Raw genomic sequence first — 72,089 nt, 5'->3', positions numbered from 1 at the left:
CTGGAAACGTGTATATTTGCTGGAAATTAATATGGAAATAAGATTATTTGATAGATAAGATGGTGTTTATGCTTTTGGAATTATCGAATTCGAGCCGTTACGCCGTCAATTTTAGTTTGATGAATTTCTGAAAAATTGAGATGTTGATTTCAAAATTGTAGTGATGAAATGATATTGATATGAATTAGATATCAATGTTTGAAGGTTGTGTAAGTTGTTAGAATCAATAGATAGGACTTCTCGGTGCCGGTTTGTAACCGATACGATACCGGTTTGAATGTCGGTTATCTTGGAAAGTTTTGAAGTGTTTAAACAATTGTGAGATTAGATGAAATTGAATGCTAATATATGACTTGTAAACACTTCAATTCAGATTTAAGTTGAAAGGTATAGAAGTCGATTCGACGAGTCCGGAATTGAATTGACATGAGCTATAAGTTGGACACAACTAGAGTTGAAATAGCAAGAAGGTTTGAGCAGATTTTGTAGAAGCTTGTGTGATCAGAAGTTGCAAGAGTTTGAGAAGTTTAGAACAAGAGAAGAAAGGTATGATTCGACATTAGCCTCGACAGGTAGAATAACTCGAAAACGTGGTGGTTTTCGAGTTTATTAAATCACACACATGCAAGATTAGTTGTTTTACTTAATCTTATATGATCTAAATGAATTACTTGACTTTGTTGATTTGTTTGATATATGAGTTGTTTGATTCAAACATAATATGCTTGTTGAGTTGTGGTAGATTGATTTTAGAATTGATAGTAAACCTCTTGAGCCACAATTCTTTCGAAACCTTGAAAACAGAATCGAAAAAAAAATATTGGACGTGGTGAACTTGTATATGAGAGGCTAGAGACCTGACTTGATTTCTTTTTGACACGGTTCTCAGTATAGTGTTCACAGTCTAGGGAATACGAGATTGTTACCACCTCGAGCGGGAGTGTAGGTGGGAGGCTTGATTTGTGGCCTTATTATATTTCCGGGATCCCAACGAAATGATTTTTGAAAATATCGATTCGGTGAGACTTGAATCCTTGAACCCTCGACTTGTCTTTGAGTCTTTATGTTCTGAATGAATTTTCTTTGAAAAATATTTGACAGGTAAGGGTATAAGGAAATGATGATTGTGATAGTAGATTACTTGTTTGAGTTATATCTACTTGATTTATATAGATGTCTTTCATACTGAGATTTATTCTCACCGGAGTTATCCGGCTGTTGTTTTGCTTGTATGTGTGCATTGCATTAGGATGAAGAGTAAGCGAGTCGGACTTGACAGGGAAGCGAGAGATTGAGAGATTAGAGTGGAGACTCGGGTGTTAGAAGAAGTTTATGTTTTGTCAAACATGTTAGATTTGGATTCCAATATTTAGTTGTTGAACTCATTGGTTTAGTTTAACCTTTCATGTTTGATGTTTGTATTAAAGGCTTGAGACTAGACTTTAATCTAGATGTTTATTTTGTTGCTACATTTGAAATTAGTGGACTCACTTTTGTAGATTCTACATGTAAACTTGAGTTGGTTTATATAAAGAATTGGGACTTATCTTCTTGTAGCATCATGCTCTCTTGGTTATGAAAATACTTGTTCAATTTATGCCTTTAGCTTTGATATATCTTAGAGAAATTGGCATGAACTTGTTTGTATTCTCTTGGATAGGATTATGTTAGCTTTGTTATATTTTGTTTAGATGTTCAGAATTGGCATGGAAAGTTTTGACAGCAGCAACCTTGTGCTGTTTTATTTTTTTCTGGACGTCTGGCCTGCGCACGGGCAAGCCCCTGCTCGCGCGCGCGCGCAGGCCAGGCCTTGGGGGCTGCTGCCCCATTGAGCTGCGCACGCGCGAGGGGCGAGCTCGCGCGCGCGCAGTGCAGTTTTATAAAAAAAAAAAAAAAATTTTTGGCCTTTGCTTGTTTGATTGCTGAGTGTTAATTCATGATCTTGGATTAATCATTATGATTTGAGAGATTAGTGCCCGAGTCCTCACAAAAGGTGGTATCAGAGTGTAAGTTCTTGGAATGAGTTAGAAGTTGAGCGGGGTAGATCGAGTCGCATGCATTTTTTTTTTTAGTATGGCTTGATTGATGCTTTACTGAAATTGATAAAATGTATGTGAGTGTGATTTACTACTTGGAGAAATTATCTGAATACATGCTTAAATACTTATGTGCTTACCTGATTATGTGAATTCACATGAATTTTTGAATTTCTTGTAAGCATATTTCTTTGAATAGCATGAAGAGTTGTAAGCATGTGTAATATGGAAAAGCATGAGATTATATGTACTTTTAATGATTTGAATAGTATAATCTATGTGTTGCTTATGAATCTTATTTTGAAGTAAGTCAGGTTCTTTGCGTGATGTAAGCACCCCAGATTGAATCGAATAGTACTCCGCAAGTGAAGTAAGTACCTTTGAATGAACATATCAGTATTGTAGTAAACTATCAGAATCTATGGATGCTACACTCACACCGATGGAGGTGCTATTTGAACGATTTCAGACGTATAATCCGCCAACTTTGAAAGGTACAGAAGATACCAGTGATTATGAAGGTTGGTTAGAAGAGCTTGATCAATTGTTTGAATCTTTAGAATACTCTGATGAACGAAGAATCAAGCTGGTTGTATACCAACTGCAAGATTTAGCAAGAAGTTGGTGGTTTGCGATGAAACAATGTCTGGAAAACAGAGGTATAGTAATTTCTTGGAAGGTATTTACGACTGAATTTTGTCAATGATTTCTTCCGAAATCTTATAGAGAAGATAGAGCAGGAGAATTTGTTAACTTGCAACAAGGAAATATGACTATAGACGGGTATGTTGCTAAATTCTCCAGCTTGCTCCGATTTGTTCTTCACGTGATTCAGGATGAAGAAGTCCAAACGAATTTGTTTATCAATGGACTGAATCCGGAAATTTATGCTTGGATAGATGCGGGGAGACCGAATAGATTGGCTGATGATATTGACAGGGCTAAAAGAGCTGAAGCCGGTTTTATGAGACAGAAAGAAAGTTCAATCGTGCCTCAGTATTTCGAACAACCGCAATCTCAGTCACATTTATCATCACAGAGAAGATATGAGGCAGGAGGTAGTGTTATTGGAAGTGAAGAGCGGTTAAAGCATTTGATGCAACAGTTCAAGAAGTCTGGAAGTGACTCTTCTAGCTCTAGCAGACCGAAGCAGCTTGGTCTGGGTCAGAAAGCAGAATATTCCGGTGAATGCTGTACTCACTGTGGAGGAAAGCATGCTAGCAATGAATGTCGAGGAACTTTAGGAAAATGTCATCGTTGCTATCAAGTGGGACATTTTTCGAGAGTGTGTCCTAATCCATGGGGAACAAGGAGAAACCTGAATGAAGATCCAGCTCTTAGGCAACAAGCATCTACAGATACCTCGGTTCAAGATGCACCAGATGATGACGTTACAGGTACATTTGAGCTTTAAGAAATTGCCTGCATACTGATGAATCTGGGTGCATTGCATACATATATAGTTGCATAATTTATTATGTTACATTAACTGTATGTTGAACCTTTATCTGAAGTAGTTGCTATGTGCTAACCTGGGTGAACGGCTATAAAAGATGATATCAGCAAATGGAGTCTGAAAAGCTGAATTATAGTTTGAAAGAAATAAGATTAAATTGAAGTTGATTGTGTTACTTGAAATATATTACGAGTTCCCAAATTCAGGTTCCGCTTTATTTTGGGTATTGAATAAGTTTATGGATCAATCATGATTATTTGGGAAGAATTTAGAGACCTGATAAGATAATTATGAAAATCAGTTACAGTTGAGCCTTCTCTTTGATGTTGCTGAATCTATTATATCATAGGATCATGACTCTTGAATTTCTTGATATCGATTATGAGGTTTTGTATTCAACCTCGATTGATTTTGATTGTCTCTTATTCCTTGATAGAGTCTTATTTTATTCACTCGCTTAAAGTCGAGATGCAAGTGAGTTGTTTTCACTTAGCAGATTTTGTCATTCAGAATATTTGCTCTTTGGATGGCCTTGACTTGAGTGAGTTTCTTTGATTATGAATTTCAAGAGTTGTTGATCAATTGATATATGTATTCAGTATATTTTGATGTTGTTGGCTCGTAACTGATAGAAAGTTTGATTCAGAGTATCAGTAAGAGTTTTACGTTGATTGTATGTTTTTTTCCAGAACTTGAGAACTAGAAAGAAGAAAATTAGAAAAATTCTTGATCAACTGATTAAAGACTTTGTTTTGAACTTGAGATATGAGACAAGATAGCAGATCAGAGATACTGGACTTTGAGATGAATATTCGTTTGATTGTGCCAGATAATCTAGACATGAGATATCACATTCTGGAAGAGGCACACTACAACAGATTATATATCCATTCAGTTGTTTGGAAATGTTGTATGAATTACTTGGAAATCAGTATTGACAACAGAAAATGTAAGACGATATGACAGAATTGAGTTTCCAATACCTATGTTTCCAGTAATAAAAACAGAAAAGAAGAGACTGAGTGATCTATGAATCAGTTTAGCAACTCTAAAGTCGAAACAAGAATATTTTTTCGATATATTTTAGTTCGAAATTACTCAAATCGTCGTGAGTTTGCGATTTGTATTGAAATAGATTCGTCAGATTCAAGAATACGCTGTATTAGCTGTAATATCGATATGAGTTGCTAGCTGTTAAGAAGTTAGTGATATGATGAAATTACAGGAAATTGTCGAGATAGAGATTTGAGATTTAGTTGGTAGATTGTGGCATCGATTTTCAGAAGTTCTGAGTGTTTGATTGCTTTATGCCACCCTTTGATTGATGGATTGTCTGAGGTGACTATCTAGATTTGAGAAAATGCTCAGAACTATAGTATCTGATTCGATACTAACTGATAGATTTTGCCACTTGCTTATTTCAATTCCTGTAACCGTTACTCGATTGATATAGAAATCGTGTTTTTGATTAAGAAATGAGAAGAAAAGCAGAAGTTTCTTTGTGATGATTCGGTATTGCAACAGTATCGGTGATCAGATCAGATGTGGCTTGATAAAAGGCAGAGAATATGAAGACTGATTCGTACCAAATTTGAACAGAGCAGATTAGACAGAGTCAGAGTTTGAATCTTGAACAGAATGTTCAGTGAGAAATATTCTTTTCGGAGCAATATCTGATTTAGAAAGAAATTTCATTATGATTTGATGAATAATCGATACAGATTTTGAACAGAAAGAACAAGAAGATAGGATATCAGAAAAGATATCTAAAGCTCTTAGAATTGAAGTATGAATTACTTCAGTCAGCTTTACAGTCTACGAGATTCAGTAGTACAATGGAATGCGATTTCGAGGACGAAATCATTCCTTAGAGAGGAATTGTAAGGCCCTGAAAATATGAATATTAATTACGGAATTAGAGATTTAAATTTCGTATTTGGAAAATATTCAATTGGGAATTTATGAAAATTAGAGATTTAATTTCAGAGCCAAAAATATTTAATTTGAGAATTTACGGATATTTGGGAATTAAATTTCGGGATTCTTAAATTAAGAGAATAAATATTCTAATTGAATATTTTTAAGTTTAAGATTTAAATTCCGAGTTTTTGAATTAAAGAGGATTTAATTTGAAGAAAAAACTCGAGCAGGGACCAATTTGTAAATATTGAGAAGTTCAAGGACTAAAATGCGATTTTAATCCGAGAATATTTAATTTGAGAATATTTGGAGTTTAAAATTAAATTCTATTATTCTTAAATTATTTAGAATTGAAATTGAATTAAATCGCTTGTCCGGGGACTGATTTGCAATTGTCTAAAGGTTTAAGGGCCAAAGTGCAATTTCCTAAGGCAAGTGGACTTACACATGGCATGAATAGCTTTAACGTGTAACTCCATCAGATTCAGCAGCTGAAGTCACGATTTCATCCAAGGAAGAAGAAGAGAAGCCGATTCTTGTCTTCCAATTTTTATAAAAATCGATCCGGCCGGTAGAATTTCAAATTGATTGTATATTCGCGATCACGGCTTCGATTGCTATACTTTGACGTAAGTTTGGCTAAATTCTACCATGTTTTAATTTTGAGATGTTGTTAGAATTACGATTTTATTGTATAAACGTGTTCTAGTATATACGACGATAGCGTATCTAAGTCGGATTTAGAAAAGATCGTCGTTTGGACATGTTTTTGAATTATCGATTATTTTCTTAAATTTTTGGATATTATATGCTGCTGGAAACGTGTATATTTGCTGGAAATGAATATGGAAATAAGATTATTTGATAGATAAGATGGTGTTTATTCTTTTGGAATTACCGAATTCGAGCCGTTGCGCCGTCGATTTTAGTTTGATGAATTTCTGAAAAATTGAGATGTTGATTTCGAAATTGTAGTGATGAAATGATATTGATATTAATTAGATATCAATGTTTGAAGGTTGTGTAAGTTGTTAGAATTAATATATAGGACTTCTCGGTGCCGGTTTGTAACTGATACGATACCGGTTTGAATGTCGGTTATCTTGGCAGGTTTTGAAGTGTTTAAGCAATTGTGAGATTAGATGAAATTGAATGCTAATATATGACTTGTAAACACTTCAATTCAGATATAAGTTGAAAGGTATAGAAGTCGATTCGACGAGCCCGGAATTGAATTGACATGAGCTACAAGTTGGACACAACTAGAGTTGAAATAGCAAGAAGGTTTGTGCAGATTTTGTAGAAGCTTGTGTGATCAGAAGTTGCAAGACTTTGAGAAGTTTAGAACAAGAGAAGAAAGGTATGATTTGACATTAGTCTCGACAGGTAGAATAACTCGAGAACGTGGTGGTTTTCGAGTTTATTAAATCACATACATGCATGATTAGTTGTTTTACTTAATCTTATATGATCTAAATGAATTACTTGACTTTGTTGATTTGTTTGATATATGAGTTGTTTGATTCAAACATAATATGCTTGTTAAGTTGTGGTAGATTGATTTTAGAATTGATAGTAAATCTCTTGAGCCACAATTCTTTCGAAACCTTGAAAACAGAATCGAAAAGAAAATATTGGACGTGGTGAACTTGTATATGAGAGGCTAGAGATCTGACTTGATTTTTTTTTTTGCCACGGTTCTCAGTATAGTGTTCACAGTCCAGGGAATACGAGATTGTTACCACCTCGAGCGGGAGTGTAGGTGGGAGGCTTGACTTGTGGCCTTATTATATTCCCGGGATCCCAACGAAATGATTTTTGAAAATATCGATTCTGTGAGACTTGAATTCTTGAACCCTCGACTTGTCTTTGAGTCTTTATGTCCTGAATGAATTTTCTTTGAAAAATATTTGACAGTTAAGGGTATAAGGAAATGATGATTGTGATAGTAGATTACTTGTTTGAGTTATATCTACTTGATTTATATAGATGTCTTTCATACTGAGATTTATTCTCACCGGAGTTATCCGGCTGTTGTTTTGCTTGTATGTGTGCATTGCATCAGGTTGAAGAGTAAGTGTAAGGCCCGGGATTTTTTTTAATTTTAATCCGAGAATATTTAATTTGGGAATATTTAGAGTTTAGAATTTAATTCTAATATTCTTAAATGAATAAGGATTGAAATTAAATTAAATCGCTTTTTCGGGGACTGAATTGCAAATAGCTAAAAGTTCAGGGACTAAACTACAATTTGGCTATATTTATATTAATTCCCACTTGTAATATCTGAATTCAACGTGTAAACATCAGAAAGAAAAGGAGAAGAACAGAGTCCAACCCTTCAAAACGCCATTTTCAGCTTTTCAGTCTTTTAAAGCTTCGATTTTGCATGTTTCGGTCATCAGAAATTCCAGATAAATATATATCTGCGATCACCGCTCCGAGACCTTCGTTTTGTACAAATTTTATTGAGCTTTCTTATACTTTATTTTTAAGTGGAAGATGGGTTGTTATTCTTTTTGATTCTATATGTGCTTCAGCTAGTACTGGTTATGTATTCGCAGACGGTTCGGAAAAAGACTATCGTTCGGATTTTATATGATTTTAGCAAGCAAAATTCGAACCTTACCTTATCTGATTATGATGCTTTTGATGGTATTGAGATGATATTATCAGTTATCTTGATTGTTGGATTGATTTGGATATTGTTTGGATTGCCGGTTTTTAGCCATTATGCCGTCGATTTGAAAAATGTCAAGACTTTGATATTGTTGATTGAATGAAACATGAAGTGGAGTTGAAATCTGATCTTGTGAGATTGTATACATATCATTTCAGATCTTAGCACAAGATTGACGACTCGAGAAGTAGTCTTCGAACCGTGACAAAGTTGAAGCAAGGTTTGCTAGCATTTCAATTGAGATTGAGTTGAGAAATTGAGCAACCTTTTGATATGGTTTATCATTGATGTCATTGCAGATTTAAAGTACTTTCAGACGTGCTATCAAAAGGTATAAATGACAGCTAATCCAGATGGGATAGAACACTCGAAATAGCTATTGTTTCGAGTATTCCCTTGTTAATCACATACTTAGTTGTTTATGTGTTTTTATATGATTAGATGTTTTGATTGCTTTGCTTGCTTATTTGATTAAGTGTTCAAGGTGTTTTATAGCATTTAATGCATACAAAATATGTTGCATTCATCTTGAACTCCAGCCCGAAAAGCACAGAGGGTTGAAAGGCCTAGAGTGCATATGACGTTTGGAGGGCTGTAGTTGAGTGGCACGGAATGTAGACTTACTTCCAGAGCCAGAAGACTCACTATAGTTGCACCAAATTCAGAGGAAATAAAGTATTTGACTTCACCTCGATTGGTGAGTTGGTGTTCGTTAAAGATTTTATTTCCTCGGGATCCCAAAGAACTTATATCCTATTGATATCAGCTTGATAGCCTCTTTTGTCATATGCATTGCATTCACGTTTATTATCTCGCTTTGTATGTTGTTTATACTGGGAATTTTATTCTCACCAGAGGTATCCGGCTATTGCTTTGTTTTGTATGTGTGCATGGCAATAGGTGGGGCAGGAGCTGGTTAGAAAAGACAGGGATAGCTCGAGATAGAGTCTTAGCATGTGAGGACACGGGTTGTAGCAGCAAGACATGTACTTTGAGTGGATAAACATGTTAGAAAGGATACAAGAATGTTGTATAAGTTGTTAAATGCATGTGTAACTTGTGTAGGAAAGCTTATCAGATGTTATTAGATTGCATGTTTATTATTTTGGAGTTTGTATCAGAGTATGTGGATGTATGTTTCAAGTTTGACAGCAAAAATATTTCCTACATTTTCTGGAAAATGTAGCTCGCTCGATCGGTAGAAGTTCACCGATCGAGCGAGGGCCTTTTTTTGCAAAATAGGGGGTTGAGTTTTCTTGGCCGCTCGATCGGTAGAAGTTCACCGATCGAGCGAGGCCAAGAATTCCCTGGATCTGAGAGCTTCTAGTTGAGCTCGCTCGATCGGGCAACTTTCGCCGATCGAGCGAGACACTGTAACTTTAAAAAAAAAAAAAATTTTTTAGCTCTTGGTTCTTTTATTCCTTTGTGTACTTGATTCATTGTTATGTATTATAAATTTCCCTAAGATAAGATTAGCAACCCGGGTTCCCACAATAGGTGGTATCAGAGCGTAAGTTTCTGGATTTAGTTAGAAGTTGATGAGCGGGGTAGATTGAGTCTGTCTGATTGTTTGATATTACATGATATTACATGTTATATCTGATTATGTGCATTATATGCTAGCATGATTTATATTGCAATAATTATGTGACTGCATGATTATGTGCTTTTATTGCTACTGCATGCTATATATGCAATTGTATTCCAGATTATCCTCTGTCAAAACCTGAATTCTCATGAGAATGCATGAGAATGCTTATCAGAGAAGGATGGAATAAATTGCTGCATATGATATTGTTTATGCACTAATCTGTTTGACAATCAGATATGCCTCTTCGTAAAGCACCGGCCATTAGACATCCATTAGCGGTTCCTCAGACTTAACCAGCAATAGTACCACCGCCAGTTGCTGAACTTTAGAATGCACAGGGTAGTACATCTGCTGACCCTATGGATCCTACTGCAACTCCAATGGAGACTTTGTTGAAGCGATTTCAGTCATTCAAACCGCCAAAATTAAAAGGAACAGAAAATTCAGTTGATTGTGAAAATTGGCTTGAAGATATAGAACAGCTGTTTGAATCACTCGACTATACCGATGATCGTCGTATCCGACTGGTAATACATCAACTTCATGAAGTTGCCAAAAGTTGGTGGATTACTACAAAACGGGCATTGGAACAACGAGGTACGATTATCACCTGGACTGTCTTTAAAACTGAGTTCTATCAACGTTTCTTTCCAGTCTCCTACAGGAAGGATAAGGGTGCTGAATTTGCCAATCTAAGGCAAGGCAACTTGAATATTGAGGAATATGTGGCCAAATTTTCAAGTCTTTTGAAGTTTGCTCCACATATAGCAGCTACTGATGAAGCAATGGCAGATCAGTTTATCAATGGCCTTAATCCCGATGTGTTTACATTGGTGAACAGTGGAAGACCTAATACCTTTGCTGATGCTTTGAACAAAGCTAAGGGAGCAGAAGCAGGTATATTACGACAAAGAGGAACACCGTTCATTCCCCAGCCATTTCCACAGCTTGTATCAGTATCAGTTCCACAGAATTTGCCACAGTTTCAGCAACCATCTCTCAGAGTTGAGGGAGGAAGCAGTGGCAGAAAGGATTCTAGATTCAGGCCGAAAGGGAAGCAATTCAAGAGGACAGGCAGTAGTTCTTCCAGTTCTAGTGGCCAGAGACAGTTTGGTACATGGCAGAGAACTGGTGAATCAGGAGTATTTTGTGGTAAGTGTGGTGGACGACATGCTATCGATCAGTGTAGAGGTGTGTTAGGAAATTGTAATATCTGTCGCCAACCAGGTCACTATGCCAAGGTATGTCCCCAACGAGCTATGGGTGAAAGTTCTTCTCGACTAGCACCTCAGACAGAAAGGCAATCAGTGCATTCATTCCAGCCTCAGCAACCTCAGCAATAGACCAGAGTAGGAGGAAGCCAGACTGTTACTCAACCTCCTAGACAACAGGCTCGAGTATTTGCACTTACTGAGGAACAGGCTCAGGCAGCACCTGACGATGTCATAGCAGGTAACTTCTCTATTTATGGTTATCCTGCCTATGTTTTGATAGATACAGGTGCATCACATACATTCATCTCTGAAAAATTTGTTATGATGCATTCTTTATTGTCTGAGTCATTGCCTACTGTTGTTTCTATTTCATCACCTTTGGGTGAAGGTATTATATCTGTTCGAATGATTCGAAATTGTTCTTTGCAATATGACGGTAATGTGATTGATATAGATTGTATTGTACTTGGATTATCAGATTTCGATTGTATTATCGGTATAGACATGTTAACCAAGTACAGGGCGACTGTAGATTGTTTCCAGAAAGTGGTCAGATTTAGACCAGAAATGGCATCTGAATGGAAATTCTACGGTAAGGGTTCTCGAGCCAAGATCCCTTTGATATCTGTGTTATCTATGACCCGTTTATTGCAGAGAGGGGCAGAAGGATTTCTTATTTATGCAGTCGATGTATTAAAATCCAGTCCAGCAGTAACAGATATTCCAGTGGTGCATGAATTTGCTGATGTATTTTCTGATGAAATTCCTGGTTTACCTCCAGTCCGAGAGATAGATTTCAGCATTGATTTAATGTCAGGTACACAACCAATATCCAAAGCTCCTTACAGAATGGCACCTATTGAATTGAAGGAGTTGAAGGATCAACTAGAAGATTTGTTGACTAAGAGGTACATTAGGCCAAGCGTTTCACCTTGGGGCGCTCCGGTACTATTTGTACGAAAGAAAGATGGTTCAATGCGCTTATGTATTGATTATCGGCAATTGAACAAGGTAACCATCAAGAATAAATATCCACTGCCTAGAATAGATGATTTGTTTGACCAGCTACATGGTTCAGCTATCTATTCTAAGATTGATTTGCGATCCGGATATCATCAACTAAGAGTACGAGATGAAGATATTCCTAAAACTGCTTTCAGAACAAGGTATGGACATTATGAATTCATCGTCATGCCTTTTGGTTTAACCAATGCTCCTGCAGTATTTATGGGATTGATGAATCGGGTATTTCAGAAATACTTAGATGACTTTGTCATTATTTTTATCGATGATATCTTGATCTATTCCAAGAATTTACATGAGCATGCTGAACATCTCAGAATCATTTCACAGACTTTGAGAAATGAGAAATTATATGCCAAGTTATCAAAATGTGAATTTTGGTTGCAGAAATTTGTGTTTCTTGGGCATATTATTTCAGGTGATGGGATTTCAGTGGATCCAAGCAAGGTCGAGGCTGTCTTGAATTGGCCTAGACCTACATCAGTGCCAGAAATACGGAGTTTTATGGGCTTGGCAGGTTATTATAGATGCTTTATTAGAGATTTCTCTAGCATTGCGAAGCCTATTACATAATTGACTCAGAAAAATAAGCCGTATGTCTGGACTGAAGCTTGTGAAACTAGTTTCTTGAAGTTAAAGAAGAGGCTTACAAGTGCACCTGTCTTGAAAATTCCATCAGGTATGGGTGATTTTGTTGTATATTGTGATGCTTCTCACAAGGGTCTGGGTTGTGTACTTATGCAGAAAGGTCATGTTATTGCTTATGCTTCAAGACAATTAAAGCCACACGAGACTCGATATCCTATCCATGATTTGGAGCTTGCCGCTATTGTCTTTGCATTGAAGATATGACAACATTATCTTTATGGTGAGAAGTTTGACATCTTTTCTGATCATAAAAGTTTGAAATATCTGTTTTCGCAATCAGAATTGAATATGAGACAGCGTAGATAGCTTGATTTATTGAAAGATTTCGATTGCGAAATCAAATATTATCCAGGAAAATCTAATGCAGCTGCAGACGCCTTAAGTAGAAAGGTATGTTCTTTATCCTTGTCTACGATAGGTGTATCTCAATTGGTGGAAGATTGTTGTATTTCTGGACTAGTATTTGAAACAGATACGCAACCTATCCGTGTTTGTGCTATAAGAGCTGAGCCAGAACTGTTAATGAGAATCAAAGAAGCACAGAAAGAGGATCAGACTATTCAGAATTCTATTGCTATGGTTAGATCTGGACATCAATCTGAATATCAGGTCAGTGCTGATGATGTTTTATATGTGAATAACAGACTTGTTGTTCCAGATATTTCAGATTTGAAACAGCAGATATTGAAAGAGGCTCACAACAGTCGATTTAGTATTCATCCTGGTGGCAGAAAAATGTATAATGATCTGAAAATGCAGTATTGATGGAAACAGATGAAGTCAGATGTGACTGCATTTGTATCCAGATGTTTGAATTGCCAACAGGTGAAAGCTGAACGGAAGAAGCCAGGTGGTCTATTGCATAGTTTATCAGTTCCAGAATAGAAATGAGATCACATTTCCATGGATTTCGTTACACAGCTACCACGTTCATCCAGAGGGTATGATGCCATTTGGGTGATTATTGATCGTTTGACGAAATCAGCATGTTTTATTCCGTACAGAATGACGTACAGGCATGATCAGATGGCAAAAATCTACGTCAGAGAAGTGATAAGATTACATGGTGTGCCTAAATCTATTGTTTCAGACCGAGACCCTAGATTTACATCACACTTTTGGCATAGCTTGCAACAAGCTCTTGGTACTCAATTGCACCTGAGTACAGCTTATCATCCTCAAACAGACGGACAGTCAGAGCGGACTATCCAGACACTTGAGGATATGTTGAGAGCTGTAGTACTAGATTTTGGTACTAGTTGGCAAGATTCATTACCACTTGCAGAATTTTCTTATAATAACAGCTATCAGACTAGTATTGAGATGGCTCCTTTTGAAGCACTGTACGGAAAAAAATGCAGATCACCGTTGTATTGAGATGATATCTCAGACGTACCAGATGTTGGGCCAGATATGATCCGAGAAATGACAGAAAAAGTGAAGCTTATACAGAAAGTAATGAAAACAGCTCAAGACAGACAAGCAAAGTATGCAAATATCAGACGACGACCTCTATCTTTTGATCAGGGAGACAGAGTTTTCTTGAAGATTTCTCCGTTTAGAGGTACAGTCAGATTTGGCAAGAGAGGAAAGTTATCTCCACGTTTTACTGGTCCGTATGAGATTATCGAGAAGATAGGCGATCTTGCTTATTGACTCGCTCTTCCTCCATCTTTGTCTGGTATTCATGACGTATTCCATGTCTCTATGCTGCGGAAGTATCAGCCTGATCCTTCCCATATTCTTCAGCCTGATGAAGCTGAACTTGACGAGACTCTCAGTTATTTTGAGCAGCCTATTCAGATTCTTGATCGCAAAGATAAACAGCTCAGAAATAAGACAATTCAGCTAGTCAAAGTTCAGTGGAGTCGACATGGCACTGAAGAAGCGACTTGGGAGACTGAGTCAGACATGAGACAGAGATTTCCAAAGTTGTTTCATTGATGTGAGTTCTTATTCTGCTTTATGTTACTTCATTCTCTTATGTGTATACAGATTGTCTATACAGCTTGCTTATGATTTCGAGAACGAACTCATGTCTTAGTGGGGGAGAAATGTAAGGCCCGAGATTTTTTTTAATTTTAATCCGAGAATATTTAATTTGGGAATATTTAGAGTTTAGAATTTAATTCTAATATTCTTAAATGAATAAGGATTGAAATTGAATTAAATCGCTTTTCCGGGGACTGAATTGCAAATAGATAAAAGTTCAGGGACTAAACTAAAATTTGGCTATATTTATCTTAATTCCCACTTGTAATATCTGAATTCAACGTGTAAAAATCAGAAAGAAAAGGAGAAGAACAGAGTCCAACCCTTTAAAACGCCATTTTCAGCTTTTCAGTCTTTTAAAGCTTCGATTTTGCATGTTCCGGTCATCAGAAATTCCAGATAAATATTTATCTGCGATCACCGCTCCGAGACCTTCATTTCGGTACAAATTTTATTGAGCTTTCTTATACTTTATTTTTAAGTGGAAGATGGGTTGTTATTCTTTTTGATTCTATATGTGCTTCAGCTAGTACTGGTTATGTATTCGCAGACGGTTCGGAAAAAGACTATCGTTTGGATTTTATATGATTTTAGCAAGCAAAATTCGAACCCTACCTTATCTGATTATGATGCTTTTGATGGTATTGAGATGATATTATCAGTTATCTTGATTGTTGGATTGATTTGGATATTGTTTGGATTGCCGGTTTTTAGCCGTTATGCCGTCGATTTGAAAAATGTCAAGACTTTGATATTGTTGATTGAATGAAACATGAAGTGGAGTTGAAATCTGATCTTGTGAGATTGTATATATATCATTTTAGATCTTAGCACAAGATTGACGACTCGAGAAGTAGTCTTCGAACCGTGACAAAGTTGAAGCAAGGTTTGCTAGCATTGCAATTGAGATTGAGTTGAGAAATTGAGCAACATTTTGATATGGTTTATCATTGATGTCATTGCAGATTTAAAGTACTTTCAGACGTTCTATCGAAAGGTATAAATGACAGCTAATCCAGATGGGATAGAACACTCGAAATAGCTATTGTTTCGAGTATTCCCTTGTTAATCACATACTTAGTTGTTTATGTGTTTTTATGTGATTAGATGTTTTGATTGCTTTGCTTGCTTATTTGATTAAGTGTTCAATGTGTTTTATAGCATTTAATGCATACAGAATATGTTGCATTCATCTTGAACTCCAGCCCGAAAAGCACAGAGGGTTGAAAGGCCTAGAATGCATATGACGTTTGGAGGGCTGTAGTTGAGTGGCACGGAATGTAGACTTACTTCCAGAGCCAGAAGACTCACTATAGTTGCACCAAAGTCAGAGGAAATAAAGTATTTGACTTCACCTCGATTGGTGAGTTGGTGTTCGTTAAAGATTTTATTTCCTCGGGATCCCAAAGAACTTATATCCTATTGATATCAGCTTGATAGCCTCTTTTGTCATATGAATTGCATTCACGTTTATTATCTCGCTTTGTATGTTGTTTATACTGGGAATTTTATTCTCACCGAAGGTATCCGGCTATTGCTTTGTTTTGTATGTGTGCATGGCAATAGGTGGGGCAGGAGCTGGTCAGAAAAGACAGGGATAGCTCGAGATAAAGTCTTAGCATGTGAGGACACGGGTTGTAGCAACAAGACATGTACTTTGAGTGGATAAACATGTTAGAAAGGATACAAGAATGTTGTATAAGTTGTTAAATGCATGTGTAACTTGTGTAGAAAAGCTTATCAGATGTTATTAGATTGCATGTTTATTATTTTGGAGTTTGTATCAGAGTATGTGGATGTATGTTTCAAGTTTGACAGCAAAAATCTTTCCTGCATTTTCTGGAAAATGTAGCCCGCTCGATCGGTATAAGTTCACCGATCGAGCGAGGGCCTTTTTTTGCAAAACAGGGGGTTGAGTTTTCTTGGCCGCTCGATCGGTAGAAGTTCACGGATCGAGCGAGGCCAAGAATTCCCTGGATCCGAGAGCTTCTAGTTGAGCTCGCTCGATCGGGCAACTTTCGCCGATCGAGCGAGACACTGTAACTTTTTTTAAAATTTTTTTTTTTTTTTTAGCTCTTGGTTCTTTAATTCCTTTGTGTACTTGATTCATTGTTATGTATTATAAATTCCCCTAAGATAAGATTAGCAACCCGGGTCCCCACAGTAAGCGAGTCGGACTTGACAGGGAAGCGAGAGATTGAGAGATTAGAGTGGAGACTCGGGTGTTAGAAGAAGTTTATGTTTTGTCAAACATGTTAGATTTGGATTTCAATGTTGAGTTGTTGAACTCATTGGTTTAGTTTAACCTTTCATGTTTGATGTTTGTATTAAAGGCTTGAGACTAGACTTTAATCTAGATGTTTATGTTGTTGCTACATTTGAAATTTAGTGGACTCACTTTTGTAGATTCTACATGTAAACTTGAGTTGGATATAAAGAATTGGGACTTATCTTCTTGTAGCATCATGCTCTCTTGGTTATGAAAATACTTGTTCAATTTATGCCTTTAGCTTTGATATATCTAAGAGAAATTGGCATGAACTTGTTTGTATTCTCTTGGATAGGATTATGTTAGCTTTGTTATATTTTGTTTAGATGTTCAGAATTGGCATGGAAAGTTTTGACAGCAGCAACCTTGTGCTGTTTTATTTTTTTCTGGACGTCTGGCCTGCGCACGGGCGAGACACTGCTTGCGCGCGCCCAGGCCAGGCCTTGGGGGCTGCTGCCCCATTGAGCTGCGCACGCGCGAGGGGCAAGCTCGCGCGTGCGCAGTGCAGTTTTATAAAAAAAATAAAAAATTTGGCCTTTTCTTGTTTGATTGCTTGGTGTTAATTCATGATCTTGGATTAATCATTATGATTTGAGAGATTAGTGCCCAGGTCCTCACATCAAGCTTCAAACCAAAAGAACCAGTTGAAGAAAATCGAGCTTGTTACAACTATGGAAAAGAAGGACACTTCATAGCTGACTGTACCAAACCCAAAAAGGATGAGAAAAGAACATCATACAAGAAGAACTCAAGAGAAGAAAGGAAAAGATTCAGCAGGAAGAAAGAACAAAAGGCCCTCTTAGCAGATGAAAGCAATAGAAAATGGGCAGAATCAGATTCCACCTCATCCGAATCAGAAGCATCGTCAAGTAAAAGTGAAGATGAAGCTGTCAAATGTCTTATGGCTAATAACGCTGACATTCCAGACGATGGAGAGGTACTTGACTTTACTTCTGATGAATTTAGTAAGGAAGATCTTATCAATGCATTAAATGAGATGGTTAATGAATATCGCATGCTATCTCTTAAGTTTGATGAAGTCAGAACAAATGGAAAGAGCACAACAGATAAGTCAGATCAAAGTAACTCGAATGAGTACACTGGATCAGACAGTCTAAGAGCTCAGATAAATTTGCTAATGACCGAAAACAATGATATGAGAAGCAAGCTACAAGAAACTTTATCTGAAAATCAGAGATTAACAGATCTAATAAACTCTTGGAATAAAGCATCGATATCCTTAGATAAACTTACCGGAATGCAAAAGCAAGCTGGAGATAAATCTGGCTTAGGCTACAGCACAAATGAAGGAAGTTCATCTACTCCAATCACTCAATCGTGTCTGGAAAATAACAACTTAAAGTATATGAAGTTTGTGAGATCCAGCACGATATATGAACCAGAGATCCCTATGACATATTCAATACCTCATCAGAGCAAACTCTTACACAGAGGGCTGGGATATGTTGAGCCAGTTAGATCTAAGTCAGGATGGACTAGATCTAGATCAAATTGGTCTAGAAATAGTTCTGAAAGACAGAGAACTTCATCAACTCAACATAAACCACATTCTAACAGCTCGTATAGAAAGTATTGGAATTCAAATGGGAATAATCGATCTGATCACAACACTTGGCACACACAGCACAAAGCACAAAGGTCATCAGATAAATATGTTATTCCCAAAGGACAACATCATGGAAAGCCTGTAAGGATAATCCAAGTATGGATTCCAAAAGGATTAATCCAGCGTGGACCCAAGTAGGAATGGGGACCAAAGTTATTTTACTTTCTTTTTGTAGGAAAACAAGGTCAAATTGATCAAACAAACAGTGTGGTATCTGGATAGTGGATGCTCAAGGCATATGACAGGAGACAGAAGAATGCTATCTGAATATATACCAGGATCAGGACCTAAGATTACTTTCAGAGATAACTCTAAAGGTACAACCATGGGTAAGGGTAAGCTTATCCATGAAAATATTCATATTAAAGATGTATTACTCGTAGAAAATTTGAAATACAATCTGATTAGTATTAGTCAATTGTGTGACTATGGCTACTACGTAGAGTTCCAAAAGCACACTTGCACTGTAAAAGATCAATCTGGACTAATCATTATGACAGGTGAAAGAAATGGAAACACTTATAAAGTCAATTGGTCGGACCAACCATTCACTTCAGTCTGTCTGGTAGCAGCAAAAGTGAACCAAAATTGGTTATAGCACAAGAGACTCAATCACTTGAACTTCAAAGCTTTAGCCAATCTGAGTAAACATGAATTGGTTACAGGACTGCCTAAAATCGAGTTTTCAAAAGATAAAATTTGTTCTGCCTGCCAACTAGGTAAGCAGATCAGATCAACTTTTAAAAACAAAGGATGTAAATCATCCTCCAAAAGCTTAGAACTATTGCACATGGATCTTTTTGGTCCTATACCAGTAACAAGCTTAGGGGGAATGAAGTACACCTTGGTTATTGTTGATGATTTCTCAAGATTCACTTGGGTGATATTTTTAAAATCCAAAGATCAAACTGTCACCCAATTGATTAAACTCCTTTTAAGACTTCAAAATAAGAAATCTCAATCGATTGATAAAATTAGAAGTGACAGAGGAACCGAGTTTACAAATCAAACTCTGTCTACTTATCTTGAAAATCATGGAATCAAGCATGAGTATTCAACAGCTAGAACGCCACAACAAAATGGTGTTGCACAAAGGAGAAATAGAACTCTAAAGGAAGCTGCTAGAACAATGATTGCTGATTCAGGTATTTCACAAAAGTTTTGGGCAGAAGCTGTAAACACAGCTTGTTACACTCAGAACAGATCAATGATTAATAAGAAAGTTGGAAAAACATCTTATGAGATCTGGTATGGTAAAGTTCCAGTGATATCATACTTCAAGGTATTTGGTTGCAAATGTTTCATTCACAACAATGGTAAGACTTATCTGACTGCACTCGATGTCAGATCAGATGCTGGTTTGTTTCTTGGATATTCATCTGTTAGTAAAGCTTATAGAGTATATAATACTAAATCTCTAACAGTTGAAGAATCTATACATGTTGTTTTTGATGAAACATCTGTCACTAATGAATCTTCAAGCCTAAATGATCTCAGTAACAGAATTGAGGATGCAAAGCTTGATTCAGATGATGAAGAAGAAATCCAGATCATACAAAATATTCAATGTGAACCAGATCAAGTTGAAGAACAGAGACCAGAAGAACCACTAGTTGAGAATGAGATTACTAAAAACACATATCATATTGCACATCACGATGATCAAGATCAACAAGGAAACACAGATAAACTTGGTTCAAATTACAGATGGTCCAAAACTCATCCACCAAACTTAGTAATAGGTAATCCATCTGCACCTTTGAGAACCAGAGGTCAGATGATTAATGAATTCATGCATGCTGCTTTTATTTCTCATATAGAACCTAAGAAAGTAGAAGAAGCTCTTCTTGACAGTAATTGGATAGAAGCCATGCAAGATGAATTGAATCAATTCGAAAGAAATTCTGTCTGGCATTTAGTTCCTAGACCTTTAGATAAATCTATAATAGGAACTATATGGGTATTTAAAAATAAACTCAATGAAAGAGGTAATGTAGTAAGAAATAAGGCTCGATTAGTTGCACAAGGTTACAGACAAGAAGAGGGCATTGATTTTGACGAAACCTTTGCTCCTGTAGCTAGACTTGAAGCTATTCGAATTTTCCTTGCTTATGCTGCTTTCAAGAATTTTAAGGTATTTCAGATGAATGTTAAAAGCACATTTCTAAATGGTCTTCTTCAAGAAGAAGTGTTTGTAGAACAACCCCCAGGATTCGAAAGTCAAACTTATCCAGATCATGTATTCAAACTAGATAAAGCTCTTTATGGGTTAAAACAAGCTCCACGAGCTTGGTATGATACTCTTTCACTTTTTCTTAATGATCACGGTTTTACTATTGGCTATGTAGATAAAACTCTTTTTAAGTTTTTCAAATACGATCATACTTTATTAGTACAAATATATGTTGATGATATCATATTTGGATCATCTAACCCCAAATTATGCAAAAAGTTTTCTAAGATGATGCAGGACAAATTCGAGATGAGTATGATGGGAGAACTAACATTCTTTCTGGGATTGCAAGTCAGACAGATGAAAAAGGGAATATTCATTAACCAGGTCAAATACACAAAAGAACTTCTAAAGAAGTTTGGAATGGAGAATTGCTCTGCTGCTAGTACTCCAATGAGTGCTTCAATCAAATTGGATAAAGATGAAGCTGGACCTTCGGTAGATCAAACTCTATTCAGGGAACTTATAGGTTCCTTACTCTATCTGACAGCAAGCAGACCGAATATTATGTTCTCAGTCAGTCTGTGAGCAAGATTTCAATCTGATCCGAAGCAATCTCACTATATTGCCGCAAAAAGAATCCTAAAATATCTCAAGGGAACTCAGAATGTTGGATTATAGTATCCAAAAGATTCTAGTTTTAATCTAATTGGTTACTCAGATGCAGATTATGCAGGTTGCAGAATTGATCGTAAAAGCACAAGTGGGACTTGTCAATTTCTTGGTGACAGACTTATTTCTTGGTTCAGTAAGAAACAAACATCTATTGCTACATCTACAGCAGAATCAGAATACTTAGCCGCTGGAAGTTGTTGTGCACAATTGCTCTGGATACAACAACAACTCAAAGATTATGGTGTTGATTCATCTGAATCACCAATTTTCTGTGATAATACAAGTGCAATTGCTATCACATAAAATCCGGTTCTACATTCCAGAACAAAGCATATTGATATTCGTCACCATTTCATTCGAGATCATGTTCAAAAGAAAGATGTTCGTCTGGAACATGTTTCAACCGATTTGCAAGTTGCCGATATTTTCACCAAACCATTACCCGACGCTAAGTTTTCTTATTTTCGAAATGTTCTTGGTTTAGTTGATATTGATTAAATAAATCACATGTTTAGGGAGAATATCTTCTTAACACTTAATTTTTATATCTGCTCGTTCCAGTACATTTAACAGATAAAACATAATATTTCATTGCATAATTCAAAGATCAGTCTGCTGAGGAATTTCAATACAAGGAACCACTGATTCCTCCGATCTCTGAAGATGTGTCAGCTGATCGATCTGTCAATACAGAACAGCTTGACTCTTCTGTTCCTCCTGACCTTTCAACCACTGAGAAAGAAATAGAAGTACCACTAGCTTCATCTATGGTTCTCAACACTCCACCAGTTGAAACTATTATCTCTGGTGAAGAACAAGTTGCAGATGAATTGCAAGTGGATACCTCTATTCCGAATGATTCCCATATTGAAGATATCATCATGGACTCTCCAGAACGAACAAAGACCTCTGCTATTGATCCGCACACAGCACTGGTACCATTTGTTCCAATGGTAGAACAAAGTTGTCTCTTATCTGACGAGTCTCTGATGATATATCCTTCTGAGCAATTGGTAATGGATTTGCCTCCTATCTTTGAGATAGTTAAAACTGATTTTATTCATAGTATATTCAGGCCTATTACCATTATGCTCAAAGACAAGTTGGATCTTCCATCTACATCTCTCTTAGAGATTTGCATCACAGATCCAGAGAGAACATCCGAGCTTATGAAGGACATTACCCTTACACTGAAAGAGTGGGTGCCCGGTGAGCCAACTTGTGGCTAAGGGCTTTTATGACTCTATGTATAAACAATCTTTTGTTTAATATAATTTACACTTTTATAATGGCGTTTACTTTATCTTTTATCATATTATTATGTTGTGACATACTATAAGATGTTTAGATGAATACCTTGAATATACTATAGTGTATATAAGATGTGGTGGCACATGGGGATGGCTATCATGAAACACATCTTATAGTCACTGTATATTCTAAACAGTTCCTAGTCGATTGAGCCGTCCGTTAATAAGGATAAGGATCGCTCGAGATTGAGACTAGCATTTGCGATGGCGAGTACCACGTTTCATTGGTATGGAACATAGAGATGTTCAAAGCATGCAAATGGATATTCATACGATGAATGATCGAACTACCCTATCCGGACTTTCCAAGTGGTTATCACTTATCGAGTGGATAAAGTCCGCGGTTTTTGTTGTACACCATTAGTCCTTACTACTTGAAACATCATTGAGACTCTATATGTTAGTACTGTACTTTGACTTGTTTACCGACTCTATTGGGGTCATCAGGTGTCGGGATTGGGTACAGTTACGACACATATAGGAGTCGATGCTTTGTTGTCAAGGATTCACCACATACTTGCTAGTGTGGATATCCTATGCAATCTGAGGAGATATTAGTGTGACGAATCTCTGGCCAGAGTACATGATGTGTTTTAAGAAATGGTTTATTAGTAGCACATGCGATGTCACTATTTGATCTTCAAGATGCATTGCATAGTTATCGAATCTCGAACGACTCTCGATTTACCAATAGTTGTTGATTCGATCGGGATATACGGATGAAGGGACCGTACTGTACGCTAACCAAAATCTATTGGTTCTTGCAGGCACTATCAGTGATACCTAGGGAATCATGGGGCGATGTTACTAGGCGCTCTTACCATGATTCGATGGGCAAGTCGGAAATTGTTGTTCCGAGTCACAAGGAGTTGTGAGCCCACGGCTAGCTGTATCCCTGAACCATTGAGGGTCACACAAGTAATGGATTTTTAATCCCCGTTGAGATAATTAAATTTAAAGAGTTAAATTTAGTGAATAAAGAAGTGGGACTTCTTATTTAAGAGTAGAGGGAGTAAGATTTCCTAAAATGACATAGTGATGGACATTTTTGGAAACCACTGAATTCGGATTCAAAAAATTTATCTTGACTTTAAAAGATGCAGAAATGGTTTCTGTGCACATTGGTGAAATTGGTTTATCAATCTGAGTCACGATGAATTTTATATTAATTTCTGAACATGCGGGCTTTGCTTGTCAGGCTTGAACTTATGACTAATGGGCCCTAAGCTGTTAGCAGCCCACATTATAAATAAGTTATTGCAGTACAGAAATTAGATAACAGAGGTCAAATTTTCGAAAACCCTAGCCTCCAGTTTTGAGAATTCGGCCGCCCCCCTCTCTCTGTCTTAGAGAATTTTCAGTCTGTGAATTTCGAATTTGCAGTCTGAATTAGCAGATCATATCTGTTCTATCTCTTCGCAGAAACTTCTGATAGACTTTCTAGTGCAGTCTATCAGAGGGATTAAACTTCTGTTCGTGGACCTGATTGAAGAATTGTTCGTTCATCAGTTCCTGGGATATACAACAAGAGCAGAGTTATCCGGTGATCAGATCAATCAGAATTGATACCCGGTGCAGCGGAAGTTTTAAAATTTTATATGGAACGATTCCATATCATGGGTATCAAAACTTTACGATTAAATTGTGAGTGTAAAAATTAAATAACAATTAAATTTTTACCTTGAAATCTCGGAACGAGATTATGGACACCAACATACACCTCTTGTTGCTTCTGCTTCACTACTTCAAATTAGTGCTTCTACTTCTATTGACGCCACTGAAGCTCATCTCTCTCATCCGGTTGACATCAGACCAGATCAACACTTGGCTAATTTACTCACTCAACTCTCTACTATAGTCGGTGAACTGCAAGCTAATCAGCTGCAAACTTCTACTGAGCTGCGTGATTTCAAATCACATGTGCTGACAATGTTAAAAAACATTAGTAAATCTGTTCTGCATGTCCGAAAGCAACACATTGTAGAATATATAAATATTCTTCGGAAGCTTGAAGGTATCGAAGCCTCCACTGAAGCTCACACCAAACAGATTCATGACACTTTTGGTACTCAGCTTACAGTTATTCTAGATCTTTTATCTGAGAGTGGTGCTGCCAAAAAGGGGGAAAAGGCTAAAGGCAAGGGAAAGAAGTAAAATTTTCAGATCAGAAGAAAAGCAGAGACAAGCAGATCGTAAGAATTAATTTTCGACATTTATTTTGTCTAAAATTATTATTTGATCTATGACAGAAAATTTTTGAAAAGATTTTCGATCTATCGTCTTCATCATATTTTTGATCCGAATATTAACTTGGTTTTGACATCACCAAAAAGGGGGAAATTGTTGGAGATCAAACTCTAGAATTTCGGTGATTACAAAGTCAAAACAAAACCAAGTAAATAAATTAATCGGACTCATCAAATATTAAAGACTAAAGATTTCTACGAAAGTTGCCAGATCAAAGTATCGTGATTAAACCAAGATACAGATTTGGGGATGGCAATGGGGCGGTTCGGGGACGGGGATGCCTTCCCCATCCCCATCCCCATCCCCATCCCCATCCCCGAATTCAAATCCAATCCCCATACCCGCCCCAATCCCCATTAATTTTTATCGGGGATTCCCCATACCCATCCCCGCGGGGATCAAATCCCCATCCCCATACCCATACCCGAAAATATATATATATATATATATATATATATATATATATACAATTTTGTTATCCTGCCCACTCACCGTGCCCACCTAATGTGCCCACCATGAAGTGGCACTCAACTATTGGATGTGATAAATTGTGCGTCCAATAGTTGAGTGCCAACTCATGGTGGGCACATTAGGTGGGCACGGTGGGTGGGCAGGATAGCAAAACTCTATATATATATATATATATATATATATATATATATATATATATATATATATATATATATATATATATATATATATATATATATATAGAGTTTCTTTCAAGTGCCCACCTACCATGCCCACCAATGATATGACACTATTCTATTGGATGTGATAAAGATGTGATAAATTGTAGGTCCAATAGAATAGTGCCACATCATTGGTGGGCATGGTGGTGGGCACTTGAACGAAACTCTATATATATATATATATATATATATATATATATATATATATATATATATATGAAGTAGTAAATATTATTATATAAAAATTATTATTCAATTTTATAATAAAATACCTAAAATATTTTGGGTCAAATTTTTTATTATAAAACTAACTTTTAAAATTAATAAAAATATTTTAAATACAAAATATTTCTTTAAATAAAAATTAATATTTTAAAGAAAAATACTATGTATCAAAAATTTATTAAGATTATATATTGTTTTTAAATTTATCAAAATAAATAATATATATTTAGACTAATATAAATACTTTATATGTGTATGTAACATGAATGAGATTCAAATAATATTTTTATGTTATAAAAAACTAAGCTATCATAAAAGAATGTATTATATATAATGTATAAAAAAATATATTAACGAAATAATAATAATAATTTAATTTTAATTTTTTAATAATATTTTAGATTTAATAAAATTTTATAATTACAATATTTGTATTATTATTATTATTATTATTATTATTATTATTATTATTATTATTATTATTATTATTATTATTATTATTATTATTATCGGGGCGGGTTCGGGGATGGGGATAGCATCCCCATACCCGCCGCAATATATTTCGGGGATTTCGTAAAATCCCTGAACCCGAACCCATACCCGAAAATACTCCCCCAAACCCGCCCCGTTTCGGATTTTTCCCGCGGGTACCCGAACCCGCGGGGAAAATTGCCATCCCTATACAGATCAAGCTCCACAGATCTTATTACACCGGATCGATTGACACAAGATCAAATTGTCAACAACCAAATCGAAGCTTCATCAGGAATCTATCCGTTGCTGTAATTGAAGAAAACGACAAAATCATTTAATGAGAATTTGAACGTTGATCGGCCTTCGCTTTATTTGTGAGCTATTTATGAGATATGCTGGCAGCCCAATATCAAAAATTGTTGGCGGCTCACTGTCTACTTTTGGAAACTATAAATACTCAAGCATTTTGAAGATTCAAGACACGAGACCAAGAGTGAAAATTACAAAGCAATCAAATTCAAAGTCGAAAAAGCCTTCACTCAATATACCAACTCAGATACTTATTTCATCAGATCAAAGTCTCGATATTCTGAGTTAGAACACAACACAGATCGATCAAGCTCAAAGATACACTTCAAATTGATCCAGATCAAAGCTACAGCTTCCCAGTTCAAACCATCGAAGCATACTCTGTTGCTTCATCTTGTAAACTCTAAGTAGAAAATTGTTCTACTTCGAGTTAGAGTATTGCTAGGAGTTCCTATCAAAGGATTGATTGGATTAGATTTGTACAAAGGAATTGTATAAGTCAAATTCTTCTAGTGGAATCCTTCTGGAAACAGAAGAAGGGGTGACGTAGGAGAATTCATCTCCGAACATCCAGAAACAACTCTATCTCTTTACTGCAATTATTTCATTTCATTTGCATTAGTACTATTAGGCATTCAATCTGTGAGGAAGATTATTTCCGCCTGACTTGCTCAGATCTTTCGAACAGATCAAAAGTTTTAAGCAAACGAAACTTCTGTCTGATTCTTACAAATCAGATCGAAGTACTAGCAAAATTTTATATTGTGTATTCACCCCCCCTCTACACATATTTCGATCCGTAACAGATAAATAATTAGGAATTGATTTTTATCTAAAATAAATAAATAGACACAAATTAAATACTCACTGAATAAAGCTACAAAATGACAAAAAATCCTCAAAAAACCTTGAAAATTTCAAAAAAAATAACCATTAAATTAAATAAATTGAGGATATAAATAAAAATTAATTTTAGGACATGAATTAAATATTATAAATTAATTTTACTTAAAATATATAAATAGTCATAAATTAAATACTCATCGAATAAAACTACAAAATGACATAGAAAAACCTCAAAAAATGTTGGAAATGACACAAAATTAACCATTAAATGAAATAAATTGTGGATAAAAATAAAAATTTAATTTTAGGACATTAATTAAATATTAACAATTAATTTTACCTAAAATAAGTAAATAGTCACAAATTAAATGCCCTTGAATAAAACTCTAAAATGACATAAAAAAATTCAAAAAAAATCTTGGAAATGAATTGACCGAAGCTTTCTTAAGGCATTAGAGTTATTGGAATTCCAACAATGCAGACATAGGAAATAGGCGGCCGATAGTAAGGCAGATAAGGGCCATAATTACATATATAATCTCGAAAAGTAAGAAAGAATGTGTGCAAATTATTAATATAAATTGGTGAATATGTAAATTCACAATGATATGTGAGACTTTTATATAAATATAAATAATATAATATATATATATATATATATATATATATATATATATAGAAAATGAGTGATACATAGACTTTTTTTATTTTTATTTGAATGACAGTGAAAATCTCATTTGGGATGCTTAATTTTGTAGCTTAAATCCGTTACTTAAAAATTTCATATATATATATATATATATTTATTGAACTCATAGGATCTATAATCAAATCTTGATTAATTGTTTTTTGGGGAAATGTATCCCAAATGAGATTTTCACTGTCATTCAAATAAAAATAAAAAAAGTCTATGTATCACTCATTTTCTATAAAAATAACAGTGACTTGTGTACTCAAAAAATATAAATAAATAAACTGTTAAAAACAATGAATAAACTACAGCTGTTACCATAACTTTAAATCAAAAGGAAAGGAAAAAAAATAAAGGTGGCTTTTGGAGGAAGCAGCGCAGCATTTTCTCTAGCTAGGTTTGAATGGACATATTGTTGAACATTCAACAGTCAAATGTTGTTTTTCTTGTCCGGAGAAGATGAATTTCCTACTTTCAGTCTTGGTTAACTGAATCTACTAGTCATATTTATCAACCTATATCTCTTTATCCACGTTGTCTCCATAACATCATTAATTAATAATATTATATTTTGGTTTAAAATCAACATTCTTTAAAACAACGATTAAATATCGTTATAAAAAAATTAAAACCATAATTAAATCATTTTACTACGTGGTATTTGCGATTCCCATAAAATAAAACATTTTTTTTATTTTTTAAAAAAATTGAGTTATAGATAGATAACCTAATATAATGAATCATATTTAGAGAAAATTGTGAAAAATAATATTGGTCAAATTAAATTTTTGAAAAATAATTTTCGTATATTTGACATTTGAGTGTATCTAAATATACTTGAAAAAAAAATTAGTTTTCTTAAATACATACATATATATATATTGATCCATTTAAAACGGGCAATTTGCATTCAGTTCTTTTTGCATTTTATAATTTTTAACTCTTGACAAAGAAGGTGGGTGTTAAATAAATAAAGTGCAGAGAAAATAAATGCAAATAAACTATTTAAAACCGATCGATATTGGGACATTTTTTATTTCAATGGGGTCAAAATCTTTGTTAAAAAAAAATACTCTTCTCAACTTATTGAAATATACTACAGAAGTTGATTCCAAGAAAAAAAAAAAAAACTACAAAAGCTCTTATATTTTTTTTTTCCTTAAAAAAAAAAATGAAATTACGGTTCATTAAATTAATTTGCTTTTTTTTTCACAGGAGTTTTGGGGAGGGTGATGAAAGCAGTGACCACACGTGACACTTCCCATCCACGTGGAATCCTAAGATTAGAGAGTCAACTTCTATTTCATGTCTGCGGTCAACCGCATTAAATGATAACAGTAATTCGGCTAATTTTTTTTTTCATCAAAACAAAATAATTAAATTTATTTATTTTTAATAATATCATAAAATAGGATTAAAAAAACTTTAATTCTAAAGAAAATTTTCAACTAAAAAGTAAAATCAGTCCCATTTAATAAAAAATAACATAAATAAATCAAAATATAAAATTATGAAGGGTAAATTCGCATTCAGTACCTAAACCCAAACACATATGCATGTTCAGTACCCTGTCAGAAAAATATTTGTTTGAACTCCCTGGCCCCACATTTTTTTCTCGGATGAAAATGAGTACAAAACATTGAAAATAAGGTACGAATATATGATATTCCAGTACAAAACATTGAAAATCTGATACAAAAACTTAGATTTTGAGTATAAAATTAACATGAACATTTTTATTAATAAGAAAAATATGTCATTAATATTAATATTTTTAGTATTCAAAAATCATATATTTGTACCAGATCTAACACATTTCGTACTCAAAAAAACATATATTAGTGCTCTATTTCTGATATTTTGTACTCATTTTCATCAAAACATACAATTTGTTATTAATGTCAATATTTATCTATATATTTAAGTACTCAAAAATCATATATTTATACCAGATTTTCAATGTTTTGTACTGGGATATCATGTATTCGTACCTTATTTTTAATGTTTTGTACTGATTTTCATCCGAGAAAAAAATGTGGGCATAAGGAGTTTAAACAAACATTTTTCTGACGGGGGACTGAACATGTATATTTGTTTGGGTTTAGGTACTGAATGATACTTTACCGAATTATGAATGATAAATACGAGATTAAATTGGAAAAAATTGATATCGATATATAATAATTTCTACTTTTAACTAGTAAATATTATTATATTGTATTATAGTATCTAGTAATAATAATAAATAATAAATAAATAAATAACTAAGAGCGCCGCCCACCCACATCAAAAGCCAGCTGTTGTGTTGTGTTGTGTTGTGTTGTGTTGAGTGATATTTCATATTGGCGTATACATATATATACCTTAACCCAACAATGATGGTTCCACTTTCTTTCCTTCAAAATTAACTTTGAAAGAATATTTATTATTCCTCAAGCAAGCTGCTAGCTAATTAATATTTAGTTGTCCTGTGAATGAAGGGTACTGAGAAGTTGAATCTGCCGGCGGGATTCAGGTTCCATCCGACGGACGAGGAGCTGGTGGTGCATTACCTCTGCCGCAAGTGCTCTGGCCACCAAATTGCTGTTCCCATCATTGCTGAGATTGATCTCTATAAGTTCCATCCATGGGACCTTCCTGGTACGTACCTTAGAAATATCTGGACCAGAAATGAAGTTTGGTTTTTAATTTATTGTTATGATGGAACTTTTGGAACAGAGTGCGTATATATACAACTCCGATCCCCGTAGGATGCAGGAAAACTGTGTGCGACCACTAAAACCCGGTAGTATGGGTTTTAGTGGTTTTTTTTTTTTTTTGCACCGCACACAGTTTTCCTGCAACCTAGGGTGCAGTGGATCAAAATTACTTTTATATATATATATATATATATATATATAGAGTAATGCTAGATGTACACTTCGGTGTACACCTTGGTTTACACCTTTCCTTATTAATTATAAAACTTTGTTTGATCAACTAGATATTTATTTCTTATTATGGGTATTTTGCAATTAATGAGAAAAATTAGAAAAATTTTAAGTAAGGGTGTAAACCAAGATGTACACTACAAAGTGTACATCTAGCATTTTTCATATATATATATATATATATATATATATATATATATATATATTATCTAAGGAAAAGATAAATGCTTACGTTAAATGTTTTGTTTCAGGTATGGCACTGTATGGTGAAAAAGAATGGTACTTCTTTTCCCCGAGGGATCGAAAGTACCCGAACGGTTCGCGGCCCAACCGGACGGCTGGATCCGGTTATTGGAAGGCAACTGGAGCTGATAAGGCGATTGGGAAGCCTACGACTCTCGGGATAAAGAAGGCTTTGGTGTTTTATGACGGGAAAGCTCCAAAGGGTACCAAGACTAATTGGATTATGCATGAATATCGTCTAGCTAACGTGGACAGATCTGCTGCAGCTGGCAAGAGAAACAACTTGAGGGTACGTAATATAATTACTAACTCGTACGTGCACCATTAATCTTGATTTCTTTCCCTTTTTCTGGTTTGGGTATCATATATATATATATATATATATGTCGAATATTTTCATGTGATGCAGCTTGATGATTGGGTATTATGTCGAATATACAACAAAAGAGGAATTATTGAAAATCATCATTACAAAATGGAACACATGGCAATGGATTTAGCGGCCGAAACGGATGAAGATCGAAAGCCAAAGATTGATGCGGCAATATATAACCGAATGCAAAAGATGATGAATGAGTATTCGAGCAGCTCAGATCACATGTCGTCACTCGAGTTTATAACGTGCGACAAAGAGGTTCAAAGTACTGTGCCCGATCACTATCACTGGAGTACTGCGTCTGAAAAATCTGTTGATTTACAACACACTAATTACTTGAATGGTTTTCAAGACGATGATCCTTTTGGCTCACAGATCCATTATAATAATAATAATCATTTCTGTATGTTTCAAGACATTTATCATCCTTAGTTACAAAAAGGCCCTCTCTTAGTCATATATATAGATCAAATAGGTTCATCCTAGAAATTAAATATTATGGTACAGGTCAAGTTAATTACTTTCAGTGTTCTAAAAGATCCCGCCTAAGCATTAAGCAGTTGTTCATCGTTGCGATTTTTAGATCGTTGGTGTTTTTGGGTATATTAATTTGTGTTTGCAATCTCCAAAAATAAACGATTATGAAATTTTTTCTTAAAAATTTTTTTTAAAAAAAACTCCATAATCATTTATTTTTAAAGGTTGCAAACACTACCTTAATCGACTTCTGATGCCATTTAGATCAATATATAATGGTTTTTTTTATTTATGTTTGTTTAAAAAAAAAAATTTATTTGACATATTTACCCTTCAAACTCTATATAAATCCTATGGGATGATAGGAGATTGACTAGGTTTCCCAAGATGTTATGAAGGGATACCAAGTTAGTTAAAACTTCCTTAAACAAGTAGGAGATCATATTGTTTGTTTGTTTTTTTAGCAAGTATTTACAAAGTTTGTTAGTTATACATGTTTGTTTGTTTTTTCATATAGAACAATGTAATACTATCAGGTTTAACAATAAATTTCAATTTCCGTACGTATGTTTCGTGTAGCTTCTTCTCTTCTAAGATTGTCCTGATTCTTAAGAAGTTATTCAATGTCGTTCATCATCATCATTATTATCTTCATCAAATATATATATATATATATACTAGAAAACGTCTACGTGCATTGCACGTGGAGAACATACGATGGTAATTAAAATTCAAAACAAAACAAAAACAAAAACTCCAATAAGACAAATCTCACGAGTCAACTTTGTGAGATTGATTTTTAATTTAGGTCATCCATAAAAAAATATTAAGTTTTATGTCAAAATCATTATTGTTATTTGTAAATATGAGCAATATTGACTGGTCTCAAGAATTCGTGAGACCGTTTCACAAGAGATCTACACTAAAATTAAGTAGATAACAACAATAGTATTAAACTTCAACTCATGTTAATTACCCATTTTAACAAAAAAAAATGTCTTTTTTATAATTTTTAATGATTTGAACTACTAAATTCTTTCAAATATATGTTTTTATCGTATCATTTTCTTTTGTCATATTCTTATTATAATGATCTTTTATCATGTTTTATTAAAATAATTTATAAATACAAATCACAAGAAAACATTTGTTGGAAAAAATGATTACAAATTAGACAATTAGAAACTCAAAAAAATCATATTAAATCGATATTTTATTGTGTTTTATTTACGTAATTTATAAAAGAAAATCACAACAAAATGTTTGTTGCAAAAAATTTTAATTTAAACACATAAGTTAAAATAGACGTGAGATTCTCATGGCTAAGTATATCTGTATATGTAACACAGTTTCCTAAGTTATCCAGTCTATATTTGAGTGCCTCTAGCCATAGTTTCGAGGGTAGCAAGGAGCAGTGTGCTACTGAGGTCGTATTAAAACTGTGTTCAATTGCAGGGCTCTCGACTTTTATGGACTAACAACAGATGAAAGATAGTCCCGAATACTTAATAGTTATTGGTAGTATCTATTGGATTAATATAAACTTTTAGATTTAAAAAATAGTGATATGATTTTCACTTATTTTTAGGCTGAGACTTCATAGACTATGAGCTACTAAACCAATCTTTTAGAGATACTAAAGTATTAAATGAGATATCCAGCTGAGTACGTATTTTTATATGCTGTAGTATTATATGTCATATGATGCATGATTATCATGTAATGTATGTATGAACATGTGCTAATTACGTTTTTCCTGATATCCGTTTAGATAGTCAGTTGAGTAGAGTCGCTCAACTATTGTTTTTTTGTAACCATGTGACACCCACTGGATCCATAGAACAGTGTGTGCGGTTATCCAGGACAGTGTATGTCCAAAATAACGGTTAGTATTTTTAACATCCAATGGATTTTAGGAACAACGAGCTCATACTGGGGTTCCTGTACTCTAAGCATGAGTTCTAATTTTTTTAATATCGGTTTACCAAGTAGTCAAGCTTTATGCATTGCTCCACTCACGTTCTTGCTTATATCATGGACACCACATTCGGTGGTTAAACTTACAAGTTTACGAGATGTTAGAACCTAATAGGGGGGGATTTAGGTTCTATTGGCAACTTTAGCAATTTAAAGTGATTATGCAAGTACGCAAGCGGAAGACTTAAGCAATCAAATAAATAAGTGCGGTAAATAAATACGTAATGTAAATAAAGCAGTAAAAGGGATAAGAGATGTTTATGGAAGTTCGACGATAAATCGTCTACGTCTCCCCTTCTTGGTTAAGTCGATTAACCAAGGATCCACTAGCACTTCGAACGTCTTGGCCTTGATGGCTCCAAGGATAGCCTTACAACTTGACACGATCACCGCGCCGATACAACTTAACACTCTTGGCCTTAAGGGCTCCAAGGATAGCCTCAACACAACACTTGGCTTCACACTCAAGTGCTTACAACGATAGCACAACACACTTGGCTTCACACTCAAGTGTTTACAACAATAGCACAACCAACTCACAAACTATTTTTACAAACACTCTCAAATATATCACACAAACACTTTGATAGTGAGAAATTGCTTGCAAAGGAGAGAAGAGATGAGTTGGGATGATTCTAAATGGTCTTGGCAAGCCTCTATTTATAGTTGGCAAAGATTTGAATTTGAATTTGTGTGCTTGGAGCGTTTATTGGGAAGCCAAGGAGTAGAGACAAAGTGTAGGCGCCGCTGCCTTCTTTTTCCAGCACTGAGCAGCTTTTGTGGAAAAATCATATCTTCCAATCTAACCGTTGGATTGATCTGAAATTTAAACTGAAGCTTTAAAACATCTGTATATTCAATCTGAACGGTGAAGATTTGATTCTAACGAGTCAAACATTTCCAGTAAATCTCGGAAGTCGCAAAATCACGTTCTCGCTTTTGTTCTGAGCATTACTTTTCAAAAATTCAAATCTCACAATCCATCCGTTGGATTGGCCTGAAATTAACACACAATCTTTGTAACATCCTGATATTGATCTTGATTGGTGGAGATTGGATTTGGATGCCTCCATCGATTCCAGTAGTCTTCTGAATCCGATACTTCAGCAGTTAGCTCCTTGCAGAAATAGCTACTGTTCAACATATTTGAAAAAATCATAACTCCATATCCAGCCGTTGGATTGATTTGAAATTTGGTTACAAACTTTAAAACATCATAGAAATCCATGTGATCGGTGGAGATTGGATTTTAATAACCGAAGCATTCCCAGTTAGTTTCTGAAGTTGAGTCTTCATAGTTCATTCCTTGCAGAAGTAAGTACTGTGCAGCTTTGTTAAAAAAACTCATATCTTCATATCCAGCCGTTGGATTGCTATGAAATTTGGAGAGAAGCTTGAGAACATCCTGATCTTGATTTTCATTGTTGGAGATCTGATTTGGATGACCGGAAAGTGCCCGGTGAATTTTGCAAGTTTCTGCTTTATAATATTGGCTTGTCCTTGTCCATTTCTTTTACAACTTCAAAGTAACTTCCAAGAATTTGATTGTTAATATGATCTAATCTGCAAAGTCTCACTTTAAATGGTTAGTAACAACTAACCGAGTTTTGTAATCATCAAAACATAATAATATGAGATTTGTTAATGCATTAAAAACATTAATCTCATAACACGAGATTTGTATGCGTTTAAGGCGTAACAATCTCCCCCTTTTTGATGATCACAAAACTTGGTTAAATAGGAGAAATAAATGTACAATATTAAATAAATAATTTAAATTTGCACAATATAATTGCATGAATAAAACTCCTCCTAAATTAAACAATTAGTTAAGAAGAGTTTGTTTATCAAATAACCAATTTTTTTATTCTCTATGCATTTAAGCAAACTAACTCTCCCCCTTAGTTAAAGTATTTAACCAAACTAATTCTCCCCCTTTTTGTGATAATCAAAAAGACTGGAAAAATAAATACAAAACAAGATAATTAAATATGATTTCTAAAAAGCAACACATAAATTTCACATAAAATGTGAGCTTTATAACTTTGAATAAATACAATTAATTTGTATTATCCAAAATTAAGTTGCTCAAATTTTATATTAAGCTCCCCCTTAATATGACATTAAATTTATTTATGTCCACAAGTGATTACAACTCAATCATGCCAAGTTCACCACGCAAACGAATAAAAGTATTTTCATCTAGTGGTTTTGTAAAAATATCGGCAATTTGATTTTTAGTGTCAACATATTGAAGTTCAACTTCATTTCGTTCGATGTGGTCACGAATAAAATGATGACGAATGTCAATATGTTTGGTGCGCGAATGTTGAATCAGATTCTTTGTAAGACATATGGCGCTAGTGTTGTCACAGAAAATAGGGATTTTTGAAAAGGAGACGCCATAGTCGAGCAATTGATGCTTCATCCAAAGAATTTGCGCACAACAACTACCGGCAGCCATATATTCGGCTTCGGTCGTTGATAACGCAACACAGTTTTGCTTTTTGGAAAACCAAGAAACCAAACAGTTTCCTAAAAAGAAACAGGTTCCACTAGTGCTTTTCCGGTCCACCTTATATCCACCAAAGTCGGCATCGCAATAAGATTTTAAATCAAAGAAAGAATTTTTCGAATACCACAAGCCGAGATTTGGAGTATTTGAAAGATATTTGAAAATGCGTTTTAAGGCGAACAAATGTGATTCCTTTGGACATGATTGAAATCGTGCACACAAGCAAACACTAAACATAATGTCCGGTCTGCTAGCAGTAGCATATAATAAGGAGCCAATCATACTACGAAAGGAAGATTGATCTACAGTTTTACCATTTTCATCCTTGTCGAGTCTGATTGCTGTGCTCATCGGTGTGGATGATTATTTTGTGTTCTCCATTCCAAACTTCTTTAGAATCTCCTTGATGTATTTGCTTTGGTTCACAAAGAACCCATCCTTGCACTGTTTGATTTGTAATCCGAGGAAATAGTTAAGTTCCCCCATCATACTCATCTCGAAGTGTTCCTGCATCAACTTAGAGAATTCTTGACAAAGAGTTTCATTAGTAGAACCAAAAATTATGTCATCAACATAAATTTGCACAATTAATAAATCATCTTTGTCATGTTTGGTAAACAAAGTAATATCAACAATTCCTCTAGTAAAGCCATTGGTAATAAGGAAAGAAGAGAGTTTTTCATACCAAGCTCGAGGAGCTTGTTTCAATCCATACAAAGCTTTGTTGAGTCTATATACGTGATCAGATAACAAATTATCAACAAAGCCATCAGGTTGTTCAATATAGACCTCTTCTTTCAAATCACCATTCAAGAAAGCACTTTTAACATCCATCTGAAATAATTTAAAATTTCTAGAGCATGCAAAAGCAAGTAACATACGAATGGATTCAAGACGGGCAACAGGAGCATAAGTCTCATCATAATCAATGTCTTCTTCTTGACTATATCCTTTAGCTACGAGCCTAGCCTTGTTTCTAGTGATGGTGCCATGCTCATCAAGTTTATTTCTAAACACCCATTTAGTACTGTTGGGATCGGTTCAGAGGGTAGAGGGGGGGTGAATACACTCTGAAACTTTTCTTCTTCTTCTTTAAAATGATCAAGTGAGGTTTAGTTCACTTAATCAGTTTTCTCAACTTCTAAAACGTTTTGAACAACTTAAATAGTGCGGAAATAGTTCAGAGGTTTTAGTGATGCAAAGTTTATAATGCAATGTATGAGCAGGATGTAAGATAAATGGCGGTAAATGCTAAAGCACGATTTTATGGAAGTTCGAAGGCTTAATCCTTCTACGTCTCCCCTTCTTCCACTTAGGAAGGAATTCACTAGAAGACTTTGGTTATTACAACGTCTTGTAATACACCCACTTCAGACTTAGGACTTATCCAATGCCTAATCCGAAACTCCTAGATTTACACAGATAAGATTCTCAGTTCTTATCAGACTGGTGGAAGCTTTCAGAGCAGCTTCAAGTCTCTTCAACACTGAGTATAGTTGAGTTGAGCTTCTCAGACTGCAGAGCGGTCGAGAGGCTTGAAAACCCTAGGATGATCCTTGACGATCAGATATGTGAACTGTAGGCGAGGGTTTATTTGAGCAGCAGATGAATGATCTTGTAAGTGTGCTCAAGTATATCAGATGAGGACTTCTGATATTAGTCAAGTGATTGAAATTTTTCTGAGTTGCTTGTCTCTCTTCGTTGTCTCGTATCACTTGTTGTTGTTCTTGTTGTTGTTCTCTTTTTGAGCACTCTTCCCTTTATATAGGTCAATCATCAACGTCTTTATTTTGAACGTTCTGATGCTGCATTGAATGCACATTTAATGCTCATAAATGCATTGATGATTCTGCATGAGGATCGTACACTGCAGACAACTTCCAGGGTCCAAAACTGGAATAAACGGTCGAATGCTTTATCTGCAGTCATTCTGTGTTTTTACCATTTTGGTACAACCTGTTGTCTTGATTTGCAGGAGTCAACAAATCTTCTGAAACGCCGGTTCTGCTTTTAATAAAGGATCCTGCAAAGAACATCTTGTCACAGGTACTTGTCTCGAGATATCTAGATAGGCAGTTGGCATTCTACCGGTAGAGATATTTGTCCTCTGCTGGTTTGAATAACCAGTCGATAAGCTTGTGACTTCAACCGGTCGAGAGATAAAGGCGGTTGACAAGCTTCCGGTAGATAGATTTATCCTCTTCTGGTTTTGATAGCCAGTCGATAGGCTTGTGATAGGCTTGTGACTTCAGCCGGTCGAGAGCAAAGGCGGTTGACAAGCTTCCGGTAGAAGTTGTAGTAGATTCCTGAAATACAATGGTTGGCAGCACATTCCTATACAATGAGTTGTTGTTTGTTATCACCAAAATATCGGATTCAACAATTTCCCCCTTTTTGGTGATGACAAAACTTAAGTGCTCCAAGAACAATATGAAAGCATTAAAATGAACTTCATTGAGAGAATGAATTTCATTAAGTACAATAAACATTTTTATTACACCTACAGAAAAAAAATAAGATGCGGCTGCGATAAGTAAAGAAGAGATAAGTTGTTCATCTTTTGAACCAACTGGCTCCTCCTGACCTATCGCCTTCACTTCTTCTTCTGTCGGCTTCTTCTTTTCTTCTGGACTCTTCTTCACGTCTTCTTGCCTCTGCTGCTCTACGTTGCTCTTCTTCCCCCTTTTTGGCATCACCTTGGTTGAGCCGAAGGATGACCTCAGTGAGTTGAGTGCCAAGGCAGGCTTGCATAGTGTCTATTTTTGCATCGATTTGAGCAAGTAGAGTGGCTTGCATAGTGTCCATCCGATCATTCAACTGCTTATGAAGGCGATTTTCGGATCGGATAACTTGTTCGGAGACGGTAGAGAGCGTGTTGATTTGAGTGCGATGATGATTAGTGATCTCTGTGGACAGACGAGCAAGGTCTCGAGACACGGTCTCGAAATGCCGAATCATCGTCTGGCGTGAATTATCGACCGATAAGGATGAGTTTGTTATGTCTTGAGAGAAGGACCTAACCGTTTGCATGAGCTCATGAAGCCGATTTATCAAGGTATGATCTAGAGCTGCGGCCATGGCTTCAATTAAAGAATCATCAGTCTGAATCATTTGCCCTTTTGAGTCATTTCTTGGTGAAACCGGGCTAGACTCACGATGATGTGGTGCGGGTGAACTTGCTGGAGAGCTACCCGATGGACCTTCCAATAATGGTACAGTTGGAGATGTAATAGTTTCGACTGCAGCCAATATGGTTGGTGGAGTACCAGGATCAGCACTTGGTTCATCCATAATGAGATCTTCCATAAACTTTTCAGTAGATGGAGACGGTTGAAGTGCTGGATCAGCATCAGTCACTTGCTGTTCTGGAGATGCAGGTGATACAATATTGCTTGATATCTCCGTTGGGGGCACTGTTGCTTCACTACTGCAAGGAGCCTCTGTCACAGAGGTGACAGGTATCTCTTGTGCAACCACTTCTAAAACATCTTGTGAATGACCGGGAGAAGTGTGAGCGGTCGTCACGGGAGAGGAGTGAGCAATCACAACTGCTTCCGGTTGAGTAACTGCTTGGACTGCGGTTGAGGAGGGGTCGACCGATGAAGATGCTGCTACATTCGATCTTAGAGCATATGATTGAAAGAGGTCAGCAGTGATGAGATCGGTCAGAATCCCATCTGAAGAAGGGAGAGCATAGACGTCTTCTTCACCCTGATCTTGGGTGAGAAAGGTTTTCATCATCACTTGTGCTTCCAGCACATAAGCTTGCAAACAGGCTGCTGAAGCTGGTGTTTTGACATTGTTGAGAGCTTGGAAGTGCTGAAGTAGTTGAGTGATTTGACGTAGACTATCCTGTAGTCCAGTCAAAATCACAAAGTCATCGGCAGCGGTAGGACTCTTGGATTTGAAATTCTTGACACGCTCATTAATTAGCAGTGATAGCAGGCTTCCTCGAAGCTTCAAGTCTATGAGATGTCTTCTTCCCAGAGCCTCCACGATGTCTTCAGTATCAGCAAATAGAAGCATCTTCTGCTCAATGACGTTTAGAGATTTCCATTTAGGAAATATTTGAGCGAGTGTCAAGTGAGTGCGGGAGTGATGCCATCTGTCAAAACGTTGTAGATGACGCTTGACAGTACGGAGCACGTGAGAGATGATCATATTGAGTTCTATCGTAGCTGCTGGTTGAGCCTTGGGTGTGTAGATCATCACACCTTTCCCTTTGTCTTTGGGATCAGCTAGAGTGACCTCAGGAGCTGATGAGGCACCTTCCCGGATTATCACACCTTTTGTAGGACGAGGAGCAGTAGAAGCAACAACGGTAGTAGTCTCGACCGTTGGCAGGGTAGGAGCAAGTCCAGAAAGAGACTTTAGCTTCTTGTGCTGCCTCTTCTTCTCGCCTGCAGGCGTGGATGACACAGCTGCTTTGGAGACCGAAGGGGATGACCTGCTGAAAGCTTGAATCAGTGGAACATTCTCACGTGATTCATCTTCAGAGTCAGATTCGATGATCAGTTGACGCTTGGCAGACTTTTTGGTATGGACTGGTTTGGCCACGACCGAAACCGTTGAAAGCGGTTGAGGGATAGCAATAACCTTTGCGGTTGAGGGCAAGGTGTCGACCGCAGTCTCTTTCTTGTTCAGGAATTTGAGAATCGTAGACTTGTTGAGCCATTTGGTGGGATGCAGAGGCTCAGTCTTGGAAAAGTCCACTCCAAGGACGCCCAAGATGTGGCAGATTTGCAAAGCAAATCCCTCGGATTGCCCTTTGCCCCTGATCATTTCACATAGAATATTGAACAGAATGTCTGACCAGTTTATGTTGATCTTGGAGGCAATACAAGCCATGTATTGAAATTTCTCCAGCGTCACCTTGTCGTAAGATCCAGCCTTGGCCAGAAGATTCTTGGCCACGATATTAGTCAGTAGCCTGAATGGAGCTTTGAGAGATGTCTTCTGGGCCGGCAGTTTGATCGGAGCATCAGTAGTTGAGAACTCCTTCAACCAATAAGAGCAGTTACCATCTGGAAGATCCGTGCATTTTGTCGAACCCCTGGAGGGCAGATCAAATGTGCTGGCGAAGAACTTCTGATTGAAGGAGTAGACCTCTGTCTTGATCAAGCATTTGATAGTCCCATGCTCGATTTGAGCGGTTGCGAAGAACTCCTTCAAAACAGGCAAATCGCAGATGGCGCTGCATTCCAGAAATTTCTTCAGTCCAGAGGCTTCAAGCATGGTGAAGACCTCAGTTATTCCTGCGTTGTTTGCCTTAACAACGGAATCAAAGTTGATGGCGAGGCAAGTCTTCTGGATCGACATGATATCTGTAGATAAGAACTCGAGCAAGGAGTAAGCAAAAGCTTGAGAGTAATTCGATGGAGCGTTTAATACAATATGAAAGTTTTTAGCAAAGGTGAAAGATTGATATACGAGTGTAAAGAAGTATATATAGGAACCTATGGGCCATAGGGTGATGTCATGAAAAGTATTTTTGAAATTCAAAAAGTTTTGAAGAGCATAATCACGGCGCCCAATTAATGTCATTTGGTTCAAAGCACCAAGCTGCTAGTACGAAGCCTGTCAGAGACTAGTTAAAGGCGGATGATATGCCAATATTAATGGCAACGTAACAGCTAATCTATTAATGTCATATTGACAATCATTCCCCCTAAACACATGCATACTAACTTAAATCTACTAAGCCAAGAATATTTCGAAAATATGAAAACTTAGCGTCCGGTAGAGGCTTGGTGAATATGTCTGCTGCTTGCTGATCGGTAGAGATGTATTCCAGCCTGATTTCCTTCTTTAAGACATGATCTCGGATAAAGTGATGCCTGACATCAATGTGCTTTGTCCGAGAGTGCATCACTGGATTGTGAGTGATGGCTATGGCACTTGTATTGTCACAGTAGATTGGAGCTTCACTCGACCGAATCCCATAATCATTAAGCTGCTGTTGAATCCAGAGTATTTGAGCACAACAGCTGCCAGCAGCAAGGTATTCTGCTTCGGCGGTCGAGGTAGCAATTGATGTCTGCTTCTTACTTGACCACGAAACTAGTCTATCTCCAAGGAATTGACATGTGCCACTTGTACTTTTGCGATCAATTCTACAACCTGCATAATCTGCATCTGAATAGCCAATAAGATTAAGATTTGAATCTTTGGGATACCAAAGACCCACATTAGTAGTTCCTTTAATATATTTAAGTATTCGTTTGGTAGCAATGAAATGAGATTGCTTAGGTGCGGCTTGAAATCTAGCACATAAACAAACTGAATACATGATATCCGGTCGACTGGCAGTCAAATAGAGCAGTGAACCAATAAGGCCTCGATACATGGTTACCTCGACCGGAATTCCCCCTTCATCTTTATCAAGCTTAATTGATGTACTCATGGGGGTAGATACAGTTGAGCATTGTTCCATTCCAAACTTCTTTACCAATTCCTTGGCATACTTGGACTGATTGATGAATATTCCAGTTTCAAGTTGCTTTACTTGAAGTCCAAGAAAGAAGTTTAGCTCGCCCATCATGCTCATTTCAAACTTCTCCTTCATCAGTTTAGAGAACTTTGAGCACAACTTGGGGTTAGTTGACCCAAATATAATGTCATCAACATAAATTTGTACTAGTAACACATGATCACCTTTTACAAATTTAAACAGGGTCTTATCGACCGTTCCAATTTGGAAATCATGTTCCAGTAAAAATTTTAGCAAAGTGTCATACCAAGCACGTGGTGCTTGTTTTAATCCATAGAGAGCTTTGTCAAGTTTATAGATATATTGAGGATGAGTAGGATTGACAAAACCTGGTGGTTGTTCAACGTACACCTCTTCTTGAAGTAGACCATTGAGGAATGCAGACTTCACATCCATTTGATAAACTTTAAAATTCTTGAAGGCTGCATAAGCAAGAAAGATGCGGATTGCTTCTAGTCTTGCAACTGGCGCGAAAGATTCCTCAAAGTCTATGCCTTCTTCTTGTCTGAATCCTTGAGCAACAAGTCGAGCTTTGTTACGCACAACAGTGCCATGTTCATCGAGCTTGTTACGAAACACCCATCTAGTTCCAATCACATTTTGATTTTTCGGTCGAGGAACTAGATGCCAAACATTGTTGCGGGTGAATTGATTCAACTCTTCTTGCATAGCTTCAATCCAGCTGGCATCTGATAGGGCTTCATCTATTTTCTTGGGCTCTACCTGAGATATGAAAGCGGCATGCAAGAATTCATTAATCATTTGACCACGTGTTTTTCGAGGAGCAGAAGGGTCACCTATGACCAACCCAGGTGGATGATCTTTGTTCCACCTAAAATAATTCCCTAAAGGGTTGTCATCAATTGGTTGATGAACGTCCTCGTTTACTGGATCATCATTGGCTGGAGGATTGTTATCAACCGGTGGATCCACTTCTGGCCTTGTTTGATCACACCCGGTAGAGGGAACTGGATCATCCTTCTTTGGAGGATATAGATCACTGTCACTCTCTTCCTGTAGATTTGTGTTTTCCAGTCTGTGACTCAGATCATTTATGCTCCCTTGAGTTTGTTCTGTACATAGAGTAGATTCATCAAAAACAACATGAATGGTTTCCTCGACCGTTAGTGATCTTTGATTGAACACTCGATAAGCTCTGCTAACGGCTGAGTAACCAATAAAAGTTCCTTCGTCTGCTTTGGCATCGAAGGCTGTCAAGTGGTTTTTGCCATTGTTGTGGATAAAGCATTTGCACCCAAAAATTTTGAAATAAGAAATATCAGGTTTTGTGCCATTCCAGATCTCATATGGAGTTTTGTTAAATCGTTTATTAATCATAGATCTGTTTTGAGTATAGCAAGCTGTGTTAACTGCTTCTGCCCAAAATCTTTGAGAAACATTTGAATCAGCAATCATAGTTCTGGCTGCTTCTTTTAAAGTACGGTTCCTTCTTTCAGCCACCCCATTTTGCTGTGGGGATCTAGCAGCTGACAACTCATGCTTGATTCCCTGATCATCTAGATAAGTCATAAGAGTGGTGTTTAAAAATTCAGTCCCTCTATCACTCCTGATTCTATCTATCACAGTAGATTGTTCATTTTGCAAGCGTTTAAAAAGCTTAATCAGGTGAGGTGCAGTTTGATCTTTTGAAGAGAGAAAGATGACCCAAGTAAATCGAGAAAAGTCATCTATAACAACAAGAGCATATCTCATTCCCCCTATGCTTCTTACTGGTATAGGACCAAATAGATCCATGTGAAGTAAGTCTAAACATTTGGAAGAAGACATACACCCTTTATTTTTAAAAGTTGCTCTCACCTGCTTTCCTAGTTGACAAGCAGGACAAACTTTGTCTTTTATAAAATCTCCTTCGGGCAGACCAGAAACCAAATCATGCTTCCTCAAGTTAAAAATGGACTTAAAATTTAGATGATTTAACCGCTTATGCCACAACCAATGTTTATCATGATGAGCAGTAAGACAAGTAGGTGAAGAAATATGTGAGCAAGACCAGTTTACCTTGTAGGTGTTTAGGTCTCGTACACCGGTCATAAGAGTCTCACCTTTGTCATTTTTTATGAGGCAAGTGTGTTTGTGAAACTCGACCGAATGATCATTGTCACATAGTTGACTAATACTTATCAAATTATAGCATAGTTTGTCAACAAGTAACACATCTTTAATAATGATGTTACCATGGATGATCTTACCCTTACCCACGGTTTTACCTTTGGAGTTGTCTCCAAAGCTGATCTTTGGTCCTTTGCACAACACCACTTCTGTTAGAAGTTCTGGATTCCCTGTCATGTGTCGTGAGCAACCGCTATCTAAATACCAGGTAGTGTCCTTGATAGAAGTGGTTTTCTCGCCCGTTTGGACTTTTAGTACCTGCAAAGAGTGAAGAACTTTTGGTACCCATATCTAGTAGGGTCCAGGTCGGATTAGCCCTTTCGGGACCCACACCTGGAACACCCTTACAGGTTTGCCCGTGTGTGTGTCCAGAAATCTGTGCGGTCGATAGGCAGTAAATGTGTGTGCTTGTGAGGTTGCTGTGTGCTGCTTGCCTTTTTTATTTTCATCAGTTAGCCTGTACCTCTTTTGAACTGGCCTGCAATTAAAGTACTGGTAAGGCTTCTCCTTTGACCATCTTTTCTTAGAGTAGTTAGACTCATTCCATGGCCTTTTGAAATTAGATTGGTTTCCCTTTCTTCTTTCATTAGGTTTTGGTTTGATCCAAGTTCCTCTTTGATTAGAGGTCTGGGGATCCACATATCCCAGCCCTCTATGCTTAGAGCTTCGTTCGTTCGATACTTTCTGATTTTTGTCAAAGCTGCACTTATCGTTTTCATATATCGTGCTGGACCTGACAAATCTTATTTTGTTAAGATTGCCTTTGTCCAGGCTTGACTGAATACAGGATTCCATAGACTGTTCATTTGTTCCAAACCCTAGACCGGTTTTATCATGTACCGGTCTCTGGATTTCTTGAATCTTGTCAATGGTTACCGAAGATTTATTCCAAGCCTTAATGGTTTCAAGTAGTTTTTTATTCTCAATCAAGGTAGCTTGGAATACTCTTTTCAAGGTGTCGTTCTCAGTAGCCAGCAGACTTAGCTTGACCTTAAGACCATCAAGCTCTTTTTGCTGCATGCAGCTTGATTTGCTTGACTTATCTTTTAGGTCAGCTCTTTCTGCCTTTACTTCCTCGAACTCCTTGGATAATGCTTTGTATTCATTAGCCATTTCGTGTAAAGCAGTAACTAAATCACTGTGAGTAAATTCAGGTGAGCCAAAGTCAAATACCTCCTCAGCTTCTTCTTCGATGTCGGCCATAAGGCATTCCACTTTTTCATCATCGCTGTCATCTGAAGAGCTTCCGGTATTGGAGTTGTCAGAGTCAGACTCAGCCCACTTGCTTTTGCTTTCGTCTGCTACTAGAACCCTTTGGTCTCTTCCTTTTCTAAACGTCCTTTTATCCTCCTTACCCCTTCTTCTTTCGGAGAATTGCTTCTGATCATTGTTCTTAGGCTTGGTGCAGTCTGCAATGAAGTGGCCTGGCTTTCCACAGTTAAAACAAGTAGGACCATCGTTTGTATGGTCCGATTTATGATAATTTTTAAATTTAGAATTGTTTTTACGCATAAATTTACCAAATTTCTTGACAAAGAGTGTCATGGCTTCATTGCTGATTTGCTCAGCTGATCTCTTTGGAGCTTCCTCGACCGGTGGACATATCACGGTTGAGGTTAAGGCCTTGGTTGGTTGAGAAGTAGATGGTTCATCTTCTGTTCTCATGTTGAGCTCGAACTCATAGGCTTTGAGATCTGCAAAGAGATCATGCAGTTCAACCTTGCTCAAGTCTTTTGACTCTCTCATGGCCACTGTCTTGATCTCCCATTCTTTGGGCAGAGCTCTCATAACCTTCACAGCAATTTCACGATTAGTATAAGTTTTACCTAAAGCAATAAGATCACAGATGATACTACTGAACCGTTCATCAAATTCAGCCATGGTTTCCCCTGGCTTCATTTTGGCGTTGTCATATTTTTGAATGGCCAGAGTGAGCTTGTTTTCCTTTGTCTGGTCATTCCCTTCACACAGCTGAGTGAGCTTCTCCCAAATCTCCTTTGCTGTGGAACATGACTTGATTTTGCTGAACATATTCTTGTCCAGTGTTTTGTATAGGATGTCCCGGGCCACATTGTCAAGATTGGCCTTCTTTTTGTCCTCAGTGGTCCACTCAGCTCTTGGTTTCTCAATCATTTGTCCTGCACCATCGGCTAGAGCTGGGTTGACCTTCATAATTTTGATAGGACCGTCTGTTATGACATATAGCATGTCATCATCCTGTGCTGCAAGATGTGCCTGCATGCGAATTTTCCAATCATCATACTCTTCTTTAGAAAACATAGGAATTCTGTTGAAAGAAGTCATGATTTGAAAACTTCAGATCAGCAGTTGAGAAAGGAACCCGCTCTGATACCACTTGTTGGGATCGGTTCAGAGGGTAGAGGGGGGGTGAATACACTCTGAAACTTTTCTTCTTCTTCTTTAAAATGATCAAGTGAGGTTTAGTTCACTTAATCAGTTTTCTCAACTTCTAAAACGTTTTGAACAACTTAAATAGTGCGGAAATAGTTCAGAGGTTTTAGTGATGCAAAGTTTATAATGCAATGTATGAGCAGGATGTAAGATAAATGGCGGTAAATGCTAAAGCACGATTTTATGGAAGTTCGAAGGCTTAATCCTTCTACGTCTCCCCTTCTTCCACTTAGGAAGGAATTCACTAGAAGACTTTGGTTATTACAACGTCTTGTAATACACCCACTTCAGACTTAGGACTTATCCAATGCCTAATCCGAAACTCCTAGATTTACACAGATAAGATTCTCAGTTCTTATCAGACTGGTGGAAGCTTTCAGAGCAGCTTCAAGTCTCTTCAACACTGAGTATAGTTGAGTTGAGCTTCTCAGACTGCAGAGCGGTCGAGAGGCTTGAAAACCCTAGGATGATCCTTGACGATCAGATATGTGAACTGTAGGCGAGGGTTTATTTGAGCAGCAGATGAATGATCTTGTAAGTGTGCTCAAGTATATCAGATGAGGACTTCTGATATTAGTCAAGTGATTGAAATTTTTCTGAGTTGCTTGTCTCTCTTCGTTGTCTCGTATCACTTGTTGTTGTTCTTGTTGTTGTTCTCTTTTTGAGCACTCTTCCCTTTATATAGGTCAATCATCAACGTCTTTATTTTGAACGTTCTGATGCTGCATTGAATGCACATTTAATGCTCATAAATGCATTGATGATTCTGCATGAGGATCGTACACTGCAGACAACTTCCAGGGTCCAAAACTGGAATAAACGGTCGAATGCTTTATCTGCAGTCATTCTGTGTTTTTACCATTTTGGTACAACCTGTTGTCTTGATTTGCAGGAGTCAACAAATCTTCTGAAACGCCGGTTCTGCTTTTAATAAAGGATCCTGCAAAGAACATCTTGTCACAGGTACTTGTCTCGAGATATCTAGATAGGCAGTTGGCATTCTACCGGTAGAGATATTTGTCCTCTGCTGGTTTGAATAACCAGTCGATAAGCTTGTGACTTCAACCGGTCGAGAGATAAAGGCGGTTGACAAGCTTCCGGTAGATAGATTTATCCTCTGCTGGTTTTGATAGCCAGTCGATAGGCTTGTGATAGGCTTGTGACTTCAGCCGGTCGAGAGCAAAGGCGGTTGACAAGCTTCCGGTAGAAGTTGTAGTAGATTCCTGAAATACAATGGTTGGCAGCACATTCCTATACAATGAGTTGTTGTTTGTTATCACCAAAATATCGGATTCAACAAGTACCTATCACAGGTCTATCATGCGGCCTAGAAACAAGATCCCAAACATTATTGCGTTTAAATTCATTTAACTCATCTTGCATAGCAATAATCCAGGAATCATCAAGTAAAGCATCATCAACACATTTTGGCTCAACATGAGAAACAAAAGCAAGATGATTACAAATATTATTGAGAGAAGAGCGAGTAGATACTCCCTTTGATGGACTTCCAATTATCAGATCTTTAGGATGATCTTTGTGATGTGTCCATTCCTTAGGAAGTGGTGTTTCCTCAACTGTAGCATCTATATCATTTAAGCTTGAGGAAACCATCTCTTCTTCAAGTATTTCTATATCATCATTGTTAGTGCGAGAAATATTTAACAAAGATTCATCAAATATAACATGCATTGATTCTTCAACAAGTAAGGTGCGCTTATTGAATACTCTATAAGCCTTACTTGTTGTAGAATACCCAAGAAAAATACCTTTATCGGATTTGGCATCAAATTTGCCAAGGTTGTCCTTACCATTGTTGTGAATGAAGCACTTAGAACCAAAAGCCCGAAAGAATGAAATGTTAGGCTTTCTCTCCCTCCATAACTCGTATGGAGTTTTCTTGAGAATTGGCCTTATTGATACGCGATTGATGATGTAACAGGCAGTGTTCATTGCTTCAGCCCAAAAATATTTTGGTAGAGAATGCTCACATAACATGGTCCTTGCAATCTCTACTAGTGTCCTATTTTTCCTCTCAACGACCCCGTTTTGTTGAGAAGTCCTAGGACAAGAAAAATTGTGACCGATGCCTTTTTCTATACAAAAGTTTGAAAAATTCTCATTTTGAAATTCAGTTCCGTGGTCACTACGGATCTGTTTTATTGAAAGATTTTTCTCATTCTCAACTCGTTTAGCAAAAGTTTTAAAATACTCGAAGGCATCATTTTTGTGAGCTAAAAACAATGTCCACGTGTAACGTGAAAAATCATCTACAATGACAAACGCATAAAGCTTTCCTCCTAAACTAGCGTTCCTCGAGGGACCACATAGATCTAGGTGGAGAAGTTCAAGGGGCATAGAAGTGGATACAAAATTTTTGCTTTTAAAAGATTCCCTTGTATGTTTGCCAAATTGACACGCATCACAAACAGAATCAAGTTTCAAATCAAGTTTTGGCATACCAACGACTAAGTCAAGTTTTAAAAGTTTTTCGATGGTACTAGGACCAACATGACCCAATCGTCTATGCCAAAGAATGTTGTCATCAACATTCACGGATACAAGGCTTTTTATATTTGATAAAGATAAATTATTTAAAGAGACCTTGTAAACGTTCTCACTTCTATATCCTTTGAAATTTATGGATTTGTCACTAATAAATGATACAGCGCAGTGTTGGGGAGTGAATTTGACTTCATAACCTCTATCGCACAATTGACTTATGCTTAGTAGATTATGCTTAAGTCCTTTCACTAGGAGTACATCATCAATTAGACAAGAATTAGATATACCTATTGAGCCGATGCCTTCAATTACTCCTTTGCTGTTGTCTCCAAAGGTGACAGTCCCCTTCTCCTTTGGTTTGATTGATTGAAGAAGATCCTTGTTCCCCGTCATATGTCTAGAACATCCACTGTCTAGATACCATATGCTAGGGAGAGCATTTTTCTTGTTTCCCTGAAAATAATTGATTTTGGTACCCTTTAGTTCTTTTGGGTCCACAATGTTAGAAAAGAGAGATACAAAATAGACTTCTAAGAGTTCAGTCTCTCATAGCAACATCATCGCCACTTTCCAAGAGTGCTCCCAGTAGTAGGTAGGGCATATGGCCACTTTAAAAACCTATTTCCTTGGACAGAGCAACGTTCAACAGGGAGACCAGCCGCAAGTCAAGGCATTTTTAAGCCGGTCTATATTGAACTCCCTTAGATTTTGATCTCATAATGCCGACTAATGAGTTGTTAAGTACTCTTAGGCCTCCATTTCATATAGCTCTTTTGAACATATTGATATTTCAATGATCTGCATTTATGTCTAACATGACCAGATTTGCAACAATAAGAACAAGTAAGGGTTGATCTCATTTTAGCTTTAGCTATTAGACTAGCAAAGTCTATAGACTTTTTACCATAGCCTATTCCTCCCTTATCAAAGCTACATTTCTGCATGCTAAGTAGGTTGTTCAATTTATTGCTACTCACATTGAATTTATCGAAAGATTTTTCTAAGTGATCTAAGTCATCCTTAAGTTTAAGGTTATCATGCTCCTTAGTTTCTAATTCCTTTTTAAGATTTCTATTCTCTTTTCTAAGAACCTTAACCATATCAAACATATCTTTATAAGCATGTAAGAGTTCATCGTAAGTAGGTACCTCGTCATCGTCGTCAGAGACGATGTCATCACTTTTAGCCATTAAGCAGAAGTTTGCTTCCTCGTCGTCGTCGTCGCTATCACTCCAGGTAGCTAGTAGGGCTTTCTTCTTTCCTTTGTCCACTTTCTTCTTGAGTGGGCATTCATTGGCGTAGTGACCTTGTTGTTGACAGTTGTAGCAGGTCACTTATTTCTCAGGTTTCTTGTCCTTTTTGAATTTGTTTCCTCGCATGAATTTCTTGAATTTTCTTGCGAAGAGAGCCATGTCATCATCGTCATCTTCTTCGACTTGTGTAGTCAAGGCTATCCCTTTGTGCTTGACATCTTCTTTCTTTGATTCTTTTCTTGTGGACACTTCTAACTCATGGGTTTTTAGGGTCCCATGTAGTTGATCAAGATCATAGGCGGCAGTGTCCCCTTTGTTGGATTCGATGATGGCGGTTCTCTTTGCATCCCATTCTTTTGGTAGGGCACGAAGAGCTCTCCTCCAAACTTGCTTGGTAGGATATTGTTCTCCCAATTGTGCTAACTCATTGATGATTTGAGTAAGCCTTCGGAACATGGTGTCAACATCTTCGTTGGATTCCATCTCAAATGTTTCGTATTTGAGTTGGAGTAAGTCGATCTTTGTTTCTTTCACTTGGTTGGTGCCTTCGTGACATATCTCTAGCTTGTCCCATATCTCTTTAGCAGATGAGCACATCGATATCCGGTTGTACTCGTTCATATCTAAGGAACAATGCAAGATATTCATAGCTTTAGCATTTTGCGAAATTAATTTCATGTCCTCTTTTGAAAAGTCATCCATTCCCTTAGGAATTTCAACCCCATCAACTATTTTCATAGGTGTATAGGGACCTTTCACCGTCACTTTCCATAGGTCATAGTCTACGGATTGGATATATAGGGACATACGATTTTTCCAATACCCGTAGTTTATGCCATTAAAAAGAGGAGGACGATTAGTAGATTGCCCTTGAGCATAATCACTCGCTAGGTTTGCCATAAAAAGGATTTGAAAAGTATTTTCAAATGGCTCTGATACCACTTGTTAGAACCTAATGGGGGGGGATTTAGGTTCTATTGGCAACTTTAGCAATTTAAAGTGATTATGCAAGTACGCAAGCGGAAGACTTAAGCAATCAAATAAATAAGTGCGGTAAATAAATACGTAATGTAAATAAAGCAGTAAAAGGGATAAGAGATGTTTATGGAAGTTCGACGATAAATCGTCTACGTCTCCCCTTTTTGGTTAAGTCGATTAACCAAGGATCCACTAGCACTTCGAACGTCTTGGCCTTGATGGCTCCAAGGATAGCCTTACAACTTGACACGATCACCGCGCCGATACAACTCAACACTCTTGGCCTTAAGGGCTCCAAGGATAGCCTCAACACAACACTTGGCTTCACACTCAAGTGCTTACAACGATAGCACAACACACTTGGCTTCACACTCAAGTGTTTACAACAATAGCACAACCAACTCACAAACTATTTTTACAAACACTCTCAAATATATCACACAAACACTTTGATAGTGAGAAATTGCTTGCAAAGGAGAGAAGAGATGAGTTGGGATGATTCTAAATGGTCTTGGCAAGCCTCTATTTATAGTTGGCAAAGATTTGAATTTGAATTTGTGTGCTTGGAGCGTTTATTGGGAAGCCAAGGAGTAGAGACAAAGTGTAGGCGCCGCTGCCTTCTTTTTTCAGCACTGAGCAGCTTTTGTGGAAAAATCATATCTTCCAATCTAACCGTTGGATTGATCTGAAATTTAAACTGCAGCTTTAAAACATCTGGATATTCAATCTGAACGGTGGAGATTTGATTCTAACGAGTCAAACATTTCCAGTAAATCTCGGAAGTCGCAAAATCACGTTCTCGCTTTTGTTCTGAGCATTACTTTTCAAAAATTCAAATCTCACAATCCATCCGTTGGATTGGCCTGAAATTAACACACAATCTTTGTAACATCCTGATATTGATCTTGATTGGTGGAGATTGGATTTGGATGCCTCCATCGATTCCAGTAGTCTTCTGAATCCGATACTTCAGCAGTTAGCTCCTTGTAGAAATAGCTACTGTTCAACATATTTGAAAAAATCATAACTCCATATCTAGCCGTTGGATTGATTTGAAATTTGGTTACAAACTTTAAAACATCATAGAAATCCATGTGATCGGTGGAGATCGGATTTTAATAACCGAAGCATTCCCAGTTATTTTCTGAAGTTGAGTCTTCATAGTTCATTCCTTGCAGAAGTAAGTACTGTGCAGCTTTGTTAAAAAAACTCATATCTTCATATCCAGCCGTTGGATTGCTATGAAATTTGGAGAGAAGCTTGAGAACATCCTGATCTTGATTTTCATTGTTGGAGATCTGATTTGGATGACCGGAAAGTGCCCGGTGAATTTTGCAAGTTTCTGCTTTATAATATTGGCTTGTCCTTGTCCATTTCTTTTACAACTTCAAAGTAACTTCCAAGAATTTGATTGTTAATATGATCTAATCTGCAAAGTCTCACTTTAAATGGTTAGTAACAATTAACCGAGTTTTGTAATCATCAAAACATAATAATATGAGATTTGTTAATGCATTAAAAACATTAATCTCATAACACGAGATTTGTATGCGTTTAAGGCGTAACACGAGATGAATCAATGTTCAATCAACTTCAGGACCTAGGAGCAGAGGACATCGTTTATTTTAATTAAATATATTTCTGTTTTTTATTATAATTCGATTGAGTTGTATATTTAATTCTCAAGTTTTCTGTTATATTTAGCTATTTATATGTTAATATTTTAATTAAGTTAGTTACATATTTATCGAGTGATTAGTAGTGGATCCCGGACGTGAAGAACCTACGTTAGAATAATTACAATTTGAAAGAAAATTAAAAGAACTCTTGTAAGACGATCTAACAAGTCAATTTTATGATATTTATCTTTTATTTAGGAGGAAAAGTACAATTTTCGTTCTGTAATTTGCACATTTTTTCCATTTTTGGTCATGGTAAAAGTAAATTTATAATTTTAGTCCTGTAACTTGCATTATTTTATTATTTTTGGTCCTATTAACATTGAATTCACATTTTTAGTCATGTAACTTTCATGAATTTTTATTTTAAGTCTTGTTAACACTGAATTTATAATTTTAGTCCTAGCTATAACTTGCATTCTAAAATAAATAAATAAATAAATAAAAGAAAAAGGAAAAGATAAAATGTGGTGTACTGTTGCGTCCGCTTACCCTAAATACACGCATATATGTATATATACCATACCACCTGCACGCACCAAGCTAACTAACAGCTACAACGCGTCGTGAAAGAGCACTTATGCAAGGTTTTGATGCAAGATAACTCTTTTCCATCTTGTTTCTTTTTTTATTTATATTATTTGTTTGTTTTATTTTCAATATCTTCAAAAAAGATGGTTTTTGAACGTGTGAAAGGAGCACTATCTCGAAATGCCGATCTAAATACTTAATTATTTATAAATCAAATTAATAAATCAATATTTATTTTCTAAATTATTTAATTTTATGGATACATATTTTCCAAAATATTAAACCTTTTATAATTTATTGTATGCCTTTTTAAATGATTACGAATTAAAAATAAATAAATAAAAAAAGGAAAAGATAAAAATGGGGTGTACCGTTGCGTCCGCATACCCTAAATACACGCATATATGTATATATACCATACCACCTACACGCACCAAGCTAGCTAACAGCTACAACGCGCCGTGGAAGAGCACTTATGCAAGGTTTTGATGCAAGATAACTTTTTTTCTATCTTTTTTCTTTGTGTATTTATATTATTTGTTTGTTTTATTTTCAGTATCTTCAAAAAAAAATGATTTTTGGACGTGTGAAAGGAACACTCTCTCGAAATGCCGATCTAAATACTTAATTATTTATAAATCAAATTAATAAATCAATATTTATTTTCTAAATTATTTAATTTTATGGATACATATTTTCCAAAATATTAAACCTCTTATAATTTATTGTATGCTTTTTTTAAATGATTATGAATTTTAAATAAATAAATAAAATAAAAAGGAAAAGATATAAAGGTGGTGTACCGTTGCGTCCGCATACCCTAAATATACGCATATATGTATATATACCATACCACCTGCACGCACCAAGCTAGCTAACAGCTACAACGCGTCGTGGAAGAACACTTATGCAAGGTTTTGATGCAATATAATTTTTTTCTATCTTGTTTCTTTGTTTATTTATATTATTTGTTTGTTTTATTTTCAATAACTTCAAAAAGATTGTTTTTGGACGTGTGAAAAGAGCACTCTCTCGAAATGTTGATCTAAATACTTAATAATTTATAAATCAAATTAATAAATCAATATTTATTTTTTAAATTTTTTAAATTTATGGATACATATTTTCAAAAATATTAAACCTTTTATAATTTATTGTATGTCTTTTTTAAACGATTACGAATTTAAAATAAATAAATAAATAAAAGAAAAAGGAAAAATATAAATGTGGTGTACCGTTGCGTCCGCATACTCTAATTACATGCATATATGCATATATATCATACCACCTGCACGCACCAAACTAGCTAACAGCTACAACGCACCGTGGAAGAGCACTTATGCAAGATTTTGATGCAAGATAACTTTTTCTATCTTTTTTTTTTGTTTATTTATATTATTTGTTTGTTTTATTTTCAGTATCTTCAAAAAAGATGGTTTTTGGACGTGTGAAAAGAGCACTCTCTCGAAATGCCGATCTAACTTAATTATTTATAAATCAAATTAATAAATCAATATATATTTTATAAATTATTTAATTTTATGGATACATATTTTCCAAAATATTAAACCTTTTATAATTTATTGTATGCCTTTTTTAAATGATTACGAATTTAAAATAAATAAATAAATAAATAAAATAAAAAGGAAAAAGATATAAATGTGGTGTACCGTTGCATCCGCATACACTAAATACATGCATATATGTATATATATCATACCACCTGCACGCACCAAGCTAGATAACAGCTACAACGCGCCGTGAAAGAGCACTTATGCAAGGTTTTGATGCAAGATAACTTTTTTCTATCTTGTTTCTTTGTTTATTTATATTATTTGTTTGTTTTATTTTCAGTATCTTTAAAAAAGATGGTTTTTGTACGTGTGAAAGGAGCACTCTCTCGAAATGCCGATCTAAATACTTAATTATTTATAAATCAAATTAATAAATCAATATTTATTTTCTAAATTATTTAATTTTATGGATACATATTTTCCAAAATATTAAACTTCTTATAATATATTGTATGCCTTTTTTAAATGATTACGAATTTAAAATAAATAAATAAAAAAAAGGAAAAGATAAAAATGTGGTGTACCGTTACGTCCGCATACCCTAAATACACGCATATATGTATATATACCATACCACCTGCACGCACCAAGCTAGCTAACAGCTACAACGCGCCGTGGAAGAGCACTTATGCAAGGTTTTGATGCAAGATAACTTTTTTCTATCTTGTTTCTTTGTTTATATATATTATTTGTTTTTTTTATTTTCAATATCTTCAAAAAAAATGGTTTTTGGACGTGTGAAAGGAGCACTCTCTCGAAATGTCGATCTAAATACTTAATTATTTATAAATCAAATTAATAAATCAATATTTATTTTCTAAATTATTTAATTTTATGGATACATATTTTCCAAAATATTAAACCTTTTATAATATATTGCATGCATTTTTTAAATGATTAAGAATTTAAAATAAATAAATAAATAAAAGAAAAAGGAAAAGATTTAAATATGGTGTACCGTTGCGTCCGCATACCCTAAATACACGCATATATGTATATATACCATACCACCAGCACGCACCAAGCTAGCTAACAACTACAACGCGCCGTGGAAAAGCAAGAATGCAATGTTTTGATGCAAGATAACTTTTTTCTATCTTGTTTCTTTGTTTATTTATATTATTTGTTTGTTTTATTTTCAGTATCTTCAAAAAAGATGGTTTTTGGACGTGTGAAAGGAGCACTCTCTCGAAATGCCGATCTAAATACTTAATTATTTATAAATCAAATTAATAAATCAATATTTATTTTCTAAATTATTTAATTTTATGGATACATATTTTCCAAAATATTAAACCTCTTATAATTTATTGTATGCCTTTTTTAAATGATTATGAAATTAAAATAAATAAATAAATAAATAAATAAAAGAAAAATGAAAAGATATAAATGTGGTGTACCGTTGCGTCCGCATACCCTAAATACACGCATATATGTATATATACCGATGATGTCAAAATTTTACCTTGGATTCGGTCTGGTAGAATGGATCCTTTAAATACTTTATGAAACAGGTCGGGTCGGGCACCACTTAAAACTGCACAAGCAACAGCTAGGTTAGGGGGCGCCGAAAGTGTTTTCGGCGTGACCCCTCTGATGTCTAAGTCAGTGTCTTGAAGGCAGAGGGTATGATTAATGCGAAAACTGAGAGATATGAGTACGTGAATGTAAAAGTGAGAGTGAATGTTGATGAATAATGAATAGTGAGTAATGAATAATGAATAATGGTAATAATGAATACAACCATAACAATACCTGTATTTATAGGGGGAAAATAGAGTAAGTTCCCTAGTCGAATTATAACATGTCATGTACTAGGACTTTTCATCCATTGGATGCTTCTTAAGTTTATCTCTATCTTGCGAATATTTGAAAAGATCCAAGCTTATCTCATATATATCAAAGTCCTACTTGAACTAGAAAAGAATACTTGCAGCCCATTAGAAACAGCACAGGTCGGCCCATAATGACCAACCCTGGTTAAAGTCCAATATAGCCCAAACTGGGCTGGACCTTGACATGTTGGGCCATATCGTGTAGACCCCTTATAAACGGGATCGGGTTGAAATATTTTTTCTCGGGGTAACAATAGTACCTCCCTAACTGGTCTAAAAGAATAATGAGTTTAGACCAAGAATGTAGACCGGACCCCGAACTACCTGTGCCTCCTTTGGACGGCCCAGATTTGAATCCGCGTGATGTGTTTTCAACGAACGGTCTAGATTAAGGTCTGATTAGAACCGAGCTCGAATAAAGAGCAATAAACGACAACCTGATGAAACCAAGCTCAAATAAAGAGCTGTAGATAACAATTTATGTTGCTGAGCGGATCGGAATTTTAAGATAACCACGAATTGCGTGGGATTACATGATGCCGAACTTGGTCGGGCTTTGGAGAATACTATTGACGTGGATTTATGATGCCACTGATGTGAACTTTTTGATGCCACTGATGTTGGCTTTTGATTCCACTGATGTGGGCCATTGACGTTGGCTTTGAGTTGCACTGACGTGGGCTTTGAATTCCACTGATGTGGGCCACCGATGTGGGCTTTGAATTCCATTGATGTGGGCCACTAACGTGGGCTTTGAGTGCCAGACCTGTCTGGGCTTTTGATACCACTGATGTGGGCTTTGAGTTCCACTGATGTGGGCCACTGACGTGGGCTTTGAGTGCCAGACCTGCCTGGGCTTTTGATACCACGGATGTGGGCCACTGACGTGGGCTTTGAGTGCCAGACCTGCCTGGGCTTTTGATACCACTGACGTGGGCTTTGAGTTCCACTGATGTGGGCTTTGAATTCCACTGATGTGGGCTTTGAGTTCCACTGATGTGGGCCACTGACGTGGGCTGGGCTTTTGATACCACTGATGTGGGCCACTGACGTGGGCTTTGAGTGCCACACCTGCCTGGCCTTTTGATACCACTGATGTGGGCCACTGACGTGGGCTTTGAATTCCACTGATGTGGGCTTTGAATTCCACTGATGTGGGCCACTGACGTGGGCTTTGCGTGCCAGACCTGCCTGGGCTTTTGATACCACTGATGTGGGCCACTGACGTGGGATTTGAGTGCCAGACCTGCCTGGGCTTTTGATACCACTGATGTGGTCCACTGACGTGGGCTATTGATGTAACGCCCAGAAATTCGTTACGTAAATTCGCATGCATAACTAGGGGATTTTATAATTTTATAATAATGTGAAAATGTGTTAAATTGTTTTTATGAGTGATTATTTAAATTAAATGATTTATTTGCATGTTTTAAATATTGTTTCGGCATTTAAATATGTATGATGTGATTTATGAATTTATTTGAGAAAGTTTATTTTATGATCGCGTAGGCGGGGCCGTGGACGGACGAGTTGTGATTTTTACCCAAAAATATTTTATGAGTTTATGAGCCTTAAAATATTATTTTAAGGTATTTTGTCAAGAAAATTTTAGTATTTTATTATATATTTATTTAAGGATTTATTTTTAGCCAAATTAAGTCATTTTGATGACTTTTATTAAATTTTAAAAATCCCCTATTATTTTATTTCGGGATTAAGGATTTAATATCAGATTAATTCTTGTATTTAAAAATCTTTGAGTAGGGTATACTATTATTTTTTTAATTAATTAGTAGACTAGATATTTTATTTTCTAGAAACATTCTAACCCTACCCCAACCCCACACCTCACGTTTTTACTCTCCCTTAGCCGCCTCCATCAACCTTCAGAAAGTTTTCCATCATCAAAAACACAGCACACACGATTTTCTTGAGGTTTTTCGGCAAGGATTTTTAAAGTCGTTCGTCCCGGCGAGCTCGATACGCGTCGTTTTCTTTGTTTGGTCCAAATCTTCAACAAGGCACGTTTGATTTCTATTCTTGAACACCATTTAGATCATATTACATTGTTTTTAAGATGAATGATCAGATTATGCATGTGTTTACAGATTTGAATGAGATGATTCATTGTTCATGCACAGTTCACGTTTTTTGGTTGTATGCTCACGTTTCATCATGTTTCTGAGTAAGGACTGTTCGAGGGGCTGGACCACTGGTTTGGGGTCTGATCTAGGGTTCTTAGGGTCGGTTTTGGATGGGTGGTTCACGGCTGGAAGGGCTGGAACCAAGGGAAAAGGGGCTGGGACAGCAGCTAGGCGGGCAGAGGGAGCTGTCTGGTTTATGGGCCTTGGCCGAGCCATGCAAGGCTTGGCTCGGTCCAGGCCTGGTCCGAGGGATGCACTTGGACCCTGGAGTGGTCCATGTGCCGGAGCTCCGGCCGTTGGTGGCCGGAGCTGGTCGAAACATGCAAAGTATCATGGGCTATCCAGAAAAGGGGCCTGCGCAGCTTGCATGGGGTTTAGGGGCCTTGGCCGAGCCATGTAAGGCTTGGCTCGAGCCAGGCCTGGTCCAGGGGTTGCACCTAGACCCTGGGGTGGTAGTCGGAGCTCCGGCCATGGGTGGCCGGAGCTGGTCAGAAAGTTAAGGGGAGTAAGGGCTGTTCCATGGGAGGGGCTGCGTGGGGTTTCTTGGGATTTAGGGGCTGTGGCCGAGCCAAGAAGGGCTTGGCTCGAGCCAGGCCCTAGGCTGGGGTTGCACCTGGACCCTGGGGTGGTCCAAGTGCCGGAGCTCCGGCCGGTGGTGGCCAGAGCAAGGTGTTTAAGGGGCTAAGGCGGCAGCTGCCGCAAGGGGGTTTGAGGATAGGTTAGGGTCGGGTTCGATGGTTTCAAGTGAGCCGGGCTCGAGTCTTTGGGTCCGAGTCCGGGTTGGGTCAAATCTTGATGGGTCAAAATATTTTTAGTCCGGGTCTAGATTTTATTATTTGGGCTTAAGTCTCTTATTTTAATTAATTAAGAGTTCAAGTTAATAAATTATGGGTTGAGCTTGATTAATTAATTGGACTAAATTAATGGGCTTTAATAATTATTGAGGTAACCCACTAATTTGTCATAGGCCATGTGATCCATGAGAATTATTAGGCCAAGTTGAGTCGGGTTAATAATTTTATCGGTCTAATTTATAGTAATGGTTAGTTAATAATTTTATTAATTTAACTTTAAATTAATAATTTGATGGGTCTAAATTATGTTTTAAGTGAGCCCATTAGTTTCTCATGGGCCTGGGGGCCCATGAAGCTAATTGGGCTAGGTCAGATTGGGCTTTTGGGTTTTTGGGCCAGTATAGGAATTTTTGAGTTTAAGTCTAGTGGTCAGCAGCTCGAACAAGTCCTTGGAAAAATAAATGTCCGTAAATATATATTTAATTCATGCAAGCATTTTTATTAGATATATAAGAATGATTTTTAAGAAAATAAATTAAATATATATTTTCGGACAAATTTTCATGAAATAAAGAAATAATGAGAATTTTTATGTTCATGCATCATGTAACAATTTTTATGATAATTTTAAATGCATGTTAATAAAAAAATTTTTTTATGGAAGTTGAAGTGAAGGTGGAAAGTGATGTGGTTGGAGGCCGGGATACCTGGGCCCGGTGACCTTCCTAATGATGTATAAGTATGATGAGCTTATGGATCCAGCTGAGAGGGCTGGTGAAGTGGCAGCACAGAGGTGGAAACCCCACCGCCGCGTACGTTGGTTTAAGATTGATCAATCACTCAGTATGATGCCACCGACATGGATACGACCTGTTGAGAACTAATAAATCATGATATGTTATTTTTATGAAAATTATAAAGTATGATGAATTATGTTATAGCATGATGATTTAGCAGTATGATTATTTATTTATGTTTATATGCATATAATTTTAAGATCATGCACGTATAATTATTATTTACGTATTTTATATGATGTGTGCTTGTGTGTGGTTTCATTTTGTTATGTAAGGATAGAACGTGCTGAGCCTCTAGGCTCACTAGATTTAAATGGTGCAGGTGTGCAGAATGTTAATGAAGTTAATGTGTTCCCGACTGGCGGCGAGGGCGTATGAGTATCCAGGCGGCTAGAACCCGTGACCATTGCTCTAAGATGAATTTTATTTTGAGACTAGAACATTTATTTCCGCATATGTTTTATTATTATAGATTTTTCAGTATATGCTTGAATTTTAGATTTTAGTATTTATTTTCTAAGTTTTCCTGAATTTTTGTGAGAGAAATATTATTTAGGAATTTTATTATGGCATTCTTATAAATTATTATTTAGTAATTAATTTTAAGTATTTGATTGCATGCGTGTACTTTTATTGTATCCTTTGTGTATTTGTATTTTAAATTAAGTAAAGTTATTTTTATGTATGATATATATATGTATGGGCATATATATATATATTTATATTCATTATTTTATAATTAGAGATTTAAAAAAAAAAAAATTCACTAGAAGTTCTAGGATGTTTCATTTGATGCCGGACCTGCCCGGGCTTTTAAAATTTTGAACCATAGATTGGTCCTTACAACGAGATTGCATGCCCAATGTGATATAATTGGGCCTTATAGCGAGATGGCATGTCCGATGTGATATAATTGGGCCTTATAGCGAGATGACATGCCCGATGTGATATAATTGGGCCTTATAGCGAGATGACATGCCCGATATGATATAATTTGGGCCTTACTGCGAGATTGCACGCCCGATATGATATAATTGGGCCTTATAGTGAGATGGCCTGCCTGATATGATATAATTGGGCCTTACTGCGAGATTGCACGCACGATATGATATAATTGGGCCTTACTGCGAGATTGCTCGCCTGATATGATATAATTGGGCCTTATAGCAAGATGACATGCCCGATATGAAATAATTGGGTCTTATAGCGAGAGGGAAAATTGCAAATTTAGTCCTGTATGTTTGTCACTTTGCGATTTTGGTCCTTTATGTTTTCACATTTCAGTTTTAGTCCTGTATGTTTCGATTTTTGGCAATTTCGGTCCTTTTTCTTCGAAAATGCTGACGTGGCACTGTACACGTCAGCTCCACATCAGCATTGAATTGGTGCCACGTCAGCGCCACATCGGAAAAAGGACTAAAATTGCCAAAAAAATAAAGATAGCGGACTAAAACTGCAATCTGAAAATATAAAGGACCAAAATCGCAAAGTGACAAACATACCGGACCAAAAAAGCAATTTTCCCTATAGCGAGATTGCACGCCCGATGTCTGTGAAATAACCTAAATAAAAATACAAGACAAGAGAAGTCCAATACAATATTGGGTTAATTAAACACGACGTTACATAAAAAATTTATTGTGAGATATCTCAAAATTTGTCATAACAAAAATAATTTGCTAAAAAATTAGACAACTTATCTTTATTTCTCGAGTGGCCGAGCAGGCTTGACTAGGTTATCACATTGTTCCAAGCTAAGATGCTTGATGGTAAAAACCACATGGGCTAAGTCCAACCAAGATCCATGTAGCCGAGTGCAACATGTTTTGAGCTCTTTATGGCTTAAATATGGCTGAAGTAGTCCTTGCCAATCTTCGATTAACTCAAGCATTCCATCGAACCTTTAGTGTTGCATGTGTAAGAGTTAAAAATCAAACCCGCAAGGTGACCGAGCCTAAACAAAATACTCAAAACAAGCCGTGAGTAATCTTGCATGCAAGAATGGGTCAAATATCAAGACAACAAAATAATGAAATTGCCATATATTTTGAGTCAAACCCATCAATTACTAATTTAATCAAATAATAGCACCAGCAAAACATAAGGCTCCTCGTGAATCTAGATTCTTAAAGAAGAAATTTAGGAACTTGAGGTAAGATTTGTGATCTCCGATGTTCATCATGCAATAGATTATTGTAGCCCATGCATGTTTCTCGGGATGATGGCGGTGATGTGTGCCGACTCAAAGAGTGCACATTATGGCAACCAAATCTGGCCCGATGTGAGCTTTCATGGGGAGTGTGTGGGCTGGTGGTACAAAAACCATGCCTAATGTTTTTTTTTTCCCGGCCCTTTCATTGAATCTCTCGACGAGATTGTACTTCCATAGCACTTTCAGTCCAAGGAATCTAGGCCATAAGCATGCCAATTACCTGAACAAACTTTGATTCGATTAATTGAAGAGTGAACTTGTATGGCGAAACCAAACTAAGAAAAACAACAAACAAACACACCAATATTCATATAAATTCAAATCGTACCAGACTTTAACCCAAGAAATTCTTTGAAGTGTGAATGATGATTTATCGAATATGAATGATCAGTTTAATGGTTAAAAATTATCAAGTCACAAACACATGTAACAGAATTACATGCTCGACTTAGATTCATGTATGAAAAAAAATAAAATAAAATAGTAATAATAATTAAAGCACATGAGAATTTTCAGTGTGAATTTTTAAACTTATCTCTTGAAGAAGGATAGCCGTTGGAGGATGTTTCGGAGCCGTGTAAGGAGACAACAATCCAATCCCTCCCAGATCGAAAGCGAATGCCAAAATTTTAAAAAATCAAGCTACTATCTCAGTTTCACGCTCAAGAACAGTGACAATTTTCCTTCAATTTCCGGCAACTCAGGCAGCGTAAAGGGCAGTGGCCAGTTTGCAAATCGTCTTCCTCGGTGAATTATTGAAAATAAAAGCGACGATTGATGGGGATTTTTTGACTGAGAGATGTGCCTATGTGTTGGCTAATCATTGGTAGGTTGGACTTGGCCCGGCGGTGGTGCGAAGCAACTTTCAGGCTGTGGTCTGGGTGTTGACGGGCTTTGTGATATAATTTGGGTAATATGTCACCCGTTTCCGAGGATATTTGTTCTGGAGAAACGAGTAGCTTTTTTTTCTCTTTGGTTTAATGTCTCAAACCAACTGTAGAGAATATAACCATGGGAATATTTTTTGATTCCCACAGACGGCGCCAATTGATGATGTCAAAATTTTATCTCGGGTTCGGTCTGGTAGAATGGATCCTCCAAATATTTTATGAAACAGGTCGGGTCGGGCACCACTTAAATCTGCACGAGCGTGCCAAAAGTGTTTTCGGCGTGACTCCTCCGATGCCTAAGTCAGTGTCTTGAAAGCAGATGATATGATTAATGCGAAAACTGAGAGATATGAGTACGTGAATGTAAAAGTGAGACTGAATGTTGATGAATAATGAATAGTGAGTAATGAATAATGAATAATGGTAATAATGAATACAACCATAACAATACATGTATTTATAGAGGAAAAATAGAATAAGTTACCTAGTCGAATTATAACATGTCATGTACTAGGACTATTCATCCATTGGATGTTTCTTAAGTTTATCTCTATCTTGCGAATATTTGAAAAGATCCAAGCTTATCTCATATATATCAGAGTCCTACTTGAACTAGAAAAGAATACTTGCAGCCTATTAGAAACAGCACAGGTCGGCCCATAATGACCAGCCCTGGTTAAAGTCCAACATAGCCCAAACTGGGCTGGACCTTGACATGTTGGGCCATATCGGGTAGACCCCTTATAAACGGGATCAGGTTGAAATATTTTCTCGGGGTAACATATATCATACCACCTGCACGCACCAAGCTAGCTAACAGCTACAACGCACCGTGGAAGAGCACTTATGCAAGGTTTTGATGCAAGATAACTTTTTTCTATCTTGTTTCTTTGTTTATTTATATTATTTGTTTGTTTTATTTTCAGTATCTTCAAAAAAGATGGTTTTTAAACGTGTGAAAGGAGCACTCTCTCGAAATGCCGATCTAAATACTTAATTATTTATAAATCAAATTAATAAATCAATATTTATTTTCTAAATTATTTAATTTAATGGATACATATTTTCAAAAATATTAAACCTCTTATAATTTATTGTATGCCTTTTTAAAATGATTACGAATTTAAAATAAATAAATAAATAAAAAAAGGAAAAAATATAAATGTGGTGTACCGTTGCGTCCGCATACCCAAAATACACGCATATATGTATATATACCATACCACCTGCACGCATCAAGCTAGCTAACAGCTACAACGCGCCGTGGAAGAGCACTTATGCAAGGTTTTGATGCAAGATAACTTTTTTCTATCTTGTTTCTTTGTTTATTTATATTATTTATTTGTTTTATTTTCAGTATCTTCAAAAAAGATGGTTTTTGGACGTGTGAAAGGAGCACTATCTCGAAATGACGATTAATACTTAATTATTTATAAATCAAATTAATAAATCAATATTTATTTTCTAAATTATTTAATTTTATGGATACATATTTTTCAAAATATTAAACCTTTTGTAATTTATTGTATGCCTTTTTTAAATGATTACGAATTTAAAATAAATAAATAAAAAAAGGAAAAGATATAAATGTGGTGTACCGTTGCGTTCGCATACCCTAAATACACGCATATATGTATATATACCATACCACTTGCACGCACCAAGCTAGCTACCAGCTACAACGCGCCGTGGAAGAGCACTTATGCAAGGTTTTGATTCAAGATAACTTTTTTCTATCTTGTTTCTTTGTTTATTTATATTATTTGTTTGATTTATTTTCAGTATCTTCAAAAAAGATGGTTTTTGAACGTGTGAAAGGAGCACTCTATCGAAATTCCGATCTTAATACTTAATTATTTATAAATCAAATTAATAAATCAATATTTATTTTCTAAATTATTTAATTTTATGAATACATATTTTCCAAAATATTAAACCTCTTATAATTTATTGTATGCCTTTTTTAAATGATTACGAATTTTAAAAAAATAAATAAATAAAAGAAAAAGGAAAAGATATAAAGGTGGTGTACCGTTGCGTCCGCATACCCTAAATACACGCATAAATGTATATATATCATACCACCTGCACGCACCAAGCTAGCTAACAGCTACAACGCGCCGTGGAAGAGCACTTATGCAAGATAACTTTTTTCTATCTTGTTTCTTTGTTTATTTATATTATTTGTTTGTTTTATTTTTAGTATCTTCAAAAAAGATGGTTTTTGGACGTGTGAAAGGAGCACTCTCTCGAAATGCCGATCTAAATATGTGACGATCCGGTTCTAAATATCTCAATCAATAAATAATCTATGAAACCTACATTAAGGCCAAGAATCAAAGCCTCAAAGAAAAGAATTTTTTTTTATAAGTAGTGACCTGCGCGCGCGCGGGGTTCGCCCCTCACGCGTGCGCAGTTCAATGGGGCAGAGCCCCCTTGGGCTTGGCCTGCGCACGGGCGAGCCCTCGCGAGCAAGGGCTCGCCCGTGCGCAGGCCAAATAGCCAGAAATCTGCTGCACACCCAGCTGCTGTCAAATAATGTCCACGCTTCATTATATCAGCTCAACTCATTGCAAGAACATTATTCAAGTTCCAAAAAGCATAAAACAAGGTAAGTGAAGTCATTAGTAAGATCATAACATATCCTTCAATACATCAAGTCTAGAGTAAACACATAAATATCAAATGTGATTACAAGTTCAAGTCTAAACTAAACAATTCCAACTCTTGTTCTTAGCATAACTTGACAGCAACAAAACATCTAAACCGGATCATCACACTAATCTCTTAAGTCTCGACTCATCAAGCCCGTCTTTGCCCTGTTTCTGAACCACCTGTTGCCATGCACACATACAAACATGACAACAGCCGGATAACTCCGGTGAAAAACATATTTCCTAGTAAAAGCAACTAACATGCATAGCAAATTATAATTATCAAACTCATGATAATAAATAAAATACAATGCATGATTTAAAACAGGCTTCTCTCAAGAAATATCTCATTTCGTCGGTTGGGATCCCGAGAAGAAGATATCGTAACTAAACCACCGATACTCCCAATTGAGGTGGGGCTACTTATCTTGCTTCTCTAGATTTTGAAGCCACCATACATGCAAATCAGACGCTAGGCTAACTCAACCACCCAGGCCATACATATATAGTTCCTCAAATCGTCTAATCGAACGTTTCCGTTCATTTCAAAATCAAGAAATAGGTTTCACGAGATGAATGCACAATATAACATCAATATAGCATTCATTACCATCCTATATTCATTCAACAATTCCCATAGAACACATAAAAGCAATTAATCAAATACGTATGTGATTTAGGGAACTCGATACAAACCATCTCGAGTTTTAATCCCATTCAAGTAGTAGTCCACTTTTACCTTTCAATTGTTATGTTTAAGGTGATTCCAAGCTATCCCAATCTGAACAACACAATAACTAAATCTGTATCAAAATCTGCCCTCAAGTTCAATTCAATTCTATTGGCAAAATAGACTCCAAATACAATTCAATCATATCCCAACTCAATAAAAGAAGATAGCAAAACAGTTCACAATCACAAGTCCGGCGGCGTAACGGCATAAAGTCGGCAGCCGAAACTCAAAGCTACCTAAACTCACAATCATATACAATATATATCAGCTGTATACCACTAAAAACCAGCATATCAGATGCTAAGCATGTCGCATTAAAGCTGCTAAATCATCACAATAACATACAATCACCATTTCTGAATTCATCTTCACTATAACAAGATATAACACTTCAAAAACTTCAAACAAAACACAACGTACTGATCTCTGCCATTTTCGAATTCTCAAAACATGATGAACCAAAATATAACTTACATCAAATCGAAGGCCTCGTTGTAAGGATTCCAGAACACTTTTCGGAATCAAAATCGGATAACCGGAACTCAAAATATTGGCATTTGAAGATGAAGATAAAACTTGAGTTTTCTTTCCTCTTTCTCTCTCGGTTCTTCTCTGATTTTTCTGATAGAAATGAGTAGCATACACGTTCAAACTCATGTGCAAGACAAGTGTCCAATTAAAATCTGAAAATTGCACTTTGGCCCCTCAAATCTTGCTTATTTGCAATTCAGTCCTCAGCCAATCATTTAATTCAATTTCAATCCTAAATAATTTAAGAATATTAGAATTTAAATCAAAATTCCAAATATTTCCAAATTAAATATTCTCGGATTAAAATTAAATAATTCCGGGCATTACAATTCTCCCCCACTAAGACACGATTTTGTCATCGAAATCTCAAGTACTATCAGTATATAATAAAATCAGAAAGACTGAAGAAGATACTCACATAATTGAAACATCTCTGGAAATCGTTGTCGCATGTCCGATTCCGTCTCCCAGGTTGCTTCTTCAATACCATGACGACTCCACTGAATTTTCACAAGCGGAATAGTCTTCGTTCGAAGTTGCTTCTCCTTACGATCAAGAATCTGAATTGGCTTTTCAAAATAACTCAAGGTTTCATCGAGTTCAGCCTCATCAGATTGAATCACATGAGATTCATCAGCAAGATATTTTCGAAGCATCGATACAAGAAAAACATCATGTATTCCAAATAAGGACGGAGGAAGAGCTAATCGATAGGCAAGATTGCCTATTTTCTCAAGAACTTCATACGGACCAATGTAACGTGGAGACAACTTCCCTTGCTTTCCAAATCGCACAGTGCCTCTGAACGGAGAAATCTTCAGAAACACCCTATCCCCCTGTTCAAAAGACAAAGGTCGACGTCGAATATTGGCATACTTCGCTTGTCTGTCTTGAGCTGTCTTCATTCTTTTCTGAATAAGCTTCACCTGTTCAGTCATATCTCGAATCATGTCAGGCCCAACATGTAAGGCCCTGAAAATATGAATATTAATTACGGAATTAGAGATTTAAATTTCGTATTTGGAAAATATTCAATTTGGAAATTATGGAAGTTAGAGACGTAATTTTCGAGCCGAAAATATTTAATTTGAGAATTTACGGATATTTGAGAATTAAATTCCGAGATTCTTAAATTAAAAGAATAAATATTCTAATTGAATATTTATAGTATTAAGATTGAAATTCCGAGTTTTGGAAATTAAAGATAATTTAATTTGAAGAAGAAACTCGAGCAGGGACCGAATTGCAAATATCAAAGTTTCAGGGGCTAAACTGCAAACATGGGATTTGACTTGTTAACAAGAGATTTATATTACACTTTGCATGTGTATATCTTTTCTTCAGCAGCAGCAAGAACGAGAGAGATATGAATAAAGGTTCCAAGGACCGATTTGCAATTAGCCAAGAATTTAAGGGCCAAAGTGCAATTTATGATATGCAAGTGGGATTTATATATGTTTAGGATGCATACACGTGTAGATCACCTTCCTCATCAGATTAAGAAGTGAGAATTCAGAAATAAGATTCCATGGCCGATTCTTCTTCCCAAAAATTCATAGAAATTGATCCGTCCGATAGAATTTCAAATTGATCGTATATTTGCGATCACGGCTTCGAGTGCTACACTCTGACGTAAGTTTGGCTAAATTCTGAGATGTTTTAATTTTGAAGATATTGTTAGAATTAAGATTTTATTGTATAAAAGTGTTCTAGTATATACGACGATAGTATATCTAAGTCGAATCGTGAAAAGATCGTCGTTCGGGCATGTTTATCAATTTTTGAATATTTTCTGAATTTCTGGAAATATTATGCTGCTGAATTCGTGTATGGCTGATGGGAATTGATATGAATATGTGTTTAGATGATTGAGAAGATGATGTTAATGCTTTTAGAATTTTCGATTCCGGTCCGTTGTGCCGTCGGTAGAAGAGTTTGAATTGATATGAAATTCTGAAATTATTGGGATGCTATTTTCGAATTATGGCTTATATATTGAGGTTGATATTAGATTTAGATCAATTTTTGGATGATGTGTAAGCCTTTGGATTTATCGAATTTGAATCGTTGCGCCGTCGGTTTAAATTCCGGTCAATCGATCAAGAATTGTAGTTGCTGCTTGATGAATTGTAATGATGTTTAGAAGCTGATGTTGAGTTTTAAACAATGTAATTCAGATTTAAGTTGGAAAGTATCGAAGTCGATTCGACGAGTCCGGAATTGATTTGAAATGAGCTTCAAGTTCGATCAACTAACACCTTGGACTAGCAATGGTTGAGTGAGCAGATGTTGAAAGGATTGAGAAGAATTCTGGACAGCTTATGTTTGATCAAGTAGTGCAAGAGTTTCAGAGGTTTGAGTTCAGATTAAAGGTATGATTCGACATTAACCTTGACAGGTAGAATAACTCGAGAACGTGGTGGTTTTCGAGTTTATTAAATCACAACATGCATGATTAGTTGTTTTACTTAATCTTATATGATCTAAATGAATTACTTGACTTAGTTGATTTGGTTGATATATGAGTTGTTTGATTTAAACATGATTACTTGTTGATATTGATGATTGAATATTTATTTGAGATTGATGAGTTTAGATTATTCTAAATTGTTGAGTTATGGTAGATTGGTTATAGAATTGAGAGTAAACCTCTTGAGCCATAATTCTTTCGAAACCTTAAAAACAGAATCGAAAAGAAAATATTGGATGTGGTGAACTTGTAATGAGTGGCTAGATATCTGACTTGATTTCTTTTGCCACGGTTCTCAGTATAGTGTTCACAGTCCAGGGAATATGAGAATATTACCACCTCGAGCGGGAGTGTAGGTGGGAGGCTTGATTTTTGGCCTAATTATATTCCCGGGATCCCAACGAAATGATTTTTAAAAATATCGATTCTGTGAGACTTGAATCCTTTAACCCTCGACTTGTCTTTGAGTCTTTATGTTATTGAATGAATTTTCTTTGAAATATATTCGAAAGGTAAGGGTATAAGGAAATGATGATTGTGATCGTGATTTCTTATTTGAATTATATCTACTTGATTTATATAGATGTCTTTCATACTGAGATTTATTCTCACCGGAGTTATCCGACTGTTGTTTTGCTTGTATGTGTGCATTGCATCGGGTTGAAGAGTAAGCGAGTCGGACTTGACAGGGAAGCGAGAGATTGAGAGACTAGAGTGGAGACTCGGGTGTTAGAAGAAGTTTATGTTTTGTCAAACATGTTAGATTTGGATTCCAATGTTGAGTTGTTGAACTCATTGGTTTAGTTTAACCTTTCATGTTTGATGTTTGTATTAAAGGCTTGAGACTAGACTTTAATCTAG

The 72,089-nt window shown here is 36.2% G+C and overlaps 1 protein-coding gene across 1 annotated transcript; it reads left to right on the top strand.

Annotated features, from left to right (window-relative positions):
- The first annotated feature begins 30,450 nt into the window (after nt 1-30,450).
- LOC140887297 (NAC transcription factor 32-like) lies at nt 30,451-32,462 on the top strand. The gene is made up of 3 exons (XM_073294461.1): nt 30,451-30,738; nt 31,280-31,560; nt 31,681-32,462. The coding sequence occupies exons 1-3, from the start codon at nt 30,573-30,575 to the stop codon at nt 32,077-32,079; spliced, it is 846 nt and encodes a 281-aa protein (XP_073150562.1). The 5' UTR covers nt 30,451-30,572; the 3' UTR covers nt 32,080-32,462.
- Nucleotides 32,463-72,089: the final 39,627 nt, after the last annotated feature.

The sequence above is a fragment of the Henckelia pumila genome, chromosome 3 (assembly GCF_033568475.1).
Source record: "Henckelia pumila isolate YLH828 chromosome 3, ASM3356847v2, whole genome shotgun sequence".
NCBI lineage: Eukaryota > Viridiplantae > Streptophyta > Magnoliopsida > Lamiales > Gesneriaceae > Henckelia > Henckelia pumila.
Note: the sequence above shows the minus strand (reverse complement) of the source record. Positions and strands in the feature narration are given on the sequence as shown.

Excerpts from the sequence above, each read along its gene's own strand:
- LOC140887297 (XM_073294461.1), top strand. The coding sequence starts at position 30,573 with ATGAAGGGTACTGAGAAGTTGAATCTGCCGGCGGGATTCAGGTTCCAT. Across the intron at positions 30,739-31,279 it reads CCATCCATGGGACCTTCCTG|GTATGGCACTGTATGGTGAA; the intron begins GTACGTACCTTA and ends GTTTTGTTTCAG. Across the intron at positions 31,561-31,680 it reads GCAAGAGAAACAACTTGAGG|CTTGATGATTGGGTATTATG; the intron begins GTACGTAATATA and ends CATGTGATGCAG.